At 39.9% G+C, this 72,089-nt stretch overlaps 2 long non-coding RNA genes and 1 pseudogene across 2 annotated transcripts; 2 read left to right on the forward strand and 1 right to left on the reverse strand.

Annotated features, from left to right (window-relative positions):
* Positions 1-3,191: 3,191 nt before the first annotated feature.
* On the reverse strand, positions 3,192-3,589 carry LOC132992129 (uncharacterized). The gene is made up of 2 exons (XR_009676299.1): positions 3,372-3,589; positions 3,192-3,332 (listed from the first exon to the last, which is right to left on the reverse strand). It is a non-coding gene; the product is annotated as an uncharacterized LOC132992129 (long non-coding RNA).
* A 9,719-nt stretch (positions 3,590-13,308) lies between these two features.
* Positions 13,309-13,393, forward strand: LOC132992723 (U5 spliceosomal RNA; annotated as a pseudogene).
* Positions 13,394-22,805: 9,412 nt separating this feature from the next.
* On the forward strand, positions 22,806-42,277 carry LOC132992719 (uncharacterized). The gene is made up of 2 exons (XR_009676362.1): positions 22,806-22,900; positions 42,100-42,277. It is a non-coding gene; the product is annotated as an uncharacterized LOC132992719 (long non-coding RNA).
* Positions 42,278-72,089: the final 29,812 nt, after the last annotated feature.

Here is a 72,089-nt window from a genome sequence, read left to right on the forward strand (position 1 = left end):
CACCGCTGAAGCACACACATCGGACATGTTGCCCAGCTGGGGATCCAACCCTCAACCTTTCCGGTTGAGAGGCGACGACTCTACCAACTGAGCCACAGCCGCCCCAATGACAAGACTTAATAGAGGCATTCGAAGGACAGCTACCAATCCTCTTTCTGTCTCAAAAGCTGTTAGAACTATGAAAATCACTGACATGTGAAAATGGCTGGTTAATATGAAAATTCATGAAACTTCAACACCGTCCTCCATGACCTGTAAAGGATCTGAAGCCTGAAACGTCAGAGCAGATTTTGATTGAAATATATTCTCACAAAAGCCCTTTTCCTGAAATTATCAATGCTATTTTAGTGTTGTGAATGATAAATGATAAATGTCAGACCAGGACATTTGTGAAATATGACTATATTTGTAAAATCACAACTGTTTCTATCAAATGTACGTAATAAAACTGCCTAGTAATTTATGACTCCATTTTTTAATTCACATACATTTTCCTGACATCCTCTTTTATCGTAATTATTTTGTTACTTCCATCCATCATTAAAAGCATTTGATAAAATTAATGTTTCTGTATTTTTTTTTTCTGTATTTTGTCTTCTCTTATTTTTTTCTTTTCCTTTTTTGCCTCACGAGAGTTAACTTGTCCCAAAAACAAGATGAAACCTGCGCTGAAAGCTAAACACAGCATTAGTAAGGGTGCCAACAGGGCGAGAATGAAGAAAAGAAGGAAACTCATCCAATTTTCATTTGCAGGCAGCTGAAGCCAAAACGCTCATTTACTGTATAACCTCCAGCCTGCCAAGAGCTTGTGTCCTAATCAAATAGCCAGGCCCAGCATGCACTAAAAAGCTTCCTCTGGTGGACTCTTTGGCCAAGTCATATTCAGTCCAAAATGAGCACAGATGGGAAAGTATTTTTTTTTCTTTTCATACTGATGTGTGCTCTGTCTTATCTCATCATAATGGGGCAAAGAGGGTTTGCATTCAAAAAGAACAAAGAGTAATTCAAATGCTTTTGTGATTTTAAACTGTGTCATAAATATGATTTAAGAAAGACAACGCACAGTTGTGTTCAGGGCTGCCCCTGGCTAAAGTGGAGCCCTTTTTTTTATGAGGCCCTCTGCCCCCAAACCCTTCACCAGAGCACTAAATTGACAATGCCTTTACAAAGTGCAACAAAATGTATTTTTAGCAATAAATATGCATATAGAAAGTATATGCAACTTTGTAACTTCGACCTGAGATGAATCATACATAACTCAAAAATAAATTATCAATTCACACACTAAATCCACAACAAACTCTTTGTTCTTTCAACAAAAGTAACAAACTTTAAAGAGCCCATATTATGCCCTTTTTGGGGTTGTATATTTAATCTATGTACCTACTAAAGTATGTTCACAATAGCTAAATGCCGCTCCATGCACCTGCTCGCTTCTGACTCTCTCTCTAACATCGAATTCACACATACTCTGTGCGCGCCGCAGTCCATCAGCGCCACGGTTTTTCTCCGTCAGACGGCTTGCGCCCATTCACACTGGATCCGTTTCTGGGACGTCAGCGGAGCGCACCCATGACACATCACAGGAGAACTACAAGATCCCGCGGGAATAAAGAGAAAAACATGCAAACAACATGTTGCTTTGTCTTTCTGAAGATGCATTGTTGTTAATTCGGTTCCTGTTTTGATGTGTTGATAAAGTGATGAAAAATACGATCGCGAGTCCATATATAGTGTTTTATTTTGAAATTGACCGGATGCTCTGTGCGTTTCCTTGTCTGACTTCCTGTCCGGGCTGTCATATTCTGTCCAGCTTGATGCGTGCCTGTAGCGCACTCCGGCGAAAATAGACTCGCTGCATATTTGAAACGGAGCAGAGCGTAGTGCCGTTGGTGACTGCAGCGCGCGCCCTGTGTGAACACAATGATTGACTGGAGTGGTAGCTAAGTACAACGTAGTGCGCGGCGCTGACGGACCGAGGCGCGCACGGAGTATGTGTGAATTGGGCTTAACGCTCTGAAGTGCCCACGTTCAGAGTCCCCACGTGTGCCAAGTCTGATCTGATTGGTCGGCCTGTCGGCTCTGTCATGATTGGTCAGTCGCTCAGCACGGTTCTCGGAAATGTCTCGCTTTACCATATTGGGAATGCAGCTATTGTCTCCGAGCACTGAGCAGAGCAAAAACACCGGTATACAAACGGCAATGGCAACTGTAACTTCACCAATCTAACAGAGAGGAGGAACAAACACAACAACCTTTGCCACGAAGGTATGAGCACAACGTTTCAGTGTTGTGGGTATTTATTTTGCAGCCTTTTCAGATGTAATATGTGTGTAATATATGCTAACCGGTAGCTAACGCAATAGCTTCATTGCGTTGTTTATGTATATGCTAAGTGTGGAAACTGCAGCTAAATGCTTACCGAAGCAGACACTGTGTGCTGCAGAATACCATGATAACTTACAACAAGAACATAGCAACAGTAACACACAGCTTATGTTTGTATCAAGTCTTTTTATCAGAAAAACTCTCACTGTTATTGTGTTGAAAAATACGTTAGCCTCTTCCAATTTCACTGACTGGAGCTACCAGCATATTTCCCTAATCCAAAAATATATATCTTACTCGTGGCTTCACAAAGTTTGGCTTGATTACAATATGATTATTGGCCACAAATGTGTTCTGTACAATACATTTTTATTGTATTTACATTAGTACTGTACGTTGTTTATTGCAGCGACTCACCTTGTTCTGCATTGTATATCACCTCCTTGATGTGATAAATAATTCAATGAGCAATTGTAAGTATCAATGACATCATAGACTTACTTACTTAGACTACAAAAGCCCAGGTGATAATCACGTGTTTGTTGGATCAATATCTCATGCAATAATGTTCCCTCCTCTGTCATTATTTTCCTTCTTATTGAACATTATTTCATTTTAATCAGTATCTTCTTCTTTCATCAGGAGAATGAATCTGCTGCCTGTTCCTTGTACCAAAAACATCCAGGACTGTTTAAACCCATATACACTTCAAAACATCCACAACATCTTCAGAGGAGAACATCACGGAGAACTGCAGAAGAGTATGTTCATTATAAATAATGATTTACATCTTCAATCAAATTCATTCTAGTCAAACAGTTTCACTATTTCAGAGGAATAAAAGTAAACAAGTGAGAAAATCATTTCTTGAAAGTTCTTTATTCTCAGCTAAGGTTAAAAAAACATTTAAATGTGTAGAACTATACGTGTAAATATACAATGAGAAGTAACATTTTTACATCCAACTATATTGTCTCCATACAGGCTGTGCAGACACTTGGCAGCTCATCGCTTTGTGAGGCGGTGCTGGAGATACTTTGGACACTGCAGAGTGGTTGTCCTGTTGTGTGTCGTCCTGAGGATTCGCCCCGAGTTTCCTGACCCAACTGGACAGTATGTTGGCTTCGGCCCGCCCCTTGACTACACCTGGACACGTGTCGAGCCACCCCTCCTTCTTTTTGAGAGTCAGGCATTTTCTGCAGCTCCACCATGAATGGTTCTGGTTCCTGAAACACCTCCTCCAACACCAGTGCCATCAAGTCCCAGAAAATATCCTGTAAAAAAGTAAACAAAATCTATTTCATAATGTTTGGTTATTGCTCATTTTTCACACTCATCTGTTTTATGGAAATGTTTACAAAGACTTTGAAGGTATATTTAAATAGGTATTTATCACTTTAAAGGTTTAAAAATAGATTGTGCTTTAGGGTTTAAAAAATAAAAGAATTTGTAACTCACTGTATGTTGTGTCTGGTTTTTTTTGGATTTGAGGAATGCCACCTTATAGACTGTAAGCCCGGACTTTATATCTAATTAAATGATTTAATTACAATGTACATAAATTATTTAAGTTTGATTGCATTACTATAAAATGCTACGTATTTTCTACTAATTTGTAGACATAGTCGAATGTGTGAATAACTTTAAGTTAGATGGCCTTAAAATACTTTAAGTAATAAGTTTTAGTCATAACCACGCCTCTTCATAGCCTTTGCGTTGTGAAGGAGCGCCATTTGAAATTTTAGGTTGCAGGTAACAGGCTAGGCATCTTTGCTGCAACTTCGTCCTCCGGACCGTTAAGTCAGGTAACGCTGTTTTCTCTTTATTATTATGAGTGTGTCAATTCGTTGTTTGCTGTTGGTGAGGAGTGAGATTTGTTTTAACTCTTGACAGCAGTGGAAACCTTGGTTAACAATTAGACATTAGACTTAAGACTTTGTCTCACATAATTGTTAAAAGCCTTGTTCTTTAAGTTTCGTTAGCTCTGAATTGTGTTTTTCTTGTTTGAGCAAATCTTTGGTTTGAGAAGCAATTTATTGCCTTTTTTCTTTTGTGCTCATTTTGTTTCCTGTTTTTGGTTTTGTTTAAGTTTAGAGATTGTTCTTTGTTGATAGTTGTTTGAAGTTGTGTTGAAAATAAATCCTTGTTGATAAGATTAGTTTTTGCTTTTGCTTTGGGGACCGGGGAAGTAACTTTCCGGGGTTTTTTATGTTGCAAACCTGCCCCCCTAGACGGGTGCGTAACATCACCTGCTAGCTACTTTTTAGCTAGTGCTAGCTAGCGTTACTTTTCTCATTGTAGGAGAGGCTGTTTGGGAGAAATTGAAACTGTTTAAACGTCCACCAGTTTCCCAGACATTTTTCACCTCTTATTTAGGCTAACTGTTAGCTGTACCTCGCCACTTTTCTTACACGGGTGGCTGTTTGTGAGCGGTTAAAACTGAGCATTATTCCCCTGTTAGCTACCTTTTCACTTACTGCTCTGCTTTTGTTACTGTCGTGTAGCAGACACCTCTTCACATTGAACAGCTGAGGGGACCGGCGACACAACAAGGATACGAGGCGGAAGAGAGAAGGTGGCGACGGCCCGGCTGTTGTACAACAGTCTGAGTGCTGTTAAGTTAACGTTAGCGAACACGAGACGGCCATTGATTGAAATGGCACAGTTACGGTTAAATAAACTGAAAAACTATATTGCTATTTAATGTTAATCTAATGCAGCTGGCTAACTGCTGGCTCATGCTCAGGTCTCCCTGAATTTGCCCAGATTTAAAAGATTGTTGCAGCTAATGCAGAAATTTTGTTTGTCTGCCACAAAATGACAGCATGGTTCTGTGAGTACTTAAGATCTTACCAACTTCACTGTAATAATGTCACCTGTATGTGTGTGGTCAAGCTGTCAGAGTTAAATGATGTCCTCCCGTTATCAGTGTACAGGGTACAAGGAGAATCTATGGTGACACTGAGAAGATTTGTTATTTGCTAAATACCTGTCCATCCTTTTTCCCCAGATGGCCATGCAACAGAAATGAACCATGAGGGTTATTGTCTGTGAGGGAGGCATACGAAAGATGACTTTTACATCAGACAAAGATGAGTTGAGTTGTCTACATCAGTCTTCTCCCTGTCTTCCCACAATCTAAGTTTCTCCCCTTTGCCTTTATCATTCCTTTCTCTCAGTTTCTCAGTCTCTGTCCTGAATGCTGCTGTTTTCTCCCATTCTCTACTCTCATCATTTGCTCCTCTCTCATCTCTTGTCTTGTCTCATTTTCTCATCTTTTCTCCTGTCCTCTCTCCTTTCCTTTCATGCCATTTTGTCTTGTCCTCTCTTGTCTCTTGTCTTGAAAATTAGAAATTTTGTCACTTGTTGGGAAGTTTTGGAATTTGTTTGATAAGAACTGTGTGTTGTTTTCCTTGCCCACTATCTTCCAGACCATGGAGTCAGACATCAGGTGCCTTTGTCTTCAGGGACTGCCGGTCATCTTGGGAGATGATCCTTCTGCCTTCTTCAAGACTTACTTCGTGAGTAAATGCATTTGTTGTAAATGTTTCAGCTGCATTTTCTTTTTTCCATTTTAATTTTGAACCTTTAATTAAAATCATATGCTACTAACTTTTTCAGTGTTTCAAAGACTTGTACTTCTATCTTTTGGCTAAACAAATTTTTACTAAACCATCTTAATATCTGCATTATTGGTTAATGGCATGACATAAACTGAAAAGACTATAAACATCTTTTAAAAATGGGCTCAATTAATGTTAAATATTTTACTTTGGCTGTACAAATAAAAAGGAAGCACTTGTGGCCAGGTCGCAGTGCGTGCCTTGTTATTCTTTTCAGCGCCCATCTACATCTACTCTCTCTACTGGCAGGTCTTCCTACATGCACTATCAAACCTCTGCAAATGATACAAAATGCAGCAGCACGACTGGTCTTCAACCTTCCTAAAAGAGCACATGTCACTCCGCTGTTCATCTCCTTACACTGGCTCCCAGTTACTGCTCACATCAAATTTAAAACTCTGCTGCTCGCTTACAAAACAGACACAAAAACATCTCCTCCTTACTTTAACTCTCTGATCCAGGTCTACACTCCCTCCCGCCCACTACGCTCTGGCAATGAAAGGCGTCTGATCCAACCTTCACAACAGGGTCCTAAGTCTCTGACTAGACTCTTCTCCTCTGTCGCCCCCCCGGTGGTGGAATTAACTTCCAAACTCCATTCGATCTGCAGAGTCCCTCTGCACCTTTAAGAAAAAGCTAAAGACCCAGCTCTTTATGAATACCTACGAACTTAATAATGATGATGGTCGCGATATTATTGATGATGATGATGGTTCTCAGAAGCAGTTTATATTCCACTGTTGGGACCTACTGCTGTTTGGCTTTTATTATGTTATGTTTTTTTTCTTTCACAGATAAATATTGGAATCAGGTGCATTCAGAATGAATCCCTGAAACTAGGTAAAACTCTTCCACTGGTTGTAGAGCCCACTGGGCTGCATCAGTTGGCACTGAAGAAGATGACTGACTTTAACACTGACCTTGAAGATGGGCCCTGATATACCCAGATAAAACAGGAGTAAAAAATGGAAATAGGAAAAACAGTCGGATTACTCTTTTTATCCTTCTAAGAACAGATTATGAGAAACGTAAGTGCATAACTTTTCAGGAAAATATGTTTTTAAAACATTTCAACCATCAAACTTGTCCCTCACTGGTTGTTTTCTCATAGATCATTAAGATGCATCTGACACAGATGATGAAGTGCATGTGAGACGAAAAAGTGCAGAAGAATTTGATTACTGATCAAATAGATAAAACCCTACATTAGATAAAATATAACTGAAAATTTCTACTTACTACTTAGTTGATATTGTGATTTAGATTCCCATTGTAAACAAAATAATTATATTTTTGTTCTTTGACTTCCCTTTGTGCATCAAATGGTTTGCTCCAATTAGGGCATGGTCAAGAGGAGTATAAAGGTAGACTCAGCCAGAGTCTGGGGGGAAAAATTGTTGTGTTTGTGACAGCTTGCTGTGAGGCTGTGGTTTTTTTCCCAGTTTATTTAGTGTAGTTGTTTTTAGGTTACCCAGGACTGTTGTTTTTTCTCTTTTGTACTATTTTTGTTTAATAAATAAACCAACTTATTTTTGCATCTATTTCTGCCTCCTGACATCTCTCACCACCAGTGCTGAAAAGCCACACTTTTTATGTTGACTTACAATCAGTAATGTTACAATGCTATCAAGAACTAATTTAATGATTTTTTCCTTTTCAAACATGACAAAAACTTAACTCGGTTACAAGGGTGAACTAATTAGATTTTTTTTGGGTCAAAAATGAGCAGCTGTTAGGTTTCTTTCCTTAATGTACAGTCTGGAGTTTGGCTAAGCCACACCTCATTTTCCTGGTTTATGTTGCAGGATGAACTAAGTATATAGGGAACAAAATCAATCTGTCTAAAAATAGTTGAACATTTATGTCTTTCTTTTAAAATAGTTGGATTTTTTTTTTTTATTATAAAGTTATACACATTTAAGTTAATTATTTATTCTGACTAATTTGACCTGTGCATAAATTTATATGACTAGTTATAAGTCAGAATACTGGACAAGATTTTTTTGTTTTAAAAAAAGGCTACAAAATGAACACTGGCATGGAGGAGACGAACGAGTAAGCGGTGTTCTCCAGGACGTCTCCTCTTCCTCCGCAAGCCTGGCAAACGCTCTGCTTCTTATCAGGGTAAAAGTCAGACCGTAGAAATACTTCGAAGTAGGTGCTGGGCGATATGGACAAAAACTCATATATCTATATTGTTTAGTTGAGTGGTGATAATAGATATATGTATTTTATTAACAGTCAGTTGCACAAGCTCAACATGTACATGAAAAATAAATTAGCTGTTTGTGAAATTAAAAAGAAAAAATATTATAAAATAAAAACGTTCCTTAAATACAAATAATGCCCTTTCTGCACAACAAATTAATACACAGAGCTGTGTCTTGTTATTAACATACACTATATCAATATTAAAGGGGCTATATGTGACTTTTTACATGTATAAATTGTTTTTATCGCCCATTAATAAGTGAACGGTTAACTGATGTGAAACAGTACATGTTCACTGTCTATCTGTGTTGCCTGTATAAGAAGTTTCCCCGGGTCGTATTTTCCGCGAAAGCTCCGGGAAGTGACATTTTATGCACGTTCTCAACGTCCTCCTCATTCCGCTCCACTTACAGAGATCAACAGAACAAACTCATCACACACTCCTGGTCTTCACCTCCACAGCCAGAGGCCGTCTTCCACACACTTCTATCCGCTCTAGGAGCTCTCAAAGGCGGACAAACTCATCACACACTCCTGCTCTCAGCCAGTGCCTGCAGAGACTGTCGTTTGTAGGATGGAGAATGAATACAGACACACAGACTCCTTCACAGACTTTCACATGTGTATGACCACTTACCTCCTCTGTAAACATTATGCCAGTAAATATCCAGTGTTTCGCGGCCGATGATGATGCTCGTTTGTGTACATACGAGCACGTATGACAAGCACGCGAGGGAGAGCGAGCAACAGTTTACTGGTGCAGTTCGCCTAACGGCGGTAACGCTACTAACGCAGTATTTTTGAAAGTTACATATAGCCCCTTTAAAGTTATTTTCTTATATCTTGTTAGAAAATATATCGATATTTCTTAAAAACTCAGTATATCACACAGCCCTACTTCAAAACCATTTCCAATAGATAAATTAACAGAATAAGGGTAACTGCCAAAGAATGAATGATCTGCTTCCTCTTTACATCAAAATTGGATCTGTGTGTGACAGAAGGCTGCTGTATTAGTACAATAATGTATTTTGTATTTGACATTAAACTGTATTTCTTTTTTCAGCTCTGGGAACCTCACAGTACATCATTAAACACAGCAGAGAAAAAAATGTAGGGTGCGTCCCAATTGTCATTTTTGCTTAGGAAGGTTCCTAACTGAGTGAAATGAGCATTTAAGAGGCGGCCATGATAAGAGCCGTTTCTCTAAAAGCAAAGAAGGGTGGGTTAATGCTTCCTTTATAACCTCCTTTAGCATAGGATACACTGGACCATCCTTTACCAAAGGAGATGAGATATGCCGTCCCACAATTCCTTGCAGCCCCAACATTTAAAGCGAGTTGCGCATACGACCGTTCACGAAAATGAACGATGATCGTAAAGGGACACAGATCATGTAAGGGATAAAAGATAAGAGACATTTTTATCCAGATCATGTTTTATTCAACATATTTCATTCACTTAAGCCCTAACCCATGCTTTGCGCAGTTGATTTATGGATTTATTGCTGTTCACTTACAACTGAAAAGAGGCCATTTCAAAATAAAATGTAAAAAACAACTGCACTGACTGAATCCTTGCTTTTTATTGTCAACAACATAGACCAGGAAATTCAAGAATAAAGATTTCTGCAAATTGTCATGCAGAATTTATGTTGTGTTTTGTTTTGTTCCTTAAGCTCCATAGCGTTTTAGTTTCCTGCCAATTCGAAGACTCACTGAAGGAACTGTCCAGTAACAGCCCAGCTAGGTCCTTCAGTTTGATGTACAGGTTGGAGTCCTTATTGCATCACCTGCTAAAGATATTCATGGATGTTTGTGTCACCACATGGATCTTCATTCTGATGCCCCTCTTGAAAAATGTGAAGTGAGGCCTCCTCTACAGCAAAGCCACAGTCTCGTGAATCGAACCTACAAATCATTAGATGGTACTCAACATAGCAACTTTGAAGAGCATGAAAATGTAATTGATTAAGTATTAGCGTGGAGAATGAAACTATATTCCTGTGAGGTAGTGAGTAGAGCTCATTGGGAATTCCACCAGGACAAGAGGCGAGTCTGCTGGGCCGGATCCTGTGCCTATTCCAGAGCTGAACACCTTCATTCAGGTCTGCCTAAAGAACGTTCATGAAACAGAACCTTAGCAGGCGCACTGGTGCTCATGGGTGCCACCTTAGGGTCTGTGTGTTCTGTCTCACTTTCCTCCAGTAGCTGGATAAACTGGCAGTGGTTGAGCCCCTGTGGCTCAGTAGGTAGAGTCGTCGTCTCTCAACCGGAAGGTCGAGGGCTCGATCCCCAGTGCAGTGTTGGAAGATCAAATCTCAAAAAACGCTCAATAATACACATTAATTTACACAACAGCACATTAAACCAAAAAGGTACAGAGCTTCGGGATATCCTCTCTCCCCAATCTCCTTCTCCATGTCTCCCCTCAAGGAGGAAGTGAGGCCAGCTCTTATGGGTTGAGAACACCGGGCCCAGGTGTTCTCAATCCCTGAGCCTACAGAACACGCCCACTGGCACCTGAAACAGAAAAAGACAACAAAAGGAAAACAGGAACCAGCAGGGTCGTCACACTCCCCTGCCCCCTCCTCTTTTCCTTTGTGTCATGAATATCTGTGCGCCTCAGTAACACAGTCCCTAAATGTGTTAGCATCTCCATTGTTTTGGCACAGTGGTTAAGGCATGACATTCGTTTAGATGTGTTTTTGTTGGTCAAACTATGAAAAATACTTTTTAATTTATCTAACTTCACGAAAATAGTTCAGTAAATTGAGTGGCAAATGTATTAAGGCTCATCTGGCGAGTTTCACAACTATAATGTTTGGCACTGTCAAATGACAGAGTTTGCGGGATGGCCCGCACATTCTCACGTCACGCTGATTTTTTATACATCCCAACGTTTGCGTGAAACTCAGCGTACTCAACCTTTTAGTGCACACGCACTGTTTATACATGAGGCCCCTGATCTCTTTTATTTATTTATTCTTGTGTTAAGAGGTGTCGGGACAGATGACAAACACAATAGCACATGCTTGCATGCGCAATGAACGCACTTGCAAGTGGGAGAGATAAATAGAGAGAGAGAGAGAGCGGATATGCTATTACCAAAGTCTGGACCTCACTTACTGTAGCACACAGACTTGTAAAGACTGGGTACGGATTTGAAAACTACATTTATTTATTTTTTAAACTGAGCCTTCAGGTGCTCTGTGCAACACAACAAAACTACTGTAAGATGGAGATGAGATTTATTTTTGTGAAGTTTTATTTTATAGATCTTTATTTTCTCAGGTTGAGATAATATACATTATTTGATTTAATGCTAATTTCATTTATATTTACAATTTGTACTTTACAAGAGTATCTGTTTGATATGATGCACTTTGCCTTTAAGGTTACCCATGGTTACGGTTGGAGGAGTGATATTGCTTTAAGACAAGTAAGGTGTCGCTGTTGTTGTTGTTCAGTCTGGATATGTCATGCTCTGTTACGGACGGACATTAAAAGTATGAGACGCACAGCAGAAGTTGTCCCCGTGCTTTTACTTACCCACACCCGAATATATATATCTTTAATTAAGTATGTTTAGTGTTATAGTTAACGGCAAGACAACTGAGGATAATCAACATCATCCAAGAAGCGCCGTTACACTACCGTTATACTACCGTTATACTACCGTTATAGACATTCAAGCTTGTTATCAAGGTGCAGCAAAACCAAAAGAGACCAAAAGAGAATCATATTGGCAGCGAGTAGTTGCAGAATAATTTTGAAACCAAGGCATGAGAAGCTTCAGTTTTGACGTGATCGCAATCGATGTATTATCGGGAGGGTCGTACGGACAGCGGACCTCTCTCTCTTGCTCGCTCTCTCTTGAAAAACGTACACATACAAGATAAAGAAAAAATTATTGGAAATACAGGCTATCTATGTGTGGGGAAACTCTGATGTGTGTACCTTGTTCTGAATGCATAGGGAAATGAGAGCAAGTTAATCGCCATCATATATAATTTTTAATTTATTAATCATGCAGCCCTTTTGAAAAGAACATAAGCAACAACTCAGCAGCACCAACTCACCCTGTGACATCATGGCTGTAATGAACAAATGAACCCAGGTTTGGTCCAAGAAGTAAAACTTAAGAGGGCAGCCAGAGCAGGAGTCCAAAAGGCTGGAAAGAGGTCAGGCAGGTCAGAGAAAAAGGCTGAAATGCTAAGAACCAAGCATATTTGTGGATCAGATGGAGAATGAATTGGAATGGACCATCGCATACTGGAAGGTTAAAAAGGAAGAGGGAATAGGTGTGCAGGCTGACAGGGGTATGTCAGATGATGGTAACACAAGGGACACACAGATTACTTGAGGTGAGGAGGGATTGGCAGTTTTGGAAATGCATGGCAAAGGGAGATGGCAAATAACTTAAATGGTACAACAAGACTATTTATCATTTATGAGAAGTGAATTGCATGACCTGCGTTTTTAAATAACTGCTACTTTCATCAGTTAAACCTTGCTGAACAGAATCTGAAGAAAAAGTATGGTCTTAAAAGATTACGTTAAATTTAATGCAAATTTAAATGAAATGTTTTACATTTAATTATGCTTTCATTTTGGAGTATGACAATCTTTACAGTGTGGGCTGTCAATCTGTATTCCTAAATTTTATTTATTATAAAATGTAAAAGATAGTGTTGGGAATACAATGCAATTCCATGGAGTGGTTTTTAATGATACAACTGTATGCAGAATAATGTAGGCACTAAGTTGTACCATTCATACTGCATAATGTCAAGGTTTTGAGGTTAATCTAATGTCGGTCATAAGCAGTTTTAGCACGGAAATCATGAAAATGACAAATGCAGACATGATTCCACCCTGTCTTTATGCAGACTGACACAAAGCTGTCATATCCCAACTCTCCTTTTCGACTGGCTTCCTTATTGTGCCTTACTTCAAAGACTGTCTGGCTCACAGGGTTTACACATAATGGCTGGCACACCAAATTCCATTTTTACTACATCTCTATTAAGTGGTAGCCCTGTGAGATTAAATGTCTCTTTTTTCTTATTGAGATCTGCAGCTGTAAAAGTCAGACACCAACTATTATGATAAAAGATGCACATATGTACATGTACATTAATAACTTGCTCGAGTTTCTCTTCATAACCTACAAGTCTTACCCTTTTACTAAAGACTTCCGTGGAGAGGTACACTATTGAGTTATATAGGGGTGTACTAAAGTATGGAAGTTGGTCTGGTTGCTGGAGATGTGCCAGGTCACTTCCCGAGTACTGCCGAGGTACTCTTGAGGAAGGCATCTATCAGCCAGAAATTCTAATAATAGTTATTTTTCCAGCATGAATGGGCTCGTTATCTAATTCCTCTACCTTGGTGTCATGCTCTACAAATATGCCATGCGATTTCAAAGTTTTTCAACAGATTGAAATCATACTGGGGATGCACAATTAATTGCACTGTTACTGCTATGAGGATTTTCCATAATCAAATTATGAAAGTCTGAATTTATTTTAAAATGAATAAATTCATTTTAATTAATTAGTTAATTTATAAAAATGCTCACATGATACCTTGATGGACACCTGAGTTTAATGACCATACCGTTACAAAAAATGTTGTTCAAATAAATGAAGCTGAAGCTAGATAAAACTCAAAGCAGCTCTTGACAAATTCATGTAAACAAGATCATCACTTAGAAATGGACCATTTTCAAGTGATTAAATGCCCGGAAACGTCAATGCAGAAAAAGAACTTAACGCAGATTGGAAGTGCTTTGTTTGTTTTTTAAACTATGTAACAGCCAGAATATCATTGTAATACATAAGCACCACAAGGTAGTGCCTCTGTTATGTTTTAGGTTTACGTTAGAGAAAGTTGTTCCACTCTGACAGCCATCTTGCTGGCATGTAAGCCTGCGAGAGCAAACGCTATTCATAGATGAGTTGGTGCAGGTTAAGTCTATATTTACTGCTAAGGTATAAGCGAATATAGTACATAGAAACTTAGCATTTTATGGTAATGTTAATATTATAGGATTAAGTGCCATGTGGCACTCTGTGACTCTCTGCACAGCTCCAGGTTGTCATCATCTACAGAGACCACATGAAATCCTACAAGGAAGCTCTCTCACACACCAAGACTCAATACTTCTCCTCCCTCATCGGCAACAGGCAAAACCACACCAGAATGCTATTCTCAACCATAAATCGCCTACTCCGCCCCATTGACCCCCCTCACCCTTCAGATGCAACATGGCTGTCCCAACTGTCACTGAAAACAACCACATCGTCTAAATATACCGCACAACCCTCCAAATCCCCCACTCCTATATTCATCAAATGCTGAAAAGTTGCGGGATCATTGCGCAAACCAAAAGGCATAACCTTATACAGGAACGGGCCAGACGGAGTGATAAATGCAGACATTTCTTGTGCTCTTTTACACATAGACACCTGCCAGTACCCCTTAAGCAAGTCAAATTTCCTCACAAACGTCGCTGCTCTGACCTGGTCAATGCAGTCATCCATTCTGGGAAGTGGTGAAGTGTCTGACAGATCTGGAAATTAGGTCAGCTCTGTTTCTTATTAAGAATGTGCAAAACGACAGTTTGTAGTAATTATATTTGAGACCGGTAATGTTCTTTGAGTTGCCAGGAAATGCCTAAATCTAAGATGGGATCCCCCACAGTGGAATGTGAACAAAGGTACCCCTGTGTCCAGAGAGATACCCAAGAACAAGAAACAGATGTCCTCATGTGCCCTGTGACATTATGTATAAATAGCACTCTCAATGTATGTTCGAGAGAGATCATTATTGGCTTCTTGACTCTCCTGAGCAGACGTGTTCAGTGATTCTGCAACTTGTTAATAAATAATTCTGTTTAAAAGCAAGTCAGTCTCAACGGCAAATTTCTTCATCATCAAACATATCATCAACAACGGAAATCCACATCAGTGGTAACGCCTCAGGCTAGGTGACAGTACAGTACTGACCTTGTGAAAATAAGAACAAAACCTGGGAGAGTTATCAGACTTAGGGACAAGCAAGCATGGGGAAGCCCAGCTAGATAATGACTGCTTAGCTATATTGATTTCTAGCATGTTCCTCACTTCAGCATCTAAACACTTACACTTATAAGCAGGTAAGCACGATAGAGCCGCTGCCTGCTTTGCATCCCCTACCAATATGTCATGCTCTAACAAGTGCGTTTGGGAAGGAGTGTCACCAAACAACTCCAGGAAACTGCGAATAAGCCCAGCCAATTTATCCTGTTCAGAGACATTCAAATGGCTCAACAAACTGAAGTTCTTAAGAGCTTCTGTATTTTTAAGACGACCACATAATGCTGAATCAAAAATGTCACACCCCTCCCTCTCCTCCCCTACCACAGACCAAGTTAGGAACTAGGTTAGGAACAAACCTCCCCCACAAATGAATGTGGAACTACAGAACAGATATTCCCCTCTGTTGCAGAGCCCTGGATCTTCATCTGGTTCTCCATCCTCAGACACCAGGGTAAGGACTGAAAACAGTAAGTATCAAAAAGTAAAAGGCTACAGGGAAAGCTAAAGCCTGGGCTTGAAACTCTGATTGTGGGTGACTTTGCTGTTAAAGATGTACAAAGGATGTGCGGTAAAAACACAGAAGTACTGTGTTTTCCCAGAGATATGGTCTCTGATTTAACAGAAAGGATCCTGCATATTGTGGCCCGACTGTGTAGAATGTCATACTGCACATTGGGTCAAATGATGTCACAAAACAACAATCTGAAGTCTTGAAACAGGACTTCACTGGTCTGCTGAAGATGGTCAGCCCCTTGGATGTGGATGTGTTTATCAGTGGCCCCATACCACCAGTCAGAAGAGCAGAGGAGAGATTCAGCAGGTTGTTGGCACTGAATAACTGACTTACAACTGCATGTAATGCCCATTCAGTGAATTTTATTAACAATTTTAACATTTTCTGGGAACGCAGACATCTTTTTAAGGCAGATGGATTTTGCCTGAACATGTCAGGGGTGAAACTGTTCACCTCTAACCTATTTTACTCCCTGCCTCAACCATCAGTTCTCTCTGCCAAGGACAAGAGACAAAAGAAAACAGCTTTCAAGAAATACAAAACACAGCAGGATGACAGCCTTCGTCAAGAATCACGTCTGCCAGTATCTGAGGAGAGACCTAAAGAGGAGAGACATTGGAACCAAGAGGAGGGCTCTCCATCCACCTTCGACCCCCTCACCAACACCTGTGAAGTCTCACCGCCCTTGCCCCCTTGAACTCCGATCAGATCATCATCTTCCTCCCTAATCACCCTATGTCCCTCCTCCCCCCACCTGGAGTTCACTGACCAGATGAAGGAGCTGGTCAATGCTGGATTAAAAAGTACCCCCCGCCCTTCTCCCTTCTCCCTTTTTCTCTTCCATAAACACCCGATGGCGCCCACCATCGCCCATTCCGACACAGCTCTCACCCCCCCCTGTCCGATCCGCGGGTGCGTCATGTTTTGTCTCCTCAGCTTGATAAGGATGAAATGCAGAACATTCAGAGGTCAAACTGATGTGTTTTGGGTCCAGGCTGCAAGGATATCAGCAGTCATGACTCTCGCCAGGATAAGCTCAGGCCCTGCACGTCAGTAGATTCCAAAGTCAAAGTCAAAGTCAACTTTATTGTCAATTTCAAAATATGCCAGACATACAGTGGAATCGAAATTGCGTTTGTCTCCGACCCGCGGTGCAATACAACCAAAATGAGGTAAAAAGATAAAAATAAAATGAGGTAAAAATAAGATAAATAATATTTACAGTAATAAATTCTAAATTGTGCAAAATGGTAAATAAAATAAATAAAATAAAATTTTAAGAAAAAGTAAACTTGTGCAATATGTGCAGTGTGCATTAAACGGATTGATAATTAGTTATTATTCCAGAGTTCTTGGTGGCAAACGGGAGGGGGTTTCAACATCCAGTGTTCGTGGGGGCAGAGGGGGGGGAAGGAAGAGAGGGGAGAGAGTTAAGCTTCCTGACAGCTTGGTGGAAGAAGCTGTTTCCCAGTCTGGTGGAGCCGGCCCGCAGGCTGTGGTACCGTCTCCCCGATGGCAGGAGGCTGAAGAGGCTGTGTGAGGGGTGGGTGGGGTCACACACAATGCTGGTTGCTTTGTGGGTGAGGCGGATACCGTAGAGGTCCAGAAGAGAGGGGAGTGGGACACCGATAAGCAGCCTTCACTGTGCGCTGCAGGGTCTTGCGGTTGGCAGCAGTGCAGCTCCCAAGCCACACAGTGATGCAGCTGGTCAGGATGCTCTCGATGGTGCCTCTGTAGAAGGAGCACATGATGGTTGGGGGGGCTCGTGCTCTCTTCAGCTTGCGGAGGAAGTAGAGGCGCTGCTGGGACTTCTTGGCCAGTGATGTGGTGTTGGTTGTCCAGGAGAGATCCTCACTGATGTGAACCCCCAGGAACTTGGTGCTGCTCACTCTCGCCACAGCAGCACCGTCGATGGTCAGTGGGGGTTTAGGAGTGGGGACTCTCCGGAAGTCGACAACAACCTCCTTGGTCTTGTCGACGTTCAGGAAGAGGTTGTTGTCTCTGCACCATGTGGCCAGTTGGCTGACCTCCATCCTGTAGTGCGTCCCATCATTGTTGAAGATGAGACCAACCACTGTTGTGTCGTCCGTGAACTTCACAATGTGGTTGCTGCTGAAGGATGGAGTGCAGTCGTGGGTCAGCAGCGTGAAGAGCAGGGGCTGAGCATACAACCTTGGGGGGCCCCAGTGCTCATGACGGTGGTTTTTGATGTGCTGCCACCGACCCGCACTGTCTGAGGCCTCTCGCTGAGGAAGTCCAGCAGCCAGTTGCACAGGGAAGTGCTGAGCCCCAGCTGGTCCAGTTTGCCGATCAGCTGCTGGAGGGATGATGGTGTTGAATGCTGAACTGAAGTCTATGAACAGCATTCTGACGTATGAGTTTTTGGTGTCCAGGTGGGTGAGGGCTGGGTGAAGAGCAGAACAGATGGCATCCTCGGTGGATCTGTTACCTCGGTATGCAAACTGGTAGGGGTCCAGGGTGGCGGGGAGGGTGGATTTGATGTGGGCCATGACTAACCTTTCAAAGCACTTCATGGCGATGGGGGTCAGTGCAACGGGTCGATAGTCATTGAAAGTGGATGGTGAGGGCTTCTTTGGAACGGGTATGATGGTGGTGGCTTTGAAGCACGACGGAACAACAGCCTGACTCAGAGAAGCGTTGAAAATGTCCGTGAAGACATCTTTGAGCTCCTCTGCACAGTCCTTCAGCACACGGCCAGGAATGTTGTCTGGACCTGCAGCCTTGCGGGTGTTGATCTTGGAGATGGTTCTCTTCACGCTGGCTGCAGTCAGGCACAGGGTCTGGTCGTGGGGAGGGGGGGTGGTCTTCTGTGGGGGCGTGCTGTTGTGTGCTTCAAACCTGGCAAAGAAGCTGTTGAGGTCGTTCAGCAGAGAGGTGTTGCTGTCACAGGTCTGTGGCTTGGGTTTGTAGTCCGTGATGGTCTGGATACCACATCACAGGCTCTGCACGTCTCTGCTGTCCTTGAAGTGACCGGTTATTTTTTGTGTGTAGCTGCGTTTGGCTTCCCTGATGCCACGGGACAGGTTGGCCCTCGCTGTTCTCAGGCAGGCTGCGTCCCCAGCTCTGAAGGCGGTGTTCCTGGCCCTCAGTAGCCCGCGTACCTCTCCTGTCAGCCATGGCTTCTGGATAGCCCGGGTGGTGATGGTTCTGGTGGTGGTGACATCAGCAATGCATTTGCTAATGTAGGAGGTAACAGTGTCAGAATACTCCTCAATGTCTGTGTGGTTGTTGTAGGTGGCTGCCTGCTTAAACATCTCCCAGTCTGTGATTCCAAAATCTCTGCGATGATAGGTAATAGAAGAATAAAGGGGACTCTGCCAAAAAACAAAAGGCAGTTATGTGATTTTGCAAACTTGTCAAACTTAGCATCCATTCCTTTTGAGCCACAACCTGTCCCAAAAACGTTAGCAGATGAAGCTTCTAGGACCCTAAAGCTGGCTCTACTAAACATTAGATCACTGGCAGGGAAATCATTTTTAATCAATGATTTTATTATTGAGAACAAGCTTGATTTTATGTTTTTAACTGAAACTTGGTTAGATCAAAATAACAGTGCAGCTGTTCTTATCGAGTCAACCCCTCCCAACTTCAGTTTTGTAAGCAAGGTTAGAGTGCGTAAGAGAGGAGGAGGAGTTGCAGTTTTGTTTAATGATTCCTTCCAATGTAAGCAATTATCTTTTGGAAATTTTGCTTCTTTTGAATATGTGGCCCTTCAGTCCACCCACAGAGCCATGTTCCTAAATATTTACAGGCCACCTAAAAACTGCAAACTTTTTCGATGATTTCACTGAACTGCTGTCTGTGATCTGTATTGACTTTGACTGTGTTATTATCGTTGGTGATTTTAACATCCATGTTGATAACCCCCAGGACAGAGGGACTAAAGAACTGTTTCACACTCTTGATAGCTTTGGGCTGACTCAGCACGTGACAGAGCCCACACACAACAAAGGGCACACTCTGGACTTAATCATCTCCAAGGGCTTGGACATCTCCAAGGTTGTTGTGTCAGATGTTGCCCTCTCTGATCACTCCTGTGTTTTATTTGAGAGTACTATGTCAGTGTACAAAAGTATTCAAACAAAAGTGATCACAAAACTGTGTATCACTGAAAACACCAGTGAAATATTTAACCAGATTTTCTCTTCCACAGCTGCCCTGTCCTGGGGCTCAGTCAGTGAGTTGGTAGATAACTTCAATTCTAAAATCACAAATGTTATTGATTCCATTGCTCCACTAAGGTGAAGGTTGTCTCTGGTAAGAAACAATCTCCATGGAGAAATTCAACACTGGTAAGAAACGGAAAAAGAGATTGTCAAAAAGCTGAACGCAGGGGGCGTAAAACTAATCTCCAGATTCATTATGACATCTACAAAGAGAGACTTCAGATTTATAAATCACAACTGAGCAATGCAAGGCAATCTTTCTTCTCTGACATCATCACCAGAAACAATAATAATGCCCGTGCCCTGTTTGCTACTGTCGACAGGCTAACAAACCCTCCTGTGTCAGTAGCATCTGAATTTCATTCTACCAGGGCCTGTAATACATTTTCCACCTTCTTTACTGAAAAAATCCAGAAAATTAGACAAACTGTCAGTAACTCATCATCAGGATCAGGATATGTGCTGTGTCCATTTAAAACCAACTTAAGCACCATGACACAATTTAATCAAATCAATCTTAAAAACCTGGAGGACATTATACAACAATTAAATCCCTCCTCCTGCTGTCTTGATATTCTGCAAACAGGTTTTTTCAAAAAAGTTTCCCAAGTCATGGCTCCAGATCTGTTACAAATTGTAAACCTGTCTCTTCTCTCAGGTGTCTTCCCACAGGCCCTGAAAACAGCAGTCATCAAGCCACTATTAAAAAAGAACAATCTAGAAAAGTCAATAATGAACAATTACAGGCTTATATCAAATTTTCCTTTTTTAAGTAAAATAATCAAAAAAGCTGTTTTTCAACAGTTAAATAACTTCTTGACATTGAGTGACTGTTTTGATGTCTTCCCGTCAGGTTTTAGACAAAATCACAGCACTGAGACAGCTCTGGTTAAAGTGTTTAATGACATCCGTTTAAACACAGACAGTGGCAGAACCTCAGTCTTAGTTTTACTTGATCTCAGTGCTGCGTTCGACACAGTTGACCACAATATATTACTCGACCGACTGGAAAACTTGGTGGGAGTTTCTGGCACAGTACTAAACTGGTTTGAATCCTACTTCAAGGACAGGGACTTCTTCGTGTCTATAGGTAACAAAAATTACTTGTGGAGTTCCCCAGGGTTCCATCCTGGGGCCTCTTCTGTTTAACGTCAAGACAATTACAAAATCAGCCTACTATCACCTGAAGAACATATCAAGAATTAGAGGACTTATGTCCCAGCAGGACCTGGAAAAACTTGTCTATGCTTTTATCTTCAGTCGTCTTGATTACTGTAACAGTGTCTTTGCAGGTCTGCCTAAAAAATTAGTCAGACAACTGCAGCTGATCCAGAACGCTGCTGCTAGAGTCCTCACCAAAACCAAGAAAATTGATCACATCAGTCCAGTTCTGAGGTCCTTACACTGGCTCCCAGTCTGTCAGAGAATAGACTTTAAAATCCTGCTGTTGGTTTATAAAGCGCTTAAAGGTTTAGGGCCAAAATACATTAGTGACCTCCTGATTAATTACGAACCATCCAGACCGCTCAGGTCGTCTGGGACAGGTCTGCTCTCTGTCCCCAGAGTCAGAACCAAACACGGAGAAGCAGCGTTCAGTTTCTATGCTCCTTATATCTGGAACAAACTCCCAGAAAACTGCAGGTCTGCTGAAACTCTCAGCTCTTTTAAATCGAGGTTGAAGACACACCTGTTTACAGCTGTCTGTCATTAAACAATTTTAATAAGATTTTAAATTTTAACTCTGTGCACTGTAACTTTTAACTCTTTTTATATTTTTACTTTATTTATTTCAATTAATTTCATTTGAATTATTTTTATTTGAACACATGTTCAGATTTTATAATTTCAGTGATTTTTAAATGTTCTATTTTAATGTTTATTTTCTTTCCTCTGTCATGATGCTTTTGATGTCTTGTGTGAAGCACTTTGAATTGCCTTGTTGTTGAAATGTGCTATATAAATAAACTTGCCTTGCATTAATGACATCAGCCTGGCATCTAGCACCACTGTTAGGAATCTAGGAGTTCTATTTGATCAAGATATGTCCTTTAGCTCTCACATCAGGCAAATTTCAAGAACATCCTATTTTCACCTTCGTAATATATCCAAGATCAGGAATATCCTGTCGCAAAATGATGCAGAAAAACTAGTTCATGCATTTGTTACCTCCAGATTGGATTATTGTAATTCTCTTTTGTCGGGGTGCTATGGTGGGTCTCTAAAGACTCTTCCAACTAGTCCAGAATGCTGCAGCTCGTGTACTGACTAGAACTAGGAAAAGGGACCACATTACTCCTGTGTTGGCTTCTCTGCACTGGCTCCCTATAGTCTTTTTATATAGTCAGTCTAGAATAGAATTTAAGATCCTTCTTCTCACTTACAAAGCTCTAAATGGCCAGGCACCATCTTATCTTAAGGAGCTACTAGTGCCGTACTGCCCCTCGAGAACATTATGGTCCCAGAATGCAGGCCTACTAGTGGTACCTACAGTCTCTAAGTGTACTATGGGAGGTAAAGCCTTCAGTTATCGGGCTCCTCTCCTCTGGAATCGTCTTCCAGCTGGGGTCCGGGAGGCAGACACAGTCTGTATTTTTAAGAATAGACTTAAAACTTTCCTTTTTGATAAATCTTGTGGTTAGGGCTGGTGGTTGTGTAGACCAGCTCCTAGTTATGCTGCTATAGGCTTAGACTACCGGGGGAACTGGCACCTTGAGCTCCTCCCTCCTCTCTCTCTCTCTCTCTCTCTCTCTCTCTCTCTCTGTGCATACAGTACATCATATTACTGCATGTATCTATCTGTAAATCTCAGTCATTACCACCTACTTTCCTGGGTGGCCTGCCAGAGCAACGCCCCCCCCAAAGTGCTCATGATGGATAGGCCGGATCTTTGTAATATAGCAATAAGTAAGATCTTTTACCTGCTCTTTTGTAATGTTAACAGACAAAGAGTAAGGTCTTTTACCTGCTTTTTGTAAAGTGTCTCGAGATAACACTTGTTTTGAGTTGACGCTATACAAATAAAAATTGATTGATTGTTTGATTGATTGATTACTCCTCCCACCGGCAACGCTGGGTGCACATCAATGCCATCCCAATGACTGTCACCACTACGCGCATCCCCCCAAACACTGTGATGAGTTGAAACATATTGGTCAGCCAAAGCAGCTGCCTCCCGCACTTTTTTTTTTTGTACTCTTATCTTAGGATATAGTTTAATTTTACGTTTATACTTATATCAAATATGTTTATCCCTATAAATGTATTTAGTTTTTGCAACAAACTCCTTTAATCTGCTTTAATCTGAGTGGAGATGTTCACAGACTAGCCTACAGCAGGCTGTCAGATGACGTTGTTATTGTTAAATTAGCTGCAGACACGGTGAGAGTGAACGAAGTCGAACCGACAGTTTGACTGGATCACGTGTGTTCCCGACTCGGTCCGTATGGATCACGGATCACCTGTGTGCTGTTGCACAATAGTAAAAAGGTGCACGTGGTGGCACTCCAGAGAGTGGAGCAGGGAAAAGAAGCTGCAGCTACATCAAAAGTGCTTAATACTCATGTAGTTTCTATACATGAATGATGGGTAAAACAATTACCCGCACTGTGGCGGATAACCCTCTGAAATTTACTCGCCATGTTGCACGGAGCCCTATGGTCTTCTCGCACACTCTCTCTTTTCCTCTCCCCTGCTCTCTCTCTCGCTCTCTAGTGCACACAGCAATTTTATGAATAGATAAAAAAAATTATAAAAACACGTCGGAAATATAATTCAGCGGCCAGAAATATACTTGGGCGATCCGCCCAAGACACCAATTTAAACCAAATTATATGGAGCATTGGGGAACAGCCTCTCACCCGAATCTCTTTCTCCAAGTCTCACGTCTCACTTTCACTTTAGACACTAGGTGGCGGTATTTGGCTGTTTAGGTTATTGATCAGTAAATTGGGTCATTTGTTGTATCTGAAGCAAGTTCAACATATCCAGGCTTTCTTTAAGAAAGCCAGAAGCCCCAGATAAAGATATCTGATAGCATGAGCTGATTATGAACTTTGTCTGTTAACTCAGGCGGTCTGCTTAAGGCTCTCAGCGCGTCACAGAAAGGGGGCGTGTGAAACGTCTTTTGACCATTCTTATTCACAAAAGCGTTGAGTGCAGGCGGTCCAATATAATGAGGTGTGATGATTAAGTTAAAGTGGTAAAACAGGATACTGCAGCTGCAGATAAGGAATGAGAGAACAATCCTGCAGAAAAAATTGTGTTCATTCGTACATGAATGTAATAATTTTACCACACACTGCACCACAGTGTCTCCTGTTGATTTATTATTTCTAACAACTCACAGTACAACTGTGAAACTTAAACAGTGAGACATGATTTCAGCACTGTGAGCAGAAACTGCAGTCAGTTGGATTCTTGTGCTTCATGAGAAATATGCAGAAGTAGCTTCAGTATTTAGCTAAAAAAAAGTCAATTCAATGTACTTATTTGGTGTTGTGTGGTAATTACCCATTAAACGAATCAGACAGCCAATTTGTGTGCAGAACCTCACCGGAGCTGGAATCAGAGTCTGGACTGCTGTTTCCTTTGGGCACTGATTTCCAGACAGAAAGAAGAACTATTAAAAAATGAACTAGACTTCTTGCAGAATCATAGAGGCTGTTAAAATCTTCTGCTAGTCTTCCTTACATTTTAAGAAAGAATATACATTTTTACTAAAATTACTTTGATACAATAAAACGGTCAAATCATATAAAAGATAATTTTACCTTTGAGTCCTATGTGAAGGCGTTCTCTTCAGAATCAGCACTGCAAAGACAAGATGATGGCATCCAACTTCACAACCTGCTGCTTCAGTCTGGCTGCATCATGGTCACCTACAGGAACACCACAGAAATGCAATCAAAGTACTTCAGTTTATTTATCAGAGGATGTACTGTAAGCAAAGTAGAATTAATTTTTTTAGCTATAATTCCTCAAAAAGATTTGAGATTTGCTTTGTTATTTGAGAGGTTCAAATTTAAGTATAAAACTAAAAAGTTATAACAGACAAATATGATAATGAAATATCCAAAAGAGCATTTTAAATAGAAATTAATCTTGTTGAACAGAAATAGTGTTAATAACAGGAAAGTTATTATATAGCATATGCATCATAATCATGGAGCAAAGCAAGAAGAGTATTTCTGAACAAATTCTGAATAAGCTGAACTAAAGTCACAACAAATCAACTGTAAACTATTGAATTGACTCCTGGTAGTGTGCTGAAGTAAATTAACACTAAAGTCAACCTGTTGAAGTCTTAAATATTAACTAAAGTAAATTAACACTAAAGTCAACCTGTTGAAGTCTTGAATATTAACTAAAGTAAATTAACACTAAAGTCAACCTGTTGAAGTCTTAAATATTAACTAAAGTAAATTAACATTAAAGTCAACCTGTTGAAGTCTTATAGACTCTAATAGAATATGATCAGCCCGTTTTGAGTCCTTATACAAATCATGTTTGGTTCATATTACATTTCACTGTCGGCTGCTGATGTTAACATGTCCGTTCTGTTTCTTTTCTTTGAACAGTTAGAGACATTATTGAACCAGATAATAACTTCAGTGTTATCTGAACACATATTACAAATATTCTGCCTCTTCCAAATATTAATGTTAAATTTCAGCCCCGCAGCAGCATCACGGGGAGTGGAAGAAAGTCGAGCCTGTTATTCTTACAGTCTGTGCACACTGAGCAGACTGACCAACTGTTAATGTTATTAATAATGCAGACCATCAGGACATATTCTATTTTACTTTAACAGACCGTAAAGTAAAGTTATTGTCGGTGATGCGCAACTATATGCTGCATTTTACTACGGATCTGATCGTTCATTAATATGAATCTCGAGCACAGTTAAGTTGTAGTATCATGAAGCACAGCCAGCATAGTTTATCAGGATTCCCCCCCGATTCTTTACTGAAAAAAAAAAAAATGTCCGTCACAGCCAGCTATCAGTAACATATTATTGCCACCATAACGTTAGCTTCGTTAGCCTACTTTAGTGTTAGCGAGCTAGCTAACGACATTACCCCCGAACAGCATATTAAACAAACATTTCAACTTACCAAGTTAACACAGATATCCTTAAATCCCACAGGTTGGTTAGATGTGTTTACAGCAGAACAACTCACTCTGTCAGTCCAAGAGAGACAAACACGGAGTGGAAATGTTCAATGGCGTCTCGGCTTTCCTTCGCTACGTAGCTTTGCTATTCACAAAGACAGCTACGCAAGATCGGCGGCTGTCAATCATCGTCAAATGTAAAATCCCGTTTTTCAACCTCAAATAACTTATTTAAAACAAACATCACAGAAAAATGAGCACTTGAACACAATGTAGGGTGATAATAACTAATGATCACAGCAGAGTTTAGGTTTGGAAAAAAATGTGACAAGTATTTTACCTTTACAGTTTGACCCACATCCCATCTGTTATCATGGTTTATGACCTATACTGCAGCCAGTCAGCAGGGGGAGCTCTAAAAATAAAAGCTTCACTCCACCGGGGAGCTCGTCCCGTCCATTATTTTTACAGTCTATGGTTTTCAACTGCAAAGAATAAGCAAGATTTTTTTAATCATCATATAAATGGAGATGATGAGGGTGCTCCTCCAACCAGCGTCTGATCTACCCAGTGACTTACTAAAACCAGGTACTTTTCAAGCAGCCTACAGTTGGAAAGCTATATGTGCTACAAGAGACAACATTTATATATTGGACAATTAATGTTTGTAGCCTTCAACGCATAGTTCAATTGGTTTATTTATCTATGTTTGTGGAATGTCAATTCTTTATTATTATTAATACATTTTTACGTTTTACTTGTATTATTATTATTATTATAGTTCTGAGGTTGCCTCCAAATTATTATAATAACCAACTAATCTTTATTGTTGTTGTTATTATTATTATTATTTATGTATATATTTTTCAAACTAGAACATTCTACAGTCCAAAGTCCAACACACAAATTAGTAGGTAATAAAAGGACCTTATGGGGAAGGGTTGCCATTTTAGCTATGCTGCATCCCTATGCTAGTTATGCAGGGTGGGAAGGGTCCAGGGGGAGGGATACCAACCGAATTTTGTGTTTGTCGACAAAGGGTGGAACTTATTTTGGGCCTTGTATTTGTTTTGTTTTGAGTCTGGGCTTCACTGAATAAAGAGAGAAATACTTCAATCACACTTTAATCTTTTAAATCAGAATGTCTTCATTAGCTATTTTTTCATGTAATCTTAAAGGTCTTAACACTGCTACTAAACGGGCCAGCAGCTTTGATATTTTAGCAAGTAATAAAATTGAGATTGCTATGTTACAAGAAACTCACTTACGTGAAAGAGATATACATAGATTAGGAAATCACCGTTATAAAGTTGCTGCTTTCTCTGCATTCCTGAACAAAACAAAAGAAGTAACTATTATTATTGACAAGAAACCTAAGATCTCCATTGTAGACAAAGGCAGTGATCGTAGAATTATATTCCTTACAGTGCCCCCTAGGTTTACAGCATTGGGGGGGTGGGGACTCCGGCCGACTCCTGTGTTTCCGTGGGAGGCCCTGCCCACTCCTGTGACTCTGTGGGAGGCCCTGCTGACTCAACAGACAAAACTGTTTCCCTCGTTGGGGGTTCTGTCCACTCCTGTGCCCCCGTCTGATGCCCTGTCAACTTCTGTGCCCTCATCTGAGGCCATGCACACTCTGGCACCCTTGTTTGAGGTCCTGCTGACTCCTGCGCCTACCTGAACTGATCTGGCCTAATGGCCTTCCATCAGGCTGTCCATCCGAAGGTAATCTATTCCTTGAGGGAGGTAAGGATCTGAATCACTGTTCCAATTAGCACCCCCTGTCGCTGATTAACACTGATGTCAAATTATTCTCCAAAGTATTATCGTCTTATTATCTCGTTGTTTGGAAATATTTCTACCCAAGTAGATCCACCCAGACCAAATTGGTTTTGTGAAGAAAAGACTTGCTTCAGATAATTTAAGCCGTCTTCTCCATATTATTAATTCCTCATCCAATACAAATGTCTCTTCAGCTTCTTTCTCTTGACGCCGAGAAGGCTTTTGATCATCTAGAACGGTTATTTCTCTGGTCTGTCTTAAAATATATGGGACTAGGTTCAAAATACTCTCCTCCATTTAGAATATCATGAGGAAGTAGGTAAGGGGAGCCCATCGCCCCCTTATTGTTTATTTTATCCATGGAACTAATGGCTCAGAGTATTCGCCAATCAAAAAATATTAAACCAATTACTCTTAACTCTACTAATCATCATATTTCTCTTTACACTGATGATTTTAGCTCTATGATTCCCATTGCCGCTCCTTGTGATTACTGGGAGAAGCTACAAATATATATATCAAAATTTAACGTTAGGTTACCAAATTATGTCTTCCTTGACAATCTGGATACTTACCTCTCTTACCTTTCAGACACCCAAAAGGAGGATGTGAAACATTGGATTCAATCCTATCCAACTCTTCTTGGAGATGTGCCTTTAAGAAAATTGTGTTGGAGCATGACATTATTGTCGGCAGAGCCTCTTCCAAAAAGGGAGCTGATGGAGGTGGCGTATGGTCAAGGTGCCAGACTCATTTCCTGTACCTCGTATGGACGACTAAATTTAGGTGCAGCCACCTATGTAACAAAGCTAGTTGGAGGGTAACTGGCAAGTTCCTCTAAAAATGTTCTGAAATCTTTGCCTTTGTCACCTTAGTTCACTTCCTGCAATACACTGTGAGGACTTTTGGGATGCAAAATGTGCCATACACTTTTCAACAGCTCATGAACTTGGTGTTGGATGACATTTAATTGTAATCTGTACTTGAATGGTTGTATATTCCTCCTGCTGGTATGACCCCATAACAACACTGAAAACTTTGTTCACTCGTTCCGCTAAAACTTTTTTTGATTCTGAACCTGGCCAAAATGCAACTGTGTGAAGGCGATCTTGACCTACCATGGGAAGCATGATGGGCCAAGGGAAAAGTGCCCCCCTGTGACTGCAAAGGTAGATGAATTATACTGTCATACCTTGTGTCTACCACCAGGTGTGAACTCAAAAGGTTCCAAGGTTTTGCTGACTATTTCTGGTGCCTCTACAGGAATTTTTCTATTGTAGTAGCTCCACTGATTCATTCGGGCTGTCTAAACAATCCTTTTGTGTGGACCAATGATTGTCAACATGCCTTTGACTCTGCCAAATGGTAAATGGTAATTGGACTTGAGATTTATAGCACTTTTCTAGCCTTTTGACTACTCAAAATCACACACTGGTGGCAGAGGTTGCTATGTAAAGTGACCATGGGATGATGGTGGAGCTTTTGAAGCACGAGGGCACTTCACACAGCTCCAGGGATGTGTTGAAGATCTGTGTGAAAATGGGGTCCAGCTGCTCAACACAGACTGTCAGGCAGGAGGGGAACACATCGTCTGGTCCTGGAGCCTTCCTGATCTTTTGACTCTGAAAGAGCTGGCAAACTTCCTCTTCACAGATCGTCAGTGCAGGTGGGGGGTCAGAGGGGAGAGCGTTGTGGGGGCAGCAGGTAGATCACTGAGTGGTGTGAATGGGGTGGGTGATGGGTCTGAAAACCTGCAGTAGAGGCTGTTCAGGTCTTGAGCCAGTCTATTGTTACGTGCAGGGTGGGGTAACAGGGGGAGAAAAAAAAAGGTTAAGCCATATTTAAGTGACGTATGGCTTGGAGGTAGGTGCTATCTCTGAAGCGTGATGTTCTGATGGGGATGCTTCTGTACGTCTTCCCTGATGGCAAAAGAGTGAACAGGTGATGTGCTGGGTGAGGGGGGTCAGTGATGATGTTTCTAGCCTTCCTGATGATTCTGGTGTTATAGTGTGAGGCTATGGTAGGCAGACTGCAGCCAATGATCTTGGAGGCTCTGCGCATTACTTTCTCTAGCTGTTGTTTATCCTGGCTGGTCATGTTGCCATACCAGGACAGGATAGAGAAGGTCAGCACGCTTTCTATGTCTGCTCAATAGAAATGAGTCATACCTTTCTGGCTAACCCTGAATTTCTTCAGCTGACGGAGGAAGTAGAGTCTCTGATGGGCTTCGCTAACAATGAGACTGATGTTCCGGTCCCATGAGAGGGACTGGTGTATGGTGGTACCTAAGAAGTGGAAGGAGGAGACCCTCTCAACAACCTGGCCGTTGATGGAGAGGGGGAGATGTTGGGCTGCCTTCTTTCTAAAGTTAACCATGAGCTCTTTGGTTTTAGATGTATTGAGGATTAGGTTGTTGTCCTCACACCACCTCACCAGCTGTTCTACTTCACTCCAGTAAATAGATTCATCACCATTGTGGTATCATCTGCAAATTGTAATAGTTTGACTGATGTTGAATGGGATAAACAGTTGTCGGTATAAAGAGAGTATAAAAGAGGAGACAGGACACACCCTTTTGGGGCGCCGGTGTTAAGAACCCTGGTTGATGACACATGATTATGAATTTTAACATATTGTTTCCTACAGGACAGGAAGTTCAGGATCCATTGACACAGTACAGCATTTACACCTATGGCCAGAAGAGAGTCACCGCTCACTGGATTGATGAGGAAACACTAGAAAGACAATAAGCTGCACTTGCTTGCAAGCAAATAAGAAGATCTCACACCTTGGACATCCTGGCAGCCACCCTGGATGACATCCATTCTGGGTACAGGATTAGCGGGAAAGTACTGAGAACCACAACCAACAGTGGTTCAAGCTTTATCAAAGCGTTCAAAGTTTTTGGTGAACAGAGCATGGTAGCATTAGCCGATACAGACATAGGCATTTGCCCCACTTCCTAGAGTACAGATCTAAGGATATGTATTTACATATCCTTCTTAGAAGGCCCCTGAAATGGGTGATACAGTGAGTGGAGAGATGCAAATTCTGAGTGTTTGTGGACAATTGCGTACCAGTACAGTTTATTTATTTATTTATTATTTGTTTTTTTTCTCTCTGAAAAGTTTGCCTGCAGATTCTACTTTTGTATGGTTACGCATATATGCTAATGTATATATTAAGCGATCTATATTATTTTATTTATCTTTTTACTAATGCTGACTAAACCTGTTTTATAAGTAATGTGGTTGGCTTATTGTTGTCACTGGTACTGATGTTATGGCTGCAGTTATTAAGGCTATGTCCACTATAGATCAAGGACCATTATTGTACATTAACAACCAAGGACAGATGGGTGCAGGGTGATGACAGTTTGTTTTGTTTTTTGATTGTTTTTGTTTTTTCTTATGTTTGTTTTAAGTGTATGTTTGGTGGGCATTGTATGCCTATTTTGTCATGTCTTGAAAAAAAAAAACAATAAAAATTGTTAATCACAAAAAAAATAGTTCCCACTGGCTTTACAGTTCCTTAAAAACATAGGCAAATATCAAGAACGTAAGAATGAAAATGAAATGGAAAAAAAATTTAAAAAAAATGAATAAAGTGGCACTCTCTGTCAGTTGAGCAGGCATGCACCACATACAGAGGCTTTAGTCCTAAATGCATCGGTTGCAGGTTTGACTCCTGGCCCTTTGATGCATGTCTACCACACTCTCTTCTCCCCAAGTTTCCTCTCTCGTCAGCTGTCCTATATAAAGGCAAACAATGTCAAAAAATAAAAAAGAAGGGGAAAAGATAATTTGCAATGGGCATGAAAAATATGTAAAAAGGACTGATATTTTTATTGGTAAGTGATTACATCCTACATCCAACTTTTCCCATTTCATTCTCTTTTACATTCTAAGGTTTGAGAGCAGAGAATAGCAACAGGCCTATTAGTTTGAAGGTGATACTTATTTGCACCTGCACACACAGACTCACTGACACAGCTCCCCCCTTTTCTCCCTGTCACACACCACCATCCTCAACCCTTCATCCTCTATCTACCTCTGCCTTTCTCCATCCAGCAAACCCAGCAAATGTTTAAATTACACGACCAAGTGAGCAAGATTAATTAAAATGATAATCTAAAGGCTGAATATATTTCACAGTTAGCTAGGCGTCTGTTTGAAATTGCTGTGCAGAGTTTTAAAGTCAAACTGGAGTGGTGACCTATTCATCTGCTTTAATGAAACAGTCATTAGTCCAATTAAGACCATGAAGACAATAAAAGCCCTATTATAAGCAGAAAACTCAGCATTATAATATATTGTATTGATGTTATGTACGGTAAAAATATTTTTAAATTGTAAAAGCTAAAATACATTTTAAAGGCTAAAATAATGAAAATAATTGCCTTTCATGTTTTAGACTGTAAAAAGTAAATTTTTAAATCCTGCAGTCTTTTTGCATGGATATCGAAAAAAAAAAATGTATTATGCATTTTGTTGTCTTCTTAGTTGTCCAATATTCCAGTGTCATTGGACCTCATTCACTAATATATGTGTAGAAATGTTCTACATATATATTTGTGGATTTCTACTACATATATACAAAACTATAAATGTGTGTGTGTGAATCAGAAATACATTTGTGAATCTAATTTTATTATTTGTGGATTTGTTTTACATTTATATAGAATGAAATATATTTGTATGTGCATTGAAATACATTTGTGAATATTGAGACTGATCTAACTCCATACACCTCATCATAGGACACAGCAAAAGCACAATGTGCCTTGAAACGCTTGTTGAAGGCAGCAACTCCAGTTTGTGAGAGAAGAAAAGGGAACAAATTACATTTATTAAAATTTGGAGATATTACAATATTAGTTACTTTTGAAGAGGACCAACTTTTGAAACAACAAGCTCGTCTGCTGAAATATGAAAAAATAAAAAGCCCTGTCAAAGACTGCTTGCCCTTGAAAACAACATATCAGTGGACATCTTAAGTGATATACTTAACAATTTGAAGAACGTCATGAACTTCATCAGGTGGTCAGCAGCCTCTGATGCACCAACTTTTGAAGACTTCTTGCCCTGGGATGTTGGAGGTAACAGGTGAAGAAGCGAAAGGATGGCAGCAACCTCACAGTCCCATACTAGGAAATGACAATTGACACCATAATTACTTTCACTTAAAGACCAAAGTAGTGTTTCTTTGTTTTAGCCCTTTCATTACAAGTCACATATACATCTCATTATTCAAATCACACCTCTTTCTCTACTTTCAATGCAGTCACAGTTTCCATTACAGTGTAAAAGTTAACCTTCAGAGACTTAAAGCTTCCTTGGGACTGGCATCAAAGTGAATATCTAGGTGCAGACAAATTATTAATTAGTAAAAATGCATCCAGTCATCTTGGTGGTGATGGGGTTGTCATTAAACCTTATTTATGCAACTTTTAAGTCACGAAGTTGACTTTCATGAAACACACTAAAGTTGATAGAAAACAGTGGATGCCTTAAAAAGGTTGTTTAACACGATCAGTTGAGCATCGATAAAAAAAACCTGCATTGGAGATTTGGACGATGATTAGTTCTAATGTTAAGTATACCTGTTTTGTAGGAAACATGAAAAAAGACTGGTATGGTCCAAAACTAAGCAAATTAATGTCCAATTCACACGTACTGCCATCATCAGACTCAAATCGTGCAGCCATAGTAGCGCATCCACATGCGCACTTTGAGGAAGATTTTTGCAATCTGCGATGATCCTTGGTTTGAATAATGTTGGCCATTTTGCCAGATATGTCCTCACCAAAATGCATTGTGAAGTCTTGGTCGATCTAAAACAAGAATATATGATTTTGAAAAAATATACAAATTAAAAGAAAAGAGAAAATTTTGATTGCGATTTCACCTATTCATTTTTATTTTATTTCTCACCAAGCCTGGCGTATCCAGTAATCCTGGAAAAAGGACTAGGACAGTGGAGGCTGTGGCTGGGTCCTGAACAACTTTCTGTCTGTGCTGAAATGTTAACTTAATTTTGTCTTTCACAAAGATCACGTCATCTGAGTGTCTCATCATCGACATATCTTCCTTGCATTCATCACCTGACACATTTAAACACATGTTGCGGTGAGTCTTGGGGCCATCTTGAAAAGTAGATTTGGATATCTTGACCTCCTGAGCAGAGTTGCGCCAGACAGTTCTCAACCTCCAAGCCACGTATCCAGATCCACTCTGTTGATCATAGAAGTGATCCTGTGGATTAAATAAAAACAGGTTAATGTTAAATCTTATTTAGAACATGTCACGGTGTGTTGAAAACAAAGGAGGTAGACCCAATTGCAAATAAAAATAAAACTATTTATTTTAACAAAAAACGCTAGAGGCAAAATCCAAAAAGGGAAAACAAGGAGCAACAGGGGAACACTGGAAACGCTGACATCGACAAACAAACTACACTCAACTTACAACAGTGAACTGACAACACGAGGGAAGAAACACAGAGACTAAATGGACAAAGGGGTAATCAAACACAGGTGAGACCAACAAGACACAGGTGAAGACAGTGAGGCCAATCACACTGGAGGGAAACACACAGAGGCAGGAATAAACACAAGAAACACTGAGGACAACTATAAAATTAATCAGGAAACAGTGAAGACAGAGAACTCAAGAATGTAACAAAACACACTAGAACATGGAGAGACACAAGGATAAGAAATGAAAAAATAAAACAGGAAACACTGAAGACAAAACTAGGAACCCATCAACACAAGGAAACATTAACACACAAGGGAAACAAGCAACACTAGGAAAAAATGGGAAACTCAGAAAATCTACAAAATACAAAACCAAATCATAACAGAACATACACATATTCTGACCTGTGGCATCTGTTCAATTCATTCCACTGAAGCACACCAGCATGGTTATGGGTTTAATAATTCTACTTATATTACTTAAATAGCACTATATAATACCATTACCTAACATTAAGGTTTGTAGGGCAACAGAAGACATATCAAGTTACTGGCTTCAAATATTTCTGTAAAACGAGCCAGTTTGGAGCACTTTGTATTTCCACGGCAGAAGAATATTGGATAAAGTTTAGTGCATCATACCTGTCTGGGAAACAATGCATCTAAAAGGCGCCATCTAGAGGCTTTTTGACAAACACATAACTGACTGAGCTGAATTTGCCAAATAACATGATCCTAAGTTAGGTTCAATCACCACCCCCTCCCCCTATTGTTATACTGATTCTTCACAAGAGCTGTGTGAGAAGTTTTTACTTTCTTTTACCAAAAAAGTCAAGGACATAAGGCAACAAATCATCTGCCAGACCGTATTTTAGACACCAGCAGGGAAATTGACAGTTATTTTAGCAGTTTTGAGTCATAAAAATTCACCCATCGATTGAGAGCTGCCTTGGTACCTTAGCAGCTAATATAAAACCCACTGCCAGAAACCTAGGAGTAACATTTGACAATAACCTCACATTTTATTTAATTATTTATTATTTGTTTTTCACTGTTTTTATCTCTTCTTAATATTTCTCTTATCTTCATTTCAGCTTCTAGCGTTGAATTTTTTTTTTTATCTCTTCTTAATACTCATACTTCTTATTGTCTCTCTTTTAATCGCTCTTTTATCTTCTTACATCCTCAGTCCCCTTGGGGGTTCCTGTGTTACCATGTGTGTGATTCAGACCTATGTGTGAGAAGCATGCCCCTAAATAACAGAGTGTAAAACTCAAATTTCCTCGATGGGATTAATAAAGTATATCAAAATCAAGTCAAAAAAATTAAAATTAAAAAAAAGTATGTTCACCATATTTCTTCTTGTGCTATCAGAGAGTTTGTTTTCTCATATTCTTTGAAGATCTGGTCACCTCCTGGCTTTGTATGCAAGGCTGCTTTGACGACAAAACAACAATTGAAAAATGAAATGTATACAGAGCAGCTTCAGTATAGATAAAGTATCAGGATGAGACACTTACTGTTTCCTACCATTGTGAAAACAAGAAAATGTTTTAATGTAGGCTTAGATTTATATATCAAGGTGCCCCTCATTGGCTGGGTGCCCCTTCTGCAGATAATTCTTTTAACTAATCTAATTATTACATTTATTGTTGAAACTGAAATTCAAGCCCTTTTAATACCACTGAAATGAAATATCTTTTCACAAAGTGTAATACTTTACAGACCTTTTTCTTGACATCATTACATTTAATACTTGTTTAAATCATTTTAAGAACCAGCAGAGACCCTGTTGTAGTTTCTTGTATGTTGTTTTGTGATGTTATAAAATATTGGCTATCAACCAGTTAGAGCGCAAACATTTCAGACCTTCCAAAAAGTTACAAATAAATAGTACTAATAGTGAAAGCAATTACTCTCTGTCTCTATGCGTCCCTACACTCTGAAGAAGGCAAATGATGCAGATGATACACGATGGTGTATTTTTACCTCCAGTGGTTGAGGGGCACAAGTAGAGCTCATAGCAGACTATGTTTGAGATAAATTTAAAAAATGTAGGAACTGTGGAAAATATATACAAACAGCTTTTGTTTGTCCTTACCTGAGCCTTGCAGGGCTCTGCAATGTGTGTTACAGGTCTTGTATGTGTGAAACCATTGTTCCCTGTGACTGTAAGGCATGAAAGTCGTCACAACATGCCATCATAGGGTAGTCCCCATAGACTGTAAACATTAATGGCCTTAGTGACATCAGCCATTTGTTACTACAGGGGGCTCCTGAGGCTCATCAGCAGCCGCCATGCTCGAAATCCTGTCTCAGCCTAATGTTCAATCAACCTAACGACAGGCTTAGAGCTGGAGCTGACGTTTTACCCCCACTTGTGAACAAGACCCTGAGATACTTGAACTCCTTTGCTCGAGGCAAAGACTCACCCCCCACCCGTAGGGAGCAGTCCACTGTTTTAGGGCAGAGAACTATGGACTCATACGTGAGGTTCTGACTGCATCCTGATCATTTTGCACTCGGCTGAAAACAGCCCCAATGCCTGCTGGAGGTTCCAGCCTGAAGAAGCAAACAGAACAACATCATCTACAAAGAGCAGAGATGAAACTCTGAGGGTCCCCAAATTGAAAACCCTTCTCCCCTTGAGATTCGCCTTGAGATTATGTCCATGAAAATCACAAACAAAATCGGCATAGCGGAGACCAACACGCAAAGGAAACATGATAGATTTTTTTTTTTTTAAAGATTTTTTTTGGGGCTTTTTGTACCTTTATTGGAGAGATATGACAGTGGATAGAGTCAAAAATCAGGGAGAGAGAGAGAGTGGGGAATGACATGCAGGAAAGGAGCCACAGGTTGAATTAGAACCTGGGCCGCCCGCTTGGAGGACCACAGCCTCCATACATGGGACGCGCACATTTACCACCGCACCACCAGCGCCCCAGGTTTGACTTTTTGCCGAGAATCACGACACAACTTTCAATTTGCTCATACAGGGACATCCTGCCACAGTCAGGATGAAATCTACATTGTTCCTCCTGTATCCCAGGTTCGACTATCGGCCGGAGACTCCTTTCTAGCACCCTGGCATAAGCTTTCCCCAGAAGGCTCATAAGCGTGATACCCCGATAACTGGGGCGCCCCCCTTTTTAAAAATGGGAACAACCACCCCAGTTTGCCTTTCGCACTGTCCTACATCTCAACGCAACACTGGAGAGGCGTGTCAGCAAAGACAGCCCAAAGAAGTCAAAAGCCATCAGCATCTCAGGGCAAATCTTATCTATACCCGGTGCCTTGCCATTTAAGAGCTTTTTGACTACCTCAGTGACCTCTGCCAAGGATGATGTGTTGGTAGAGTTGAGGAGTTCTTCACAGTGTTCCTTCCATTGCTCAACAACATCCCTGTGAGTATCCCCACTCCTGCCCAGCGCCTCTCACCTTTGGCAACTCATAAAAGTCCAGCCCCTCTCAAGGAGATTGGTTCCTGAACCAGTGCTGAGAGTGGATGTGAGCCCCAGGTCTGGCTCCAGAGGGGTGCCCTCTGTCTGCATTCCCACTTTTTTTGCCACTTCACACGTCATGCAGAAACTAGGTGTCTTGAAATTTAAATGCCCCCCGTTACATGTAACCCCCCTGTCTTTCACAAAACATTTCCTGAATGTTGCGAGGCGGCAGATTATTCCTCACTTTAAACATTAACTGTGCAGTTTTAAGTTTGACCAAACTTTTAATAATTTAGACATTGTGTACTATTCTTATGGCTGTTTTTGTAAGTATACTGAGGGTTCTAGATTACTTTTTTTCAAGAATTGTTTTCCAGATTTCTGAGCAGTAGTTAAGATACGGTAAAAACTGTATCTCGTAAAAAAAATATGAAGTGATTTAAGATTCAGGAAGTCTTTTGCTTTTGCCAGGACTGAAATGCCTCTAGTTCCTGTGTTATGAACATGTTTAATGTGAGGTTTCGAGTAAATTATGTCATCAATCATCAAAGCAAGAAATTTGGATTCATGTACTTTCAATATTTGAACCTATGCACACTTCTACGTATTTTTTTTTTCTTGTAGTTTCCAAATACCATGAATTTTGTCTTGTTATAGTCAAACATTTTATTTTGTTGAGTTCTGAGTTGATCACTTCCAAAATGTGCAGAAAATTGTACCCTGAAGCTAAAATGTTTTTATCATCAGCAAATAATACAAACTTTAATGCATCTGTTATTTCACATAAGTCATTGGTGTGTATGATAAATAACATTAAACCCAACACTGACCCCTGGTGGACACCACACATAATGCCCAAACAATCATAGTCAAACTCTCCCATATTCAAAAATTGCTACCTGTTTTTTTAAATAGATTAGCCGAAAACAAGGCAACCCCATACCTCCTGTAGATTTTGGTCTCTGTAAAAATGTTTTTTTTAATTCTAGGAGTCTTTTTATTCCATATAAAGTTAGATATTAAAGAATCTAACTTCTTGAAAAAAACTTTGGTAATGAGAATCGGAATGCACTGGAAAAGGAATAAAAACTTGGGTAGAATATTCATTTTGATGATATTAATTCGACCTGCTAATGAAATTGGAAAGTTAGCCCATCTATCTAAGTCCTGTACTGTTTGATCATATAGTTTTGAAAAGTTATGTTTAAAAAGACTGGAGTATTCTTGGGTTATATTAATTCCCAAGTATTTGAATTTACCTGAAGTTGCAAATGGGTAGGATGTGAAAGAATTAATACTTTGGTGTGCTTTTACATTTATCGGGAATAGTATGCTCTTTGATAAATTGAGTTTGTATCCTGAGATAGCTCCAAAATCTGATATTATGGACATTATGATTGGTAATGATATTGCAGGTTTGGAGATATATAGTAATAAATCATCTGCGTATAGCGACACTTTGTATTCAGTCCCTTCTCTTTTTATTCCTATATATTCCTTTGCTGTGCGTAATGAAACAGCAAGAGGTTCGATGGCTAAGGCAAATAATAATGGTGATAAGGGACATCCCTGTCTTGTAGAGCGGCTCAGTGGAAAGTAACTGGACCTAATATTGTTTGTCTGTACGGAGGTCTGGGGTTTTGCATATAATAATCTAATTAGGGAAACAAATCTGGTGCTGAATCTGAACCTTGACAAAGCCGAGAAGAGGTAGTCCCACTTGACCCTGTCGAAGGCCTTCTCCGCATCAAAAGATATTAGTATCTCGGGAAGCTGGTCGTTTGTTTCTTGGGTGTAAATTATATTAAATAACTTTCTGATATTGAAATACAACTGTCTATCTTTTATGAATCCAGTTTGATCATGAGAAATTATTGTTGGAAGGATATCTTCCAATCGTGTAGCTAAAATTTTAGCAAGAATCTTATTATCAACGTCCAGTAAGCTCACTGGTCTGTATGAACCTGGTTCCAGCGGATCTTTATCTTTTTTATAAATTAAGGAGATGCTGGCATGATAGAAAGTAGGTGGTAGACAGCCTTTGATCAATGCTTCATTAAATACTTCTAACAGTATCGGTGATAGTTGGTTTTTAAATGCTTTATAAAATTCTGTAGTGTAGCCGTCTGGGCCTGGGGCTTTGGAGCTTTGCATGTTTTGTATTGCTTTTTCTATTTCCTCTTTTGTTATGGGTTTTTCTAACTGTTGTTCGTTCTCCGAGCTTATTGTTGGGATGTTCAATTTATCAAAGAAGTTATCAATTAATGTTGAGTCTTCTTTAGATTCTGAGGAGTATAATTTTATATAAAATTCTTAGGTATTATTAATCTCTACAGGATCTATTGTAGTTTGTCCTGACTCTGTTCTTATTTCTGAAATGAATCTTTGCCGCTTGTTCTCTTATTTGATGTGCTAATATCTTTCCAGCCTTTTCTCCGTATTCATAATGTTTATGTCTTATTTGGGTAAGGAGTTTCGTTGTTTCTGTTGTATATAGTAAGTTGAGTTCTGTTTGAAGATATAATTTTCGTTTATGCAAGTCTGGTGAAGAGGAGATTGAGTATTTTTTATCTATTTCTGCTATTTCCTTTGTAAGTTTGTTTTCCTTGTCTCTACGTTGTTTATTAATTGACACCATTGACCATCGGATCCTGTTGTACAGACTGGAGCATTTGCTTGGAATTACAGGGACTGCTTTAAGTTGGTTTGAATCCTACTTATCAGACCGATCTCAGTTTGTACATGTTAATGATGAGTCCTCTATGCACACTAAAGTTTGCCATGGAGTCCCACAAGGTTCAGTGCTTGGACCAATTCTTTTTACATTATATATGCTTCCTCTGGGAAATATTATGAGGAAACACTCCATACAGTTTCATTGTTATGCAGATGATACTCAGCTTTATGTATCAATGAAGCCTGATGGTACCAGTCAGTTATGTCAGCTAGAAACGTGCCTTAAGGACGTTAGGACCTGGATGACCAGAAATGTTTTGCTACTTAACTCAGACAAGACTGAAGTTATTGTGCTAGGCCCTAAGAACCTCAGAGAGACTTTTTCTAGTGATTTGACTGTCCTTAGTGACATCAGCCTGGCATCTAGCACCACTGTTAGGAATCTAGGAGTTCTTTTTGATCAAGATATGTCTTTTAGCTCTCACATCAGTCAAGTTTCAAGAACAACCTACTTTCACCTTCGTAATATATCCAAGATCAGGAATATCCTGTCGCAAAGTGATGCAGAGAAACTAGTTCATGCATTTGTTACCTCCAGACTGGATTATTGTAACTCTCTTTTGTCAGGGTGCTCTGGCAAATCTCTAAAGACTCTTCAACTGGTCCAGAATGCTGCAGCTCGTGTACTGACCAGAACCAGGAAATGGGACCACATCACTCCTGTCCTGGCTTCTCTGCACTGGCTCCCTATACAGTCTAGAATAGAATTCAAGATCCTTCTTCTCACCTACAAAGCTCTAAATGGCCAGGCACCATCTTACCTGAAGGAGCTACTAGTGCCGTACTGTCCCTCGAGAGCGTTGCGGTCCCGGAGTGCAGGCCTGCTGGTGGTACCTACAGTCTCCAAGTGTACTATGGGGGGTAAAGCCTTCAGTTATCGGGCTCCTCTCCTCTGGAACCGCCTTCCAGCCAGGGTCCGGGAGGCAGACACAGTCTGTATTTTTAAGAATAGACTTAAAACTTTCCTTTTTGATAAATCTTATAGTTAGGGCTGGTGCTGGCGTAGACCAGCTCTTAGTTATGCTGCTATAGGCTTAGACTACCGGGGGAACTGGCACCCTGAGCTCTCTCTCTCTCTCTCTCTCTCTCTCTCTCTCTCTCTCTCTCTCTCTGTGCATATACAGTACATCATATTACTGCATGTATCTAACTATAAATCTCAGTCACTAACCACCTACTTTCCTGGGAGCTCTTGAGCTCTCCTAGGCTCCTCAAGATCGTCGGTTGACGGCTTGCCAGAACAACCCCCACCCCACCACTACCCCCTCCCCACCGGATCGTGGGTTGGCGGCCTGCCAGAACAACCCCCCCCACACACACCCCCTCCCCTCCCCACCGGATTGCTGATGGACGGTCTACCTCCCCCCACCCCCTTGCTCTCTATCCCTCTTCCTACATCTTATCCCATCTCTCCCCCTATCCCTTTCCAAGCCCGGCGCAGTCTAGGCCTGTGAAGACTGTTTCGTCATGAGCCGGGGATCCGGCCGAAGATTTCTGCCTTTTAATAAGGCAGTTTTTTCTTACCACTGTAACTTTTGCTGCTTTGCTAAAGTGCTCATGATGGATAGGCCGGATCTTTGTAACATAGCAATGAGTAAGGTCTTTTACCTGCTTTTTGTAACATAACAATGAGTAAGGTCTTTTTACCTGCTCTTTTGTAATGTTAACAGACAAAGAGTAAGGTATTTTACCTGCTTTTTGTAAAGTGTCTCGAGATAACACTTGTTATGAGTTGACGCTATACAAATAAAAATTGATTGATTGATTGATTAATTAAGCTGCTCCATGAAATTATCTGTCCTCTCATATATGCTTTTAGAGCCTCCCACAGTGTAGATCTTGATATTTCCGGTGTATCATTAGTAAATAAATACAGATCCATTTGGTTTTTTTATTTCCTCTACAGACAACAACAAGCAATTATCAAACCTCCATACTCTAGATGTATGTTTGTGTCCAAGAGCTAAATGGAGAGCTACAGGACCATGATCAGAGAGTACTATTGTTTCATATTCACAGCTTTTAACTGATGATAACAGTTTGGAGTCTATCAAGAAAAAATCTATTCTGGAGTAGGAATGGTGGACTGGAGAGAAGTAAGAGTATTTACGTGTATGAGAAAACAACGCTCTCCATGGATCTGTTATTTTATATGTTTACATAAAATTATGAATAACTTTTGCTGATTTTGATATAGCTATTGGCCTATGTGAAGACCGGTCCAAACTTGGGTCTAATACTAGGTTGAAGTCACCCCCAAGAATGAGCTGATGAGATTCCATATCCGGTAATTTGGAAAAGAAAGATTGTATAAACTGCTCATCCTCTACATTGGGAGCATATATGTTTGCTAGTATTACTGGATTATTATACAAGTTCCCTGTTACTATGATATATCTTCCTTGAGGGTCTGATATGATTGTAGATGCCGTGAAAGGGATTGCTCTCTTAATTATTATTGCTGTGCCTCTACTCTTAACATTAAATTTGGAATGGAATACTTGTCCTACCCATTTGCAACGGAGTCTGTTATGATGTTGGTTTTTCAAATGTGTTTCTTGTAGAAACCCAATTTCTGTTCCAAGTTTTTCCAGATGAGCTAGAATATTGCCTTGCTTTACGGCCCCATTGAGTCCCTTACAGTCATGTAATAAATTTGACCAAGTTCTGCGACACTGCTTTGCTAAGGTTAGTGTTTTTAGCCATCATTATAGCACTTTATGGTAAATGCTCCCATGTTTATGGTTTTTGTAGACATCCTTCATAGTAAAAAAAAAAAAAAAAAAAAAAAAAAAATGAATAAAAATGAACAACAACACAAATACCCCCTTGAAACGTAACTTAGACCCCACTCTGTCTTTCCCCAAACGAAAGACATACCCAGCAAAACCAAAAAGAAAGTGCTTTAACTTCAAGAGGTACATGGACATATGACTTACCACTTAGCTCCATTAAGTGTTTTATCTTGTGTTTCTAGACCAGCTTATGACTACAAACAATACTTTTAAAGAACCTTCTCCGCTTCTTAACTTGTGTATTTATGAGTGAGTACAAAAATTAAATTAAATTCCTTTTCCCCAGTTTCCTATTTTGATCTTGACAAAAAGCAAATCTGGTATGTAAATTTAGTATTATTTCTAACATAATTAGTGACTTATCCCAAAGATAAATAATAGCATAATAAATTGAATTCTTCAATTCCTCCTTATTGGGAAAGGATAAGTGGGAAAAGGAAAGCAATAACGATTTGCAAAAACAAAAAAAAGTTTTTTTCTAACCTGACTTTTTTTTTTTTAAAGGGACATCTGTCTGAAACTCGCATGTCTGCAGGGAAATCCAACCTGTATGATGTTCATATATTCAGTCTGACAATTAACAGATTGGTTGGTCTCCTCTTATTCCGATCGTATTATGCAGTTTTTATTCCGTTCCCTCAACAGGTGTAGTGGAGATGCTTTTGATGAATTTGTCGGCTACTTGTGGGTCGCCGAATGTGTGCCTGGTGCCGTCCACTGTTATTATCAGTCTCGCTGGATAATACAGGCTGTATGGGACTCCAGCGGTCCGCAGCTTGGCTTTTACCTGGTTGAAGGATGCTCGCAGCCGGCCGACCCCAGGGCTCATATCGGGGAAGATGTGGACGGGGGAACCTTTATAATGAAGACGTCCTTTATTCCGGGATAACGTTAGGATCTTTTCCTTGTCGGAGTAGTGTAGGCGAATAATCATGGCTCGTGGGCGTTCGTCTTTCCGCGGCTTCGGTGCGAGGGTCCGGTGAGCCCGGTCTATGATGATAGGTGATGCAAAGTTTTCCTCACCGAGCACTTCGGCGAGAAACTCTGCTGCAAACCGGCTCGGGTTGCCGGCCTCAACACCCTCCGCCATACCGATGATACGTAGATTTTGTCTGCGGCCACATGAATATTGTCTCTATTAAAGAAATATTTGCTTCCACATTTGCTATCCACAAATCCATTACTAAGATCCACACCCACACACCCTGATTCGCCACCTCCTTTTTATTCTTATTTTTTGTATTATTTATTTTACTTAGTACCTACTACATAACCCATGGTATTATTTATTTATTATTTATTTTATTTTTATTTTATTATGAAAATAGCTATATTATCATTATCAATAGTCTCTACTATTATTGTTATGATTATTGCTTTCATGGAAAAAACACTTATTTACCTATTAAATCATAACAATGTCAATCTTCTCTTTGTAATAATTGTTATTACTACCAACAACATTATTGTTATATTATTGGCATAATCAATGGTATACGCATATTTATATGTATTTATATTATATACAATTAATAATGAGGATATTATGGTTACTATTATTATTACCATTATATATTTGTACAAATATTATATAACTGTTGTGGCTGTTTTTGAGGAGATGGGATTTGTGGGTGGGCAGTGTTGACTTCAGTGGGGTGGGTAGGGGGCTCCATCTTTGCTCCTGTCCCTCTGGTGGCCTGGCGGCAATCTCTGGTGGTTGCGGTCTGGGGCGTGTTTGGCTTTATTGCCTCCCCTCTTCCCTCCCAGGAGAACAGGGGCCTTCCAGGAGTAAGTAAATGAAAAAACAGAACAAGGGCAGTTAATTAAATGAATAAATATACATGTATCGCTTACCTGAAATTAAAACAAAGATACAAATGCCGCTCCTGAGTTGTACAGACTCCCTCCGAAATGGTCTGGGAGTTGTTTAAACCTAGGAGAGAATGCAAAATGTGCGTTGGGCCAGCACCTCCTTTAATTACACAGTAATTTAAAGCATAATTTTAAATGCAGGGGTGGGGCTTTTTTTGCTGGCTCGTCCCATCTGTCTTCCGCTGGGAACTGTTGCTGGCTTGTCACCTGTGGCCACCCCTCATTTCTTCTTAAATATTATATGTGTGTAAATTGCATTTGCATTTATTTATGTATGTGCATATATGTAGGTATAGCTCTCTCTATATAAACATATTATTATTTTATTTTTGGGGGTCTACTGTATTTTATATCTCTTTTTGAAATGATCACATTAACACCATACCTTTTATTTCGTTATTATATATATATATATATATATATATATAATTATGTTTTCTCTCTCCACTAATGTTTATATATATATATATGTATATATATATATATATATATACTTATTTTTTGTTTTTGTTTGTTTTCTCTCCCACTTAGCTCCTCACTTCGATGCATTACACTATTTCATTATCACACACACATTCACACCTTTCTAATACACTACCTCAACATAAAAGTCACTACCTGACTTTCACCATATCTCATTGTTTTTTATTTATTTCTTTTGGTTCTGTCCGTACTGCTGTATCATATCTTTTCTAACATTTCGTTGTTTTGTGTTGTATTGCTTGTACTTGACTATTTTTTTTATTTTTAGTTTCGCTGTTTGTTGTATGTGTACATTTGTTTTTGTTCACCTCATCACCAATATATATCTCTTTTTTTGGCTACGATGCCAAGTAAAACTATTAGTAAGACAGCTGTTCACTCCGATCTATAGAACAAGATAATTTATTCAGGATTTAAAAAAATGTTAAGACTCTTTTGGAGGCATCATCAGGAAAACAAGAGAACAGTCGCTTATGCACACAGAAAATCCCTACATAAGCCCTGGTATTCCCTTGTGTAGGTAAACGATAAGACTGTTTTGAGGTGAAATAAGGCTTGCAGTATTTGCAAATATGACGTAAAGGTGTTAATAGATTAGTTGTTACTATAAAGAGAGATGTCACTATCAATGTCAACACAATGACAATGAACATGTCAGCCATTCTTGCTTATAAAACATTAACGATTATTTAAAATGCCCTCTTTGGACCAAAAGGTAAATTAAAAATAAATGTAGCCTACTTATTAACTTCTTCCACTTTCCATCTTATTAAGTGAAACATGTGGTTTAACTGCATCATAAATGTTTTTCAAACTAAATCAATAATCAGTCTATGACTCATTACTACAAAATGTTCTGCCTTGCACTCCTCAGCCTTAACATTGCCTTTCACATACGCACACCACATTTATGGACTCTCTGTGAAGGGTGAGGATAGGTCATGTTTTCAGTAATTACAAGCTGGGAATCACTCAGCAATAAATAACATCTACATCATTAGTGCATGTTTTAACAATTAGAGAAGCATCTGTCTCAAATCACAGTTTGAGGGCATCTCCTCTAGAGAAGGAATTTGAGATTAAGTTTTTCCCATGTTTTCATTACTTCTTGCCTCAGATATGACAAATGTAAAAAAAAAAAAAAAGGTGTAAATATGTGTGTGTCCTCGTGTTTATTAAAGTTGTTTTCACATACACACTCTTGAAACTTTCCAAAGAATTTCAGGAGAAATGTCCCTGAAATCCTCCTTATCTGGTTGTTCACACATGCACCTCACAGCAGGAGACTCTCCCGGTCAGACGGGAAAGGGACATACAACGCCTAAAGAGCTGTAGCTCAAGTGAGGTTGTGCTTTCAGTTGGGTTGTCAGCTGTTTAGTGATTGAGCAAAGGGAGTTGTTACCTTATAGTTAACCTTTCCTATAAAGGCCAACCCATGTAGTACTGTAAACAGATAACTGTTTGACTGTCCTGCAGCCTGGATAACTTGAAAAATACATTACATAAAAGTATTGTTAACTAGTATCCATATAAGGAGAACATATAACACTGAAGAACTGAAGAAGTTTACATTTACATTTTTTAACATGCTCACCTTGACATGACTCAATGAACAGCACTCTGGCAGCACCTGCTCGATGAATGTGTGCTTTCTGTTTCAGGGACTCTTTATTTCCAGGTAGTCAGATCAGGGAACACTGGCAGCTGGCTGTCTGCTGTAGCAGAGTCTAGAATTTGATTTGCTACGGGGGGTTTTGATACCCCAAACAAAGAATGATTTGCTGAATTATTATATTTTAAAGAGAAATAAGATCTGGGAAGAACTATAATATACGTAGGGGCCTAACTACTAAGAGTTTTCAGTGTTATAATGGAATAATGAAAGTCACTATTACAGAAATATAACATTTTAGTTAGTCATAACACCAGACATTTATTTCATTTTTTTAATATTTAATGACTAGCAGAATAAGCTAAACCACTCAGCATTCAGCTTTTGGGACCTGGCTGAATCCAAATAAAAAATATTTCAAAGGCAGTGCTTGGATTTTAATAGAGTCACACAATGGATGACATTAATAAAACAGTAAAACAGCATCAAGCAGAAACCCAATGGTCAATTAGAGTGCGATAGGGGAAGGCCCAACCACTCCCCACAAGGAGAATGACAGACCTTGGCTGAGTACGATTTTATCTTATCTTATCTTTATCTTAATTAGTTTTCATATAAAAGGGCAAGGTGAATATTAAGCAGTTATTGAGTAACATGTATAATCTGCCAAAATTGTTTTTTAAACATTACAGACAGTTGACATGTTTTCAGGACTTGGGCATTAGAATCTACTGCCGGCTGAGTCCGGACTGGATTTTCACATCAGGGATAAGACCCTGGTATGTCTGGAGCTAGTGACAGCTCTGGGGCTACTGAGCTCCAACACATTCCTCTGCCCCCATGGTCAGCCTGACCTACAATGCTTTCGCCATCCACGCTGTTAAGAGTCCAGGTTGAACAAACATTTAATCCTGTCATCATCGAACTGTGCCGTCCCTCAACCACCGCCCAACGCCCAGCCTCCACCCATGGACTGTGATGTCCCAACCACCAGCCAACGCTCAGCCACCACCATTGGATTGTCTCGTCCCCACAAACACTGCCGTCCTCATTCATGCACGGAATGCTTCGACCTCAGCTGCAAGAAAGTGTGGACAACCGGAACACGAGGAATACTAAAAATAAATCCTACCTGCATATTATCCCATATGCTTTTTTGCAAAGCGTCTCGAGATAACACTTGTTATGAATTGGCGCTATACAAATAATGATTGAATGAGCAAAAATGACACTTTCCCCACGAGAACCTCCTGCCCTGGGCCTAACAAGTTCAATCTCCCGTTGGTCTGGAGTCCCATGCTCAAGATGGACAACCAGAAGCCAGGCAGCTTACTTAATAGCTATACTGTCAACCAGACACCAATTCTCAAAGCTGTATTGGTTTTTGTACATGTTATACAGTGTTTTTGCACAATAGACAATGGGGCATAGCCCCAGATAAACTCTGCTCCAGTGGGGTGTGAGTGTGTCTGAAAGATGACAGGTTAGAGTTACCACATTGAAATGTATATCAAAATTAAATGATGTGTTATAACTTTCTTTCCAATCTGCTTCTGAATCCAAACTCTGAAAATTCTGCCTTCTGAGGAAACTAATGCAATTTAATCAATATTTTAATTGTGTAGAAAGTCATGTTTCTGAATACAGGCTACTAAGTGTCCAGATTCCATCAGCCTGAAAAGCTGCCCTTGGTTTTGACATAATATTAAAAATCCGTCAATATTGTGGAAAATTGTAAAAAGTAAATGTTGGCATGATAACCATGGCTGGAGACACTTCCCATGCTGTGTGCTGAGAAATGGAGCTCAGCGTAAGTTCAGACAGGAAGACTGGTTATATTCTTTCACAAATTCATTCATCCTTTCACTTCAACCTAAACTACTTCCTCTGTCTACCTGCTCTGGTGATCAGCTGATAATGGGAGTTTATTCTTTAAGTAATTAACCAACCAGATTCGGGCACAACCTCTCCCAACCAATCATCCTGCTCCGGCAAAATGCTAAAACAGTTCTCTCTCTTCCACAGTCATTCTGTCATTTCAGGGCAACCGCTGCAACCCACCACCGCCCCAGTCACCTCCATTCCAGCTCAGCAGAGTCCAGATTCAGGATCATCATAGCCTCCATTCCTCTCACCACCACCAGTGTCTAGACTCCATAGGGGGGTATCCTATCCTGCTGTCGGCCTCATTACCCTTCCGAGTACATGACGGAGTCTAATCCCCCAAAGACTTTGCACATTCAAATCTAAATTGTTGCACATTTATTGTTAAATAAATAATTGTTCATTCTCAATTAAGTCTCTCCTGATTGAAATGCTAATAAGCCTCTCAGATTGCACCTGTTATGGTTGACAGTGCCAAGAAATTCTATTATAAAAAAGGATTTTGTGCACTATAGTGACTGGTTGCCTACTATCATATATGCATGCATTTCAAGTTATTCAATAGCTAATGTTTCTTACCAACAATTCTTCAATGCTACTTTTCAAACATAATTTCAACGACATGTTACCTATGGAATGGAATAATTTTGTTGCTGCTAATTATCAACAAAACTTGGCCAACTCTGTTTATGTAGATGTGGAACTTTTGGTGCCAGAAAAGTTCCTGTGGTCTTCCAAGGACTGAGACATGAGGTCTTTTTGTCAAAGTCAAGTCAAAGTCAACTTTATTGTCAATTTCAAAATATGCCAGACATACAGTGGAATCGAAATTGCGTTTGTCTCCGACCCGCAGTGCAATACAACCAAAATGAGGTAAAAAGATAAAAATAAAATGAGGTAAAAATAAGATAAATAATATTTACAGTAATACATTCTAAATTGTGCAAAATGGTAAATAAAATAAATACAATTTTAAGAAAAAGTAACTTGTGCAATATGTGCAGTGTGCATTAAACTGATTGATAATTAGTTATTATTCCAGAGTTCATGGTGGCAAACGGGAGGGGGTTTCAACATCCAGTGTTCGTGGGGGCAGAGGGGAGAGAGTTAAGCTTCCTGACAGCTTGGTGGAAGAAGCTGTTTCCCAGTCTGGTGGAGCCGGCCCGCAGGCTGCGGTACCGTCTCCCCGATGGCAGGAGGCTGAAGAGGCTGTGTGAGGGGTGGGTGGGGTCACGCACAATGCTGGTTGCTTTGTGGGTGAGGCGGGTACCGTAGAGGTCCAGAAGAGAGGGGAGTGGGACACCGATAATCCGTTCAGCAGCCTTCAGTGTGCTGCAGGGTCTTGCGGTTGGCAGCAGTGCAGCTCCCAAGCCACACAGTGATGCAGCTGGTCAGGATGCTCTCGATGGTGCCTCTGTAGAAGGAGCACATGATGGTTGGGGGGGCTCGTGCTCTCTTCAGCTTGTGGAGGAAGTAGAGGCGCTGCTGGGACTTCTTGGCCAGTGATGTGGTGTTGGTTGTCCAGGAGAGATCCTCACTGATGTGAACCCCCAGGAACTTGGTGCTGCTCACTCTCTCCACAGCAGCACCGTCGATGGTCAGTGGGGGTTTAGGAGTGGGGACTCTCCGGAAGTCGACAACAACCTCCTTGGTCTTGTCGACGTTCAGGAAGAGGTTGTTGTCTCTGCACCACGTGGCCAGTTGGCTGACCTCCATCCTGTAGTGCGTCTCATCGTTGTTGGAGATGAGACCAACCACTGTTGTGTCGTCCGTGAACTTCACAATGTGGTTGCTGCTGAAGAATGGAGCGCAGTCGTGGGTCAGCAGCGTGAAGAGCAGGGGCTGAGCACACAACCTTGGGGGGCCCCAGTGCTCATGACGGTGGTTTTTGATGTGCTGACCCGCACTGTCTGAGGCCTCTCGCTGAGGAAGTCCAGCAGCCAGTTGCACAGGGAAGTGCTGAGCCCCAGCTGGTCCAGTTTGCCGATCAGCTGCTGAGGGATGATGGTGTTGAATGCTGAACTGAAGTCTATGAACAGCATTCTGAAACAGTTCTGACACCAAACAGTTTTTGGTGTCCAGGTGGGTGAGGGCTGGGTGAAGAGCAGAACAGATGGCATCCTCGGTGGATCTGTTACCTCGGTATGCAAACTGGTAGGGGTCCAGGGTGGCGGGGAGGGTGGATTTGATGTGGGCCATGACTAACCTTTCAAAGCACTTCATGGCGATGGGGGTCAGTGCAACGGGTCGATAGTCATTGAAAGTGGATGGTGAGGGCTTCTTTGGAACGGGTATGATGGTGAACCTATGCTGATGTTTTCCACTAACAAAAGTATTTTCTCATTACAAACATTTATTATTTAAAAATGTTCACTTTTGCTGTAACAACAAATCATCAGAGATGAAAGGTGACAAACAAAAATGAAACAGGAAATTAACTGGAAACAATAAAAAACTCATCCTCTCAAATATCTTTTGTTCTTTGCGTGTTTCCCGACTTTGTCCATCTTCGCCCTGTTATTTTTCACCTGTGTCAATGTCACCTTCCTCACCTTTTTACTCCTGTGAATTTAGTTATTTAGTGCTTTTTGTTTTCTGTTGCCATTTCATCTAAGGTCCCATAATTAGCATTCCAGCCATATTATTTTCCCGTGAATATCCTAGTGATGCAAGTCATGTATCTGAGGGAGGAATAGCTACGGCATGAATATAGATTCTGAAAATATCCTAATTGACAGACTAAATGTAAACTTTTGTCTGTCTTGGGACTGTGAGAAGCAAGGGAAGATAAATAAAGGGTTACTACTACATTTGTGGACCTAAAATATTGCACAGTAAGTATCCTGTATTTAATTTAATTGTATTTATTTAATGAGCCAGTAGATTTTACGACTTTACAGTATAGTGGAGTGGCTGGGTTTATCTTTTTAAAACAAGCATACCAAAAAAAAACTTTAATGAAAAGACGTAATGGTTCTTGGAATACTGAAAAAGACTGGATGTGCAGATTGCAGGCGTATGTGTGCACACACGAGAATACTATATGTGTGTGTTGTGGGTTTTTCTCTTACATAGGTGATGGGAGCAAAATGGGCTCCTGCTACTGGCAACCTTTCAAGTTGTTTTCAAGGTTGAACCTTTACAGGTAGGTTCCTATGTTTATGCTCTAAAATGTTTGACTTCCTCTACAGTCAGCACTAATTAAGAGCTGGAAAAAGGAAGCAGGGTCAGACCAGGGTTCTCCCCCTCTTACACACACAATAAGTGATCTTTAGGATTTTGCAGAATGCAGGGTGAATAGTGGATAATTAGGCTAGACATTCAAATCATTAAAAAAACATTTAGGTTTAGAAATAATTAATTAATACCTGATTTAATACCAAATAGGATAGAAAGAACTTGAAAAACCATAAATGCCGAAGATGCAACTTTTTCTTGCAGTCAGAGAAATCCTCATAGATGCACTGAAAAAATAGAAAAATAGACAATTATTGTGAGTTGGACTTTTGTGCTGTACAGACTTTAACCCTGTACTATCCACACCAAGACAAAAAGTTATGAAAATGTAACTTTTTTTTTTTTTTTTTAACTATTATCCGTTTTCACATAGTCTCCTCCAACAACAAGAGAGACGGGGTGCCAGTGAGACAACACCATAGACTGTAAATATTACTGGACGAACCCTGACCCACCTGTTACATAGGCAGCAAATGAGTCCAATCAACGGCCGCATCCATATTGGATTTGCAGTCTGCAAACAGCAGTAAGGCGGGACCGGCGGGACTTAACTCCGCCCATTCAGCGCGACGTTAGCAGTCCACTTCACAGCATAGCTAACAGCTAGGCTACTATCATCCCCTATTCCTGCTCGTCCTGAGAAAACTCTATAAACAGTAAGTTAACATTTAACTTTTCTACAACACAGTTACAACTAATTATCTTCAACCCAAATATTTAATTAAAGTCTTAAAACTACACTTTGTTAAATATACAATTATGGTTATTAGTTATTTGTCAGAGCAGTTAGACTTTGTCAGTGTTAGCAGAGAAATACATTAATAAAGTTTTATCCATAGACTGTAAATAAATATGTTTATCTGCATAAACATATCTGAATGAAAACATCCAGAAGAAATCAATATTACAAAGCATACAGTTCATGTTACTGTTCTGACAAAAAGAGGAATGTCTGTGTCTTATATTTACTGATGTCAACAGTGATGTGGGTGAACATGACAATTTAAAAATAAATATTTAGTATTTATTATAAGACATTTGTTTTCTATAGAACCCTGTGAAGTCATGGAGTCTGTGGACAGTGTCAGCTGCACACCAAAAACTTTAAGTATTAGAAAAAATAGTGTTTAAAGACTGGCATCTATTATTATTATTGCAGCTACCTTGTTCAATATTATTCCTGCAGATGTGGCTAATAACAAAAAACAGCCTGAGCTGTCACATGTAGCTAACTGTACATTTTGTCTTGTCTGAGGCATTAATTGAACACCTTTGCATTTCTCCTATAGACACAGTGTGGATTATTGGTGACTTGTCAGTCGAGGTGCCCAGAGAGCTGCAGACAGAGGAAGAAACCTGAGCCTCAACAACATCTGCATTTGTTGGTTCTTCTGGGGTGGACTTCGGTTGCTTCTCTTCAACAGCTCGCAGCGAGGGAGGTCTCCCTCGGATGGCCTGAGTGATGTCACCCACAGACTGAGAGCTGAGGCGGGTTTTAAACCTCCTGACAAACCATTACACCGCACCCGCCTGTCAAGCTGGTCAGCTACACGCCTTATTGTGAATAACTCTTATCCTTTATCAAATCAAACGATCCTCGTACAGTGTGCCGATCGAGACATGAGCTAATCACACCTATTTGTTTGTTTTGTACCAAGCTGTAAACATGTTAATCTCTGCTGTAAAAACAGACTTTTTGAATGTAGTTTTTCAGATTAAATAAATATTTCTATATAAATGCACTCCTTTATGTCTACTTATGAGTATACATTTCAGATTTGAAATGACAAGACTAAAATGTGCATTAATGCTCAACTCAATAGCTTAGGGAAGGAAATCTACTTTTACACAATTTCTTTTTTACCAAATACTAATGTAGTTAATTTCTGAAAATGGGATGGAACAGAGTCATTGCAAAATTTGCCCTTAAACACAGCCCCATTTTTAAATCAAGATACATGGAGAGTAAATAAGATCAATAACTTGTGAATAAAAACACAGTTAAAAATGAAATGTAGTCTTCCCAGATCAATATCACATAATATCAACTTCTCCCATCTAAACTGGACAAAGGGTTTTAAAATGAGAAGAAAATGGTTTGATTGTTGTTTGGAGGAGATCTATTTTTATTTGAACAGCTGAAGCATGAATACAGTCTTTCAAGGTGCAAACCCTCCTCCTCCTCCTCCTGAAGCTTGTGGAGCTCCTTCATGTACTGCCGTCTTATCTGCTGGCCATCTTCTCTCACCAGAACTTCAACTGTTGAAATGTCATTCAGAAGAAGCTCGAGCATGTGACATGGATCCAGGAGAACATGGACTTTTAGTGAAGGGTCTTCAGGATGGCAAAGAAAGAGAGAAAATATCAGTTATTCATTAAATCAATTTGTTTGTTCTCATCTATTTTTCTGTATTCATCTGTGTGTAAGAGTACATTTATAAATTCAACAGTACTACCCAGACAACAAAGGTACAGTATTCAGGTAATCAACATCTATTCAAAGTTAAGAAGATAAACCTTATTGTAATCATGATATTTTCAGCTCTCTCACTCACTTGCACAATGATATTCCACATCAAATTGCCTCAGACTTTGGAGGAAAAATTGAGCAGTTTATTGTGGATAGTACTTCATCTTAACATGAAACAAATATAACCTGAATTATTTAAATCATTAACAGGTCCCAACTCTCTGTGCTTCAGTACAGAACATACAGTAACTCATTTATTATTAACATGAGCTCAGTACATGGCTGTATTCTTCAAACTATTTTTTGTACTTGTTGCTTTATATCTTATTTTCATTCCATGTTATTTATATTTTATATTTCTACTGCTATATTCTGTGTAAGAGCATCTGTAATGATTAAGAACTATATTAATAACCAGATTCAATTTACCTGAACTCATACAAAGTGATTTTGTTTTTAAATTTGGTAACAGTTTGTACAAATCTTAAGACACTACATCAACCATGTAACATTAATGTCATCCTCTATAACCTACACAGCGTATTAGGTTCAGTTAAGTTTATGTTACTGATGGATAATTACTACACAAAGTTTGTTTTTTAATGTCCACATTTACGTCATCTTAACGTCAGATAACCATATTTACAGTCTGTGGTTAACCACCGAGGTGAACCTTTAGCTTCTAACATGACACAAACTCATTATTTATCTTAACAACAAACATTTCTAAACCATTGTAAATAATGGACTACACTGAGTACAGTTAGCCGACTGGTTTACAAGCTAACGCTAAACAAGCTAGGTCCGTAAATATAAATACCGACACGAGTATGCAGTAAATATAACACTACTATATCACTTACCGAAAAAAACTGAAGCATCAACTTCTTGGATGGTCTGTTAACCGCACAGCAAGCCATGTATGTTGTCAGATATGTGTTAAACAAACTCTCCAAACGAAGTAAAAAAGAGGAGAAATCAGACGGATCAAGATGTTAGCCTCCTGACCTGCTGAACTGACAGACAGATGCAGCGCGCAGAGCTGTCAATCAAATCTGCCACAACCCTTATATGGGCATAGTCGTTTTCCTTAATAGAATAAAATCCGATGAGTTATAAAAAAATTCACCCCCCCCCCCCCCCCACAATGTGAGGAGAAGGGGCCGTCAACTTATCAGATATATCTCGTTTTTTGAACCAGGCTGTAAACATGTTAATTCCTGTGGTAAAAACTGGCTTTTTTGGCTGTGGGCTTATGGCACTTCCGGTGCTTCTGCAGCCAGCCTCAAGCGGAACCTCGACGAACTGCAGTTTTTTGTAGTTCCGCATTGGCTTCATTTTTCGAGACCGGAGGTTGCCCCTTGGACAACACACAGAAAGTCACCAGAGAGGACAGACTTCTCTGTGGGCAAGAGGACAGTAGCCACACAATTGTCTTGGAGAACACGAGGCAACAGAAAAACTACAGGTATGTTGAGATATAAAGGTCTTATTTGTTCTTTGTGAATGTCTATGACGTTAAGGCAAACCTATGTACATCAAAGAAAGCACTGCTTAAATGATATTCTTCAAAGATTTGAATAAGTACAACACATAGGAAGAAATGATCTGTAATATTCATCATGTTGAGTCTGTCACAGTTATATTATGAGCACCATGCTGATGTTACTGCTGTGGTAAAAACCTAAAAAAATGGTGACTGAATAAATACAGTATTTTACACATTTTACTGACATGTATGTAATGTTTTCATGCAAGAGAGAAGACCATACAGGCTGTACAAAATATTGCAACATTGATGGTCAAAGTGCAGCTAAAAATGTTAAGATTTATTTTCTAACTTCATAGCTGCAACTCTGTATACAGTGCACAGAAACAATTGTATTGTTATTTGCACATGTATTCTCCAGGTTTTCAAGCTACAGTAGCCAACAGGAGCGTTGCTGTGGAAAGCACAGCATCCTGAGTTCTTCCGCTCTTCTCATCTACTCCACTCAAGCGAAAAACTGCACCACCTGACAGCCCACCTACCAATGACCTCTCTTGGAGTTTCCGTTACAACAGTTCCAACTTTGCAGATCTGGTTGACACCACCTACCTCCCCAGTATTTCTGAACTTGTTGACACCACCACTGAACAGTTAGTTCACTTTGTTTGTTAGATATTTGTAGATATTGAAAAAAAAGAACTAATGGGTTAATTTATTCCTCGTCATTTTTTAATTTGCCTGTCATGACTGAAATTTCTCTGCAATGTAATTGAAGTATGAACGTAACATATTAGCACTTTGTGACAACTACTTTGTTGTCTTTTATTTTCTTTCTCAACAGAGCACCAGCCAAGGCAGTGCAGGACATGCTGAAGTACTTAGTGTATGAGGACTGCCTCCTGGAGCTTTTTAAAATCTGCCCCACCTGCTCCAGACTCTGTGAAGCTGACACGTTTGTTAAAGGAACATTCCTCTCTGTAACCCAGAAGTGCCTCTACACGTGTCTCTTCCTCAAGACTCCACAGCCCTGATAACACCTGCTGAGAGTGAGAGGAGGGGAGAGGACACCAACTAGAGAACCCAGAACTATGGAAGCCAAGTTAGTAACATACATGTTTGGGAATGGATTTGTACAGAAAGAGAGGGAATGGAGGAACGAATTCAAAGTTTATTAAATAAATGAAATAACTTTATATAAAATGTGAATGTGAAATTGGAGGCCTAAAACCGGTGTACTCTTCCTCTTCATCAGGGTACTCCTGGTGGATACAGACAACAACGCAGGAAGGTATCACGGACCACTTTTTTCTTATTTATTTGGCCTTGGTGGATGACTGCTCTCTACTTAGTATATTCTCTAGTCATTTTTGGATGTTCACTAACTTGTGTTTGTACTGTCTAGAACATTTCTGAATGTAAAACATTATTTTCGATTATTTACATTTGTCTGTAGGCACCACATGAGTGCAGGCTTTTTATTTATAGCTCAGAGACACTTTACATTCAAATTGTTTGGCTGTGCATTGATCCTGACAATACCAAAACTGAGTTAAACTAACACTAAACCAACTCTGTATTTCCTAAAACTCTCAGCTTATTTTTAAGAAATGCATTCAATTTGACTAACATAACTGTTATTTTGACATTCCTAAATAAAAATGTTTTTTTCAGACTTACACAGCTCTGTCATTCATCTCCAGCAGTCCATGATCTGTCTGATAAATGTTCAGAGCATTCTGCAGGGAGTAGGGGTTCAGGCAGACAGGCTCAAGGTACGGTGGTCCTGAAGTGCAAAACACAACAACAAATAAGAAAACACAATGACAAATCAAAAAACACAACAACAAATAAGAAAACACAACAACAAATCGAAAAACACAACAACAAATCACAAAACACAACCACAAATTACAAAACACAACCTCAAATTACAAAACACATCAACAAAGAAAACACAACCACAAATCAAAAAAACAAAACCACAAATTACAAAACACAACCACAAATCACAAAACACAACCACAAATCAAAAAACACAATGACAAATCAAAAAACACAACAACAAATAAGAAAACACAACAACAAATCGAAAAACACAACAACAAATCACAAAACACAACCACAAATTACAAAACACAACCTCAAATTACAAAACACAACCAGAAATTACAAAGCACAACAACAAATCAAAAAACACAACCACAAATCAAAAAACACAACAAATCAAAAAACACAACCACAAATAAAAAAACACAACAACAAATAGAAAAACACAACAACAAATCACAAAACACAACCACAAATTACAAAACACAACAAATCAAAAAACACAACCACAAATCAAAAAACACAACAAATCAAAAAACACAACCACAAATAAAAAAACACAACAACAAATAAAAAAACACAACCACAAATAAAAAAACACAACAACAAATAAAAAAACACAACCACAAATAAAAAAACACAACAACAAATCAAAAAACACAACAACAAATCAAAAAACACAACCACAAATAAGAAAACACAACGACATTAACTTTAACCGGAAAAGGTAGGTACCTGCAGTCGACAAGGATCATCACTGATTTGACAAACGCAATGTCCGTCTTTTTAACCGGAAGTAAATGCTTCATACGCCTTTGGAGCCAGGCAGAGAAATGTCAATGAAGTAAGCAGAGATTTAAAATGCATGATGTATTGCCCGAATTGTGGCAAAGAGCTCCCAGAAAATGTACGGCCGTGGTTTGCAGTGGTTGTGGCAAGAGGTTACAAGATTTTACATCCATTAAGAGTGATTGTATTATCCCCTGTGACTGCTGATAAACATTGTTTGACTCTGAGGCAGTCACGTACAGACCTTGGGCCTGTTTCTGAAAGAAGGTTCAGCAAACCCTCAGTCCAGTCAGGAGCTCTGAGTTGATTTACCCTCAGGTGGGAAACTGAGTTTTCGGTTTTACTACGATTCACCATGGCAACAGGTGACAAAAAAGAGATCCTCCTACTTTAACCATCTCAAAATACATCAATAACTTAATGTGGCCACAGGCTACGGAGAATATGAACAGGTTTGTAAGAAGGAAAAAAAAAGTAAAACTGCTGCAGCGCAGCGGCAAAGGAGAGAGGAGTGGTGTAAGAGAAAACAGCTGTTCGCGTCAGCACGTAAAGTCTATTCATTTAATATTTAATCAGAATTAAAATATTGCGGGTCAAAACTGATGGAATGGTAGGCTATTAAACTTACAATTTATTTTCATTAAGATGCAATCCAGCAGAAGAAAATCAACTTTTAAACAGCTCAAAATGAAGTAGTATAATAACATAATAAGCTCATATAGATTTATAGTTAACTTCATTCAGAGTTTATTTGAATGTGCATTAACTTCATCCTCAACATAAAGCTGTATTCACAAACATAGGCTAAATGTCCTCTCACCTTTATACTGTTTAGTTTATAAATTAACCCTATTAAATCAAACATCTCCCGACGTTAATGTAGCCTAGGCTCTAATTCCCTACGGAGTAATGCAGCCCCTTCATACCGACTTAAAGACATACCATGTTCGATAAAATAGTTCGTTTTATACGCTGTAGTAGGCTATTGCCACCCTAACATATCATATTAAAACAACCTGGATTTTTATTCAGGCAAACGGTGAATCTTCACTAACACGGCGTGATACGGACTGAATGAAAGAATGAGGAAATGAAACGGCGTTTCTGGCTCTGAAAAAGGAGACCTAGAAAAACTCGGAGTTCATTGAAGAAAACCTGCTCCCGTCCAGGTTAGGTTCACAGACTCAGTTACCATAGTAACTGACTCAGAGGTAAAGTAAACTCTCCCTGTGAAACGGGCTGGAGTTACCCCTCTTTCTCGGGTTTGAGTGACCTCCTCTTCTGAAACGGAATACCCAGAGTTTCCCTCATTTCAGGGTTAACTGACTCAGAGTTTACACAAAACCTTCTTTCAGAAACGGGCCCCAGATCTGTTAATGTATTTAGATGTTTTCAAACCTTGGAGACGGTTCACACTTCACGGTTCTTGTCCTGATTTTAGCTCCTTGTTTTTTAATTTGCTGTGTCTTTGTTTTCATGGCTTACTCTCATTCGAACAAAATGCTATGACAGTGTATTTACTAACAAATATGATGTATTCTGCATTTTGTTCCAGCAACATATGTTGGTTTTCAATAAATAAAACAAATACCTTTATGAGGGTAAAATACTGGTGTGTACAGATGTCAATTGTGTAATTTGTTGTGAATTATTTAGCTTGTGACTTCTGTAGCATTAATGCACAGTATCTGTTGTTAACATGGCATACTATACAAGTGTTGGGCCACGCAGGCTTAGGACAGTCAAACAATGGACTTGGGCCTGCACCTCTGTCAGAAGCCTCATTTGAGTTATTCACTGAGATCACAAAGAGGCCTAAAAGGACTCTTAATCCCAGAATCCCCTGCAGTACTTCACACCTACGCGTGAAGTAAGGCGGGACCGGAACCTCTCTCTCCTCATTGGAGGGGACCTGAGGTAGACCCCCCCATGAAGCAGGCCAGGCTACAAAGCTCCAAGACTTCCATTGTTCTTTCTCTTTCCACGCGCTGACTTCAAGTGTTCGGAGACACAAGCTCACCTCCTGTTTTCTGCAACCATCTTCCTTTGTTTTAAGTTTTGGCGCGCAGGTAATCCATGGCCGGCAGTGTTCTAAATTCCGAGCTCGGATTGTCCAGTGAACGCATCTCAGTTTTTCGGAGAGCGTCAGACTATAACAGATTATCAGAAAGATAACGGTCTTATTCCGTCCTGCATGAAAGCACATCAACAGACATCTTTCCACTCGACGGAGAACCAACAAAGCCGCTCTTGCCGTAAGGGACCCTCGCCGCCATCAGACGCCTCTGCACCAGGACGGACAGAAGATCTGTTTTATCGCCGGACTCCTTTTTCCTTCACCAAGCGCGGGCAAAGCGATTCACAAGTGAGGCTTAATTAGGTCTGGGCAGAATTAGCTTTAGAGAGTGTTTTTAACAATTGTTTGATTGATGCAGAAACTGTAATTTTTCTCTTTGTTGGACCGCCGCATCCTGAGTTTATCTGTTTGAAACTCTTGTTCCTGTTTCGGACCGCTGCATCCTATATGTGTTTAGCGTAACAGCGTTATAACCGGGTATTACTCTTCTGATCAGAAAGGCCAGTGTAAGCCGTATTAACTTGAATTCGGCCATTGGTTTGTTTCTGTGAATGAAGGGAATTACTCCGAGTTGTGGCTCGGGATTCGGACTGTGATCCGGCCTCTTCAGTTTCTCTCTCTCTTTTCTCCTCCTCTTACTAACACACACACACACCTACACACACACACACACACACACACACACATTCCCGTGTAGACGCACATCTGGAGACTAACTCCACCACCGCGCCATTACGCACATAGGCCATACACACACATAGAGATCTGTACACTCGCGGCCATCCAGACGCCTCAGAGACACCGATCGTGCAGGGCCGAATTCGGCCTCTTTTAGACATTAAGGCCACGTTAGGTCTTTGTTAGGTGTGTGCCATCAGAAGGGCGACCACGTGGGAGGAAGCAATTTTCCCCCTTTTCCCCCTCCTCTCTCTCTTTCATTCACAGACACACACACACGCACACACCCAGGTCGTTGTTAGGTGTGCGCCATCGTGAGCGACCACGTGGGTACAAATCCATCGCCCCCTCTCTTCCCCTCCTCTCTCTCTCTCTCTCTCTCTCTCACACACACACACACACACACACACACACACACACACACATTTACACCTCTTCCACAAGCCTTGCTTGATAATGTTTGTTGCTTAGATTAGTTTATAATAGTTATTTGTTTGATTAAGTTCATTGATTTTGGATTGATGTTGCATTGTTTAAATAAATTCTGTTATAATTTTAAGAGAGCAGTCCTTTGTGATTACTGGTTGTATTTGTATTGTGATATAAGCTGGGTGCGAAGGCTTTGTGTACGGATTTCAAGCCTTCAATTTATTAAATATAGTTATTAATTATTAACAATATTATTAATTAAGTAACTAATTTGAGACTGATTTGAGTGATATTTTGGTTATATTTCCCTGATTACAGGGTGGTGCCCCAAAACAAGATTAAACATAGTTTAATGATATTTTTATTTATATTATTAATAATTAAATATAATTATTAAAGAATATAACCAAAGTTGACTTGATACAACCCCAACACAAGGAAACTGTCTACTAGAGGTTCTACATGTAGTGTAAATAGTGATATCAGTTCACACAGAATACTATATTTTGTGCTTGCAAGAATTCCAGTTACCAAACCTGAAAATTGAAAGGACAACATTTGAGAATTTTGGTAGATCATCCCTTTATTAACAATTAAAACCCTTTATGCCACTTATATGTCAGTTCACAATTAAGACTCAGTAGTTCCCAAAATATAAGCACTTACAGTCCAATCAGTAATGTATGTAATGTAAAGCCATCTCCTGCTAAAGCAGAAACATTTTTTCTCAGCTATAGGTTTACTGTAACATGGAATATGTGGTAAGGGCTTCAGTATAGTCCATATCTATAGCCCAGCTATTTTGTGGCTGCTGTAATCCATTTTGTTCCACAGCCTGTTGTAGATAAACCTGAATGTCATGGGTCACCGCATGAATCAATTGTTTGCCTGGCCTCCGGAAACACATTTAGTTCCCTGTCTTCAACAGCAAATCCACAGTCCCTTGAACCAAACCTGCAAATTCAGACAATTATAGAATTATGAAAGGGATAATATATTAACCAGATATTAGAAATGTATTTTGAAATGGCCATTGTTAATAAGATGTGTTTGCTTGTTGATCTACAGAAATGTGAAAGTAAACAAAGGCAGGACAATGTTGGGGTTGTATCAAGTCAACTTTGGTTTATTCTTTAATAATTATTTCTAATTATTAATAATATAAATAAAATATCATCAAACTATGTTTAATCTCGTTTTGGGGCACCACCCTGTACTCAGGGAAATATAACCAAAATATCACTCAAATCAGTCTCAAATTAGTTATTTAATTACTAATATTATTAATAATTAATAACTATATTTAATAAATTGAAGGCGTGAAATCCGTACACAAAGCCTTCGCACCCAGCTTATATCACAATGCAAATACACCAGTAATCACAAACAACTGCTCTCTTAAATTATAACAGAATTTATTTAAACAAAGCAACATCAATCCAAAATCAATGAACTTAATCAAACAAATAACTATCATAAACTAATCTAAGCAAACAAACATTACCAAGCAAGGCTTGTGGAAGGGGTGTGAATGTGTGTGTGTGTGTGTGTGTGTGTGTGTGTGTGTGTGTGTGTGTGTGAGAGAGAGGGGGGGAAGAAGAAAAGGGGGAGATAACTTCGTACCCACGTGGTCGCTCACGATGGCGCACCTAACAAAGGCCTGGGTGTATGCTTGCGTGTGCGTGTGTGTGAAAGAGAGAGAGAGGGGGGAAGGTTACTCCGTCCCACGTGGTCGCCTTTCCGATGGCACACACCTAACAAAGACCTAATGTGGCCTTATTGTCTGAAAGAGACCGAGTTCGGCCCTACACGATCTGTGTCTCTGAGGCGTCTGGATAGCCTCGAGTGTATAAATCTCTCTCTTTGTGTGTGTGTGCGTGTGTGTGTGTGTGTGTGTATGGCCTATGTGCGTAATGGCGCGGTGGTGGAGTTAGTCTCCCGATGTACGTCTACCCGAGAATATGTGTGTGTTAGAAAGAGGGAAGAAAATGGGAGAAAATGGGAGGAAAAGAGGAGCGTAAAGGAGGAGAGAAATGCGTGCCTGAAGAGGCCGGATCACAGTCTAACTCCCGCGTCACAACTCGGAGTAATTCCCTTCATTCACAGAAACAAACCAATGGCCGAATTCAAGTTAATACGGCTTACACTGGCCTTTCTGATCAGAAGAATAATACCCGGTTATAACGCTGTTACGCTGAACACATACAGGACGCAGCGGTCCGAAACAACAACAAGAGTTTTAAGTCAGTAAAACTCAGGACGCAGCGGTCCAACAAAGAGAAAAATTACAGTTTCTGCTTCAATCAAACAATTGTTAAAAACACTCTCTAAAGCTAATTCTGCCCAGACCTAATTAAGCCTCACTTGTGAATCGCTTTGCCTGCGATTGGTGAAGGAAAAAGGAGTCCGGCGATAAAACAGATCTTCTGTCTGTCCTGGTGTAGAGGCGTCTGATGGCGGCGAGGGTCCCTTACGGCAAGAACGGCTTCGTTGGTTCTCCGTCGAGGGGAAAGATGTCCGTTGATGTCCTTTCGTTGCAGGACGGAATAAGACCGTTATCATTCTGATAATCTGTTATAGCCTAACGCTCTCCGAGAAACTGAGATGCGTTCACTGGACAATCCGAGCTCGGAATTTAGAACACTGCCGGCCGCGGATTACCTGCACGCCAAAACTTAAAACAAAGGAAGATTGTTGCAGGAAACAGGAGGTGAGCTTTGGTCTCCGAGCACTTGAAGTCAGCGCGTGGTAAGAGATTGAACGAGGGGAGTCTCAGAGTTTTATCACCTGGCCGCCTTCCTGTGGGGTCTCCCTCAGGTTCCGGTCCCCCCTTTACGTCACACGTAGGTGTGAAGTACCGCAGGGAATTCTGGGATAAAGAGTCCTTTTGGGCCTCTTGGTGATTAACTCAAAGGCCCAAGTCCATGGTTTGACTGTCCTAAGCCTGCGTGGCCCAACAACAACTAGCCTAGAAATTATATTAAATACTATAATTTACAAAAAATATACAATAATCCAAATATAGTTACCATAACGAGTGCAGTGCAATTTGTTATAATACAATATTCAGTTTATGATCATTTAACTCTGAGTTGATGTGGATTACCTGTGAGGCAACAAAAAGAGTTTGTTTGGAATCCCTCCAGGACATGAGGCAAGTCTGGATGGTCGAATCCTGTGCTTGTTCCAGAGGTCCGTACATTCATCCAGGTCTTTCTGCAGAACATTACTGAAGCAGAATCTCAGTAAGCACTGGTGTTCATGGCAACCGTTGAAGTGTCCAGAGTCTCTTAGGTCTCCAAACAGGTCCATCCAAAACTGAGACCTAGGAATACATTAAATGCAAAGTTGTTGTTTTTTTTTTTACACACGAGGAGAAATGTTTAATTGACTAAATAATCTAGAGGGCTGAGATGAGGAATGTTATCAGCATTTTAAAGAGTGGTCTGAAAACAATAATTCATAATAGTCACCACTTCTCATTTTGATCTGATCACTAGGCAATATGTAGTTACATACCTTCCTGTTCTGAAAAAGGACCACCCTGACTCGCTACGCTGATTCCCTGTTGATGAGCCGTAACTGTGGCTTGACGAGCCTCCATAGTAGTCCGTATGTGCATGGCGGAGGGCACATTGTATTGCTGCAATTGTCCCATTTTCTGTTCTGAGGTCAGTTCTTAATCTCATTGGGATCACACCAACACTTTTAATATACAATTAATATAATTGTGCGCGATGACAGATGGGTTGTTGTTAGTAGCTCCACAAACAAGCCACATTATTCTTCTCGAAAAGCCATCTATACATCCTGAGAGGGCCGATCCAAAGGGTTTCAGTTTGTCATAGCCATCTGCATGCCATATGTAGTTCGGACCCATGGAATGATACGTGCGTCTTGTAAATCTCCGGCTTGTTCTCAAAGCCGTCCCATGTGGACTTAGTTGTTTCAACAAGCTCATTACTACTTCTCGTTTCACACGTAGTTTGTGTTTTTGTTGAAGAACTTGTCACATAGTCTGATAGCCGAAGAGTTGCCCGGGCCCCTGCAGCTCAGCCTGAACCTCGGCTAGTGGAGAATAGTTCCGTCGTCTGTACAAACCTGCTTCTTTTATACGTGTCTTTAGCGTACGGATACTAATATGAATGTTGTGAAAGGTTGACAGCATATCCAATATCACCTCATTTGTATGGCCTGCATCAAAATATTCTCTGAGAGTAGAGAGTCTGATTCTCCGGTTTAGCTCATGTTTTGAAATCAACTCGCGGAAGCAGCATGCTTAAAAAGACAGTTAAAAAGACAGACATTGCGTTCGTCCAATCAGTGACGATCCTTGTCGACTGCAGGTACCTACCTTTTCCGGTTAAAGTTAATGTCATTGTGTTTTTTGATTTGTGGTTGTGTTTTTTGATTTGTCGTTGTGTTTTGTAATTTGTGGTTGTGTTTTCTTATTTGTGGTTGTGTTTTGTAATTTGTCGTTGTGTTTTTTGATTTGTTTTTGTGTTTTCTTATTTGTGGTTGTGTTTTGTAATTTGTGGTTGTGTTTTTTGATTTGTGGTTGTGTTTTCTTATTTGTGGTTGTGTTTTGTAATTTGTGGTTGTGTTTTCTTATTTGTGGTTGTGTTTTTTGATTTGTTGTTGTGTTTTTTGATTTGTGGTTGTGTTTTGTGATTTGTCATTGTGTTTTTTGATTTGTGGTTGTGTTTTCTTATTTGTTGTTGTGTTTTGCACTTCAGGGCCACCGTATCAAGGCCTGGATGAAGAGTCATGCAATGTGGCTCCTCTGGAGGCTCCAGACATTTATTCTGAACCTGTTGGGGTATGTGTTAGAAGGTGTTTCAGTTCTGATGATCCAGTATTCATCTTGTGTATTCACACTTTGAATGATCATTTTGTATAAGGAAACTATATATAAATTGTCTTTACATACGGCGTTAAGCTGCTTGCAGCACACACTTTCCACCTCTGTGGGTATCATCCTGCACTCTCCACAGGTGCACCTGTTCAAATATGGTTTAATTAACAGTGACTAAGATATCGGAAATATTATGTGTTAAACTACATTTATCTCTATACTACTGAGTATATCCGGTTGCATAGCTTGTGTGTTGTAATTATGAAAATCAGCAGTTCACACATCAAGCATGAGGACCTGCAGGTATGTAGATTAAACTGACAACAGACCTTCTTTTATTAGCTAGGTGATATTGATAACGGTGGGGTTATTTTACCTTTATTGTGTAAATAAAAAAACAGGTACAACAGAAGGCTGTAAATGGAACACTAGTTTTCCCTTATTATTGATCATAAAAATGTTAAACTTGACCAAATAGTAATAAAAATCAAAGGCAATTATAGTGTGAGGATGGCTGCCTGGTTAATAAATAAATGCAAGGCAAAAAGTGGTAAAGTTGCATAATTTTTTGTTGTGGTTAGCTAAACTTATTTCATTTGGCTAGCTATGCTATTGAGAAACAGGCTTCCATTACACATTACTAGACTAAACCAAAATGATGGAGAAAAAAAATGACCATTCTGTGACAGACAGGTCTGATAGAGGAGTTAGCTGAGGCCTCCATTGTCAGGTCATTTACATTTTTGACAGTTGAGAAGGGAACGTCTCTCCGCGAGTGGGCGAGGCTTCGGCACATTCCATGGACAGCATCCCAGAGGAGAGAGAACAGCTACATTTTCCATGATTTTGAAACTTAATTTTATAAACTTAACCATTTTTTTTCATTGCTGAAATTTGGCCTGATGGTTAATAACTAGGGCTGGGCAACGATTAAAAGTTTTAATCGCGTTAATCGCATGAGTTCCTGTGATTAATCGCGATTAATCGCATTGTTATACGCAAAATCCAATAATGAATTCAAAAGTAGTGTATAGTGCACTTTTTTGTAAATGTACTTCTCAACTTAAACAATGTAATCAAAGCAAATAAATACAAAACTAAAGCTTATTGCATTTGTTGCAGTCTGGACGCAGAGTGGTGTGGGTCTCCTCTCTGCTCTCTGACTGCAGCTGGGTCTGCTGCGCGAGGCGACACCGACAGCCTGTGAGTGCTTTAGGAAAGGGGAGGGGCTCACGGCAGCACCCACTGCTCGTTGAGGACAGTAAGTGCAGAGCAATACGTGCTTTCACGTCAATGAAACGTCTCCAATAACACCAGAAAAAGTCGCTAGATTTGTCGCTAGTAGCTGTTGACAAAAAAAGTCGCCAAGGGGGTTTGGAAAGTCGGCAGATATAGCGAGAAAGTCTGTTTCCTCTTTCCTGTGAGCGCCGCAGCAGACATGCGCAGCAGTAAGCAACATACTAGGCTCGCTCATGATGGAATTTTACAAAATAAAAGCCAGTGAGCAACAGACTTTTACAATAACAAAAGAAATAATAAAAACTGCGTTAATGCGAGATGAAATAATTGTCGGTGATAATTAATTAATGAGTTAACGCGAAAATAACGCGTTATCAAGGGTAGCAACAATTGCACTGAAATGACAGACTGACTGCGGAAGAGAGAAAGAACAGATTAAAAAAATTGTAAATAGCAGGATGATTGGTTGAGGGAGGTCATGTCGGAATCTGGTCGTCTTAGAATTTATAGTAGTCAGGCGGCTTAGCAAAATTATGGGGACATGCCTGACAAAAGCACCACATTTTTTCCACATAGCTCACCATAGCTTTCAATTTGGGGGGAGCCACTTCATCAAGATGGCTGTTCCAAGATGGCGGCCATGTGAAATCGCTAAGTGCCAATATGTCTTCCAAGCCACTTAGAAAGTAAATCTTGGTGTCAATATAAACATTTTCTGGGTCAAGGAATGCATAAAAATATCATTAGATGATTATTTGTGCCAAGATCAAATGCATATATTAACTTTGGCAATGTATTACATCATTTCCCTTGGTTCCTAGGCAGTTGGACATGAATTAATAACCCCTTGATGTTTTTGAAGTCTCTCAGGTCTCCAAATCAGAGGCTAGTTATGTGGTCATTGTTTTTGCAGTCCTATGACCTCACTATTAAACACATTAAAGGTACAGATAATATCATAGCAGATGCTTTGTCCCGTGCACCCTTGCTATGAGTTATGTTGTTGTGAGATCCAAATCTGTCATTTTGGCTGCCATGTTGAATAGTTGTTTGCTCTGCTGTTTCTCTTAATCTGCTTCCCAGGTACCAGGGTTGCTGAGAAGGGGTGGGGTTTTCAGCCTGCCAAATGGGCTTGCATAACTGAAGGTTGTATTCATATTATTTATTTTCATGTAGTTACTCTCTGTATAGGGGTAAAACTAAGATATACTTTAAAGACTTTTAAATTAAGTTATTGGTTATTGGTGCATTGTTGGTTATGTGCCGGTGGCTTCCTTTGGAGTGTGTGTCTGGTTTACTCATATGCTTTTATTGTCTTTGCTGATGATGTGTCCTGCCTGATCTGGAGCACCTGGCTTTGAGCTGACACCATTATTCATTTAGTTATTAAGTTAGTGCACTCTTCAACACCACATACACCATAATGCTTTTACACACATCCACACGTTCACCACTGATTATACTGAGTTAACACACCTCATCTGTCTTGTTACGGGTTGATTTAATTTGTTTTTTTGTAATAAATTAATCCTTTTCTTTTGTAAAACCCGACTCCTTCAGTTTTTGTCACAACCCACAAGCCGGGTTATGACACTCTGTAGAAAAGTGGAGAGAGAATGCGCCTGAAATGTTTATAGAATTCTGCTGGGAATCCATCTGGTGCAGGTGATGCTATATTCTAATGTCATCTTTCTGTTTTCTGTCTTAGAAAACGTATCATTATAAAGCAGAATTTGATTTTCTTCTAATGCAGGCATATTTTCAATTTTTAAACTCAACCAATCATTCACATTTTTTCAGAAGTCTGCTGTGATTGAACATGAAAAAAAAAAAAACATTCAATTGGGGCGGCTGTGGCTCAGTTGGTAGAGTCATCACCTCTCAACCAGAAGGTCAATGGTTCAATCCCCAGCTGGGCAACATGTCTGATGTGTCCTTGGGCAAGACACTTCACCCCAAATTGCTCCCGCTGCTTCATGGTGGTGTATGAATGTATGATTAGTTACTTCTGATGGATGATACTACATAGTGATCACTACCATCAGTGTGTGAATGGGTTTGAATGGGTGGGTGTGACATGCAGTGTAAAAGTACTTTGAGTAGTCAGTAGACTAGAAAAGCGCTATATAAGCTCAAGTCCATTTACCATTTCAGGGTCTGTTGAACAAAAGGTAAAACATTTCTACATCAAATCCAAACCTTCTATTTAACGTTTCTGCCGTTGAGTAGTATCTGTTGATGATTTTAAACTGAAGTTCTTTAGTCTTAGGGGAAACTGGCCTTTTTAAATATTTAAAGTATATATTAGACATTGGAAGAAAGGAAGTACTTAATGTTAGAAACTCTTAAACAGTCATTAAATATAATACTTTTCAGACATCTTCCTGTCATTTTGTTGTTGCATCTCTCATCAGTAATAGGATTTTGATCAATTTCTAAGTTAGGCAGGACCATCTGCACCTTTGAGTTGGCAAGTGTACCTTGAATTACCTGAACCAAGGAAAAGGGTACAGCTCTACACACTTTGTCAAACTCTAGAAAGTTACCATAATTATCCATTTGATCAGTTACAAAAATGATTCCCCTGTCATACCAATTTTGTTTGAATAAAGTTTTCTTATTAATTGTAATTACCCTGTTGTTCCACAAGGTGGAGCGATGAGGGGAATAATTAAAGGAAAATATCATCTTACAGTAATACTTTTCTGTGAAATTCTGACAGTTTTAAAGGTAATTTTGTTATTTCAAAATCACGTTTCAACAGGAATTCCAACCCACCAACTTTTTTTAAATATGACTCTGGGAATAAGAAACCAGATTGATTCAGACTGTGATAAAAAGGCTTTTGTCCAATTTATTTTAAACACTCCAACCATTGATTCAAAATAAAGGGTTTTTAAACCTCCTATAATGCTCTCTTTGACCAGTTGTGATTTTCTAACAATGTGTGTTGTTTCTCCATATGAAGTTGTAAATAATAGAGTTAACCTTTTTAATGCTTTGGGGGGCAACTTACAGGGAGTGACAGATAAACAAGTTTCGATATCCTATCAGCTTTGGACAAGACATTTCTTCCTAAAATTGAAAGATCTCTCATTAACCAGTGATTAAGGGATTTTTTTTAACATTGTCCATTTTATCTGAAATATTGTTTCATTCCATTTTATTTGTGTATTTTGTTAAGTTTATGCGTAAGTATTTCACCAGGGGGGTATTCCATCAACGTAGCTATAGAAACTCATGCTCACTTGAAAATGTCTGACTGAAACTAAGTCCATCTCCCAATTAAGCCTCAAGTCGTTCCATGAACACAATCCAGCCTTAATTAATCAGGACTGACTCAAGACAGACTTGCATAGTCTCGCTTTGTGCACCCACCACGAGGTTTGCAGGAAGCCCAAATGAGTGGATGAATGAAAAGACGATCAAATGAGTCACGCAGAGGGGAGAGTCAGGGTGCGTTCGAATTGTCTCTCCTAACTCCTTTCACTATCCACTTTACCTTAACCCCGGAAGCATTTAAGTGGCGGCATGATAAGAGCCGTTCGAATTCTCTAAAATCTAAGGAAAGGTGGGTCAATGCTTCCTTTATAACCTCCTTTAGCATAGGATACACTGGACCATTCTTTTACGAAAGGAGATGAGATATGACGCCCCACAATTCCTTGCGGCCGCAACATTTAAACGATGATCGTAAAGTGACACAGATCATGTAAGGGATAAAAAATAAGAGACATTTTTATCAAGATGATGTTTTATTCAACATATTTCATTCACTTAAGAATGCTTTGTGCAGTTGTACATTTGTATGCTTAAAATATTATGTGTAGGTTATCTTGCATTAATGGAACAA

The sequence above is a fragment of the Labrus mixtus genome, chromosome 17 (assembly GCF_963584025.1).
Source record: "Labrus mixtus chromosome 17, fLabMix1.1, whole genome shotgun sequence".
NCBI lineage: Eukaryota > Metazoa > Chordata > Actinopteri > Labriformes > Labridae > Labrus > Labrus mixtus.